This window comes from Tetrao urogallus, assembly GCF_951394365.1.
Source record: "Tetrao urogallus genome assembly, chromosome: 4".
NCBI classification, from domain to species: domain Eukaryota; kingdom Metazoa; phylum Chordata; class Aves; order Galliformes; family Phasianidae; genus Tetrao; species Tetrao urogallus.
Window position 1 is genome coordinate 200718 of NC_136817.1, and position 66624 is coordinate 267341.

The following is a 66624-nucleotide window of genomic DNA, read 5'->3' on the forward strand; positions in this document are numbered from 1 at the left end:
ACCCCGATATACCTTAACCCAGAGGTGGCAATTAAGTATTTGTTGTCCTACAAAAGGAGGTTGAGTATGAACTGAGAAATCGGTCAATTTCTAATGGCATTTCTGTACGCCTTGTGGTGAAAGTGGTGAAGACAGATGAAAGGCAAGTAGGTTGGTATACTAAATGATCATTCTTCACCCTGAATAGCAATTTCATGCACTTTGAATCCAAGAATTAGAGCCTCTTGTTTTGTAACTTGATCACAGCACAGTAACTCCTAAGCTAATTTCTTCAAGGCTCATCTGTAGTCTTAGCTGATTAGCCTCCCACAGTGAAATGTTTGGGATGGAAGACAGCAGCAAGTAGAGATCGCTGATTTATTTGATTGCAGCCATTATGGCTACCCTAGCAGGACTTGGGAGCAAATCCTGTTTTCCATGTACTCAAGCTAGAGTGAACCTTTGCTCCAACTGTACCAAATGTAACTATGTGAAATGCTTGTTAGTGTCTCAGTAGTAAGGGTGAGCGCTCTATTCAGAGTCACTGCAGTCAAAGACTTGCAGGTAGTTTTCAGAGTTCAAGACAAGTGGCTCTGTGGGCATGCTGCCCAGCCACGGTCCCTCATGCATCCCTACTGGTGGACTGCCAGAGTGCCCTGTGCTTCCCTTTCAGCCTCTGCACCTTTGTTTCCTTCTCAGGGAATCGGGGTAAGAGATGAAAGGCAGAGATAACACGCAGAGTGCTTTGCCCACCTGTATTTTCTGGAGAAGTGCCTTCAGATGTCTTGGCACAAGTTTTCCCTAATGACTTCGGGCTTACAAAATAGGGCTTCATAGTCCTGGATATTGCAAGCATTAGATCCATATGGGTTGAACTCCCTAAGAAAGTCACATAAGCAGAAGCACACACGAAAATAGAACTTATTTTAGTTCAAACTCTGGTACATAAATACAGGAAGGTTTTATGGTTGTTAGGATCTTATGCTTTCATGACACTACAAAACGTCATAGGAAATCAGCAAAATCGTAGCAGTTTTCATTAACAGATTCTTACTAAAAAAAAAAAAAAAAAAAAAAGGGAGGGGGGTGGGGACTTTAAAGTAGGATAGAACAGAACACTACAAAAGGAAACTTGTGAAGGTACATCAGCTTTGTGAGAACCTGTAATAAACAATGTGGATTGCTCATATCTGAGTCCATACAAGGACCCAGTCGGACCGAAAGTGCTGGAAGGAAGCTCGTGCTGCACAGAAGCTGCAAGGAAGTTCAGGCTGCAAAAAGTGCTGCGCTGAAAGAAGCAACCCCGTGCGGAGTCCTGCTTTTCTCTGGATAAGGAACAGCTCCAAGGTGGATGGAATGTACTCAGGGGTCTCCTGAGGGGTTTTTGCAGGGTAGATACAGAATTTGTTAAAATTAGGACTAGTTTGGCTCATTGCCTTTTTGTGGGTTTCGATTTGTGTTTCACACTTGTTGCAGTGTATAGAAAAATGATACAGGATGCTATGAACCGTGCCTTCTTTGTTAATAAGGAAGGGGGAGATGTGGGGAAGATGTAACTGTGAGCAAGTCAGCCAAGAGTCTATCAGACTCCTTGATAGAGCCTATCACCGTGAAACCTTGGGAGTCTGGAGTGTAAGACTGAGAGCAAATGGGCTCTGTTTGTGTCTAAGGGCAAACAGGAGGTTGTGTCTGTATGCACTGTTAACCTTATCACACTTAAGAAACCTTTCATCCTTTATCACTATTGTTTGGGAGAAGCTGGGCCAATTAACTGAGGAGGGGGACAGCACTTTCCTGCTTATAAGTGAATGGTACATGAGATGTGTGTTGAACACCATAAAGCAGAACTATTCGGAGAACGATTCTGATGCGACAAGAAACCGTGCGAGCTCTCTAACTCGGCTGAGCGCCGACAATTGGCGCCCGAACAGGGACCCCAAGCCGGGCCCGACTTGAAGACTGACCGCTCCGGAGCACGCTGAGAAAAGCGTGGCAGGTGCCGAGAAAAACACGGAGCACGCTGAGAGAAGCGTGGCACACGCTGAGAGAAGCGTGGCACACGCTGAGAGAGGGCGCAGAACACGCTGAAAAGCACGGCAGACGCGGAGAGAAGTGCCACAACCTGAGGATTCATCGCCCCGACAGCTCGGAGTGCCTTTCTCCGGACCGTTGCCGTGGGGATTCATGTGAGCTCCGAACAAAAGAACGTCCGAGTTACTTTGCAGATTGTTCTGAAAAAATGGGAAAAGACGGTGCCCGCTGCCGTTTTACAGCAGGTGCTGCTCTGGGCTGCCAAGAGTGACCCCTCGATCGCAAATCAGACCATTTACGACCCCGAAGGAGGGGACCGGGTCGGGGTGAAGCTATGGGACGCTGCTGCTGCGGGTGGTAAGACAGCGTTCGGGGAGCTGCAGACTCGGAGAAAGCTCTTTGAAGCGCTAAAGAGTCACTGAAGATCGCAGTCCGACAGCGCCAGTCTGCCTGAGGGCGAGGGAGAGGCTGGTTGCTCTGCAGATCAGCCCACGATACCATCGGCTGCCCGGCCGCCGCCGTCGGGTGGGATTTTCACTGCCGGAATCAGGTGAACGGGAATGCTCATTTCCCACTGATGACATGGGGGAGAGGAAGAATCTTGGGGATATCCTGTCCTGGTTATTGTCACTGTCTTTGTGATTGGTAAATGCTTATGGCAATGAAAGTGTAAATGTAAATGGCAGATGGAAATGTAATGGTTAATGGTATACGGAGGTGGAATTGTTAACAGTGCACAGAAGTGTGAATGTTAGTGCTGTATGGAAGTGCAAACATCAGTGCTGCATGGAAGTGGAATTAGGAACGGTACATGGAAGCGTAACTGAGGGTACAAATAGTGGAACTGTGAAAAACAAAACAACGAAGACAAAAATCAGCACAAAGTTTAAAGAAGAGCAGCGGGTTAAAATATTCAAGTCTGTGATCTGCTCCAGCCAAAGCAGATCAGTGCCGGCAAGAGAACGCATCCCCACACTGCTCCTCCCCCCGCTGGTAACCAGAACGCAAACGAGGCGTTAATGGCGAGTGGGGACGAAAACAAAAGACTGGAAGCGAGAAGAGCCTTGATCTGCAGAGATGTAGGAAACTCGGTATCCCAGTGTCAGCACGGGAAGCCTGAGGAGGGAGGAGCTGAGAGAAGGGCTCTAGGACCCAGAGATCTCCGCAGGAAGAGCTGGGAGGGGGGGCTGGCAGGGCCCAGGAGGGTTCTGCCCTCACTGAACAGAAGAGCAGCTTGTGCCAAAAGCGGCGCTGCGTCTGGTAACAGATGCGATAGCAGTGAAGGGTGGAGAAAATGAAGCTGAGGAAGGAATGACAGCAAGGTGTGGAATTCGTAGCAAACGCTGAAGCAAAATGTGGTGTTCTTACTGCAGTAAGTGATGAGTTTGTAACCAGACGGGAAACCACTGGCAAAAGTGAGGAGGTTTGCTTTGTTAAACGTTTGCAATCTAGTATAGGAAAACAGGTAGGCATACACAGATTGTTGTACGTGCCAAATTAATCCAAACCTTGACTAGGCATGATTTACTAAAACAACAGTGCCACAGCCCATATACAAAGGTCTGGGCTCTCAGCTGCAGAGGGCAGCAGTAACCTTCCCACTGAAATGTGGCAGGTCTCCCAGTAAAGAAATACTCATGGCTGGACTGTGCATGCGTATTATAAGTGCAGTGCAATGGAGAGCACAGGATACTATGTAAGTATTCAGAACAAGTGAGCTTTCTGTGGACACGCTCAGGGTAGCAGTGGTTCCTGTTCTTCAGGCGGCCGCTCTTGACTCAGTGAATACCAATGCCCTCGTACGTTCACTTTTCTGTGCAGGGAGTAGAAAACAGCAGGAGCTGCTGGCCTGAAGGCTTTGCCATAACTGAGCAACCTGATGTGGCCATAGGTGACCCTGTTCACTGCAGGGGAGTTGGGTCAGATGGCTTTAAAGGTCCCTTCTGACTCAAGCAGGTCTATGATTCTCCCTGCCCCTTTCTGGTAACTGCGTGGCACAAGCCTCACCAATGATGCTGGTACAAAACGTATTACCCAAAGCAGGAGTTTCTGCTCATAAAGTGGGGCAAAACCTGAATTGTCCAGTCTGAAATTTCCTTGCAGTAGCTCAGATCACTCTTGTTCCCCCTTTTAAAGAAGGCAAAGGGGGGGGGGGAAGGGGGGGAAAGGGACGCAAATAAGAAAAAATCAAAAGCCATGCTTAACAAAAGCACGTTTGTGTTTTCCCACGTTTAGATAAACGCTGTCCATCAGTATGTGCAACAATGGAGAAACAGGCTGCAGGAGCTGAAGGCTTTAAATGCCTGGAGAACAGCATCGATGGTAAGTGTTAGGGAAAGATCAAGTACTTCTGTTCCTGACATTGCTTTTCTCTTAAATATCGAGTGAAGGTTTTCTTAGGATTCCCATTTAGGCAGAGCTCAGGGTTCAGACTTCAGCACAGATGATTGTTCTGCACTCAGAGAGTAGACTGAGCCAAAGCAGATACAGATAGAGTCATGAAGCAAACTAGGACAAGGGAGAGGAGAATGAGAGCTCCAGGGGTTTTGGTGATTGCAATTACTTTTTGCCTGTCAGTCAACAGATTCCTGTTTCTAGGGTGTTTGCAGACAGTAGCCTGAGAGCGTTTTGTTTAAAGTAGCCATTGCTCGTGGCCAGCGTTTGGATCAGTTTCTCAGTTACATTCAGTTGGTCGGCACACGTGGGTTTTTGCTTTAAGCGTGGATTGAAAGACACTTGCCTGTGTTGGAATGTAGTTTTCACGGATGTATTTGGAAGTTTTCAGCTCCTTTGGAGAGGGAAACTTAGTGGAGCCACACCACATTTTCAGTATAGGCTGGGATTCCTTTATAAAGAATTTAAGCCTTTCCATAAACAAAACTTTTCCTGCTTAATAGTCTTTAGCCCACAAATGGCCTTGCCTGTAAAGCACAGAGAAAAACAGGCTCCAGCAAGGTGCTGGAGACTACAGCTGTGCATCCAAACAGCACCTGTGCAATAACAAGGGTTGTAAGAAGCTAGAGTCTGCGGCCAAGTTCAGAAGACCTGCATCTGATCAGAGCTGGGTTTCACTGCAAGAGGAGCGAGCTCTGAATATTTCTCCCATCAAAGCACTTCCCCACCAACCTCCTCCCACCTGCTCGCCTCTGTCTAACAAGCTGGAACTAAGAATTTTCAAGTAAGATGTCGCTTTCTTCAAGTGATTTCTGCACCTGTTCACATTACACTAATAACTTCTGCAGAAGCAATAGCTACTTCATAGTAGCTCATGTCTCACCTGGGGAACTGGATTATGTAGCAAGGTGTTCTGGAGAACCTCTTGCCTTCATGTAAGGATGGTGGTTTCTCATTCTCTAATGAACTTTGTTCTTTGGGAATACCTTGAATCAGTACGAGACACTCGAACAAGAGTGATCTGAGCTACTGCAAGGAAATTTCAGACTGGACAATTCAGGTTTTGCCCCACTTTATGAGCAGAAACTCCTGCTTTGGGTAATACGTTTTGTACCTGCATCATTGGTGAGGCCTGTGCCACGCAGTTACCAGAAAGATATATTATAATAATCCTATATAATATATAATATATATATATAATATATAATATAATAATATATAATATATATTATTATATATATTATATATTATATTTTATATATATTATATTATATATAATATAATAATAATATATATAATACTACCTTTTGTAGTGTTCTGTTCTATCCTACTTTAAAGTCCCCACCCCCCTCCCTTTTTTTTTTTTTTTTTTTTTTTCAGTAAGAATCTGTTAATGAAAACTGCTACGATTTTGCTGATTTCCTATGACGTTTTGTAGTGTCATGAAAGCATAAGATCCTAACAACCATAAAACCTTCCTGTATTTATGTACCAGAGTTTGAACTAAAATAAGTTCTATTTTCGTGTGTGCTTCTGCTTATGTGACTTTCTTAGGGAGTTCAACCCATATGGATCTAATGCTTGCAATATCCAGGACTATGAAGCCCTATTTTGTAAGCCCGAAATCATTAGGGAAAACTTGTGCCAAGACATCTGAAGGCACTTCTCCAGAAAATACAGGTGGGCAAAGCACTCTGCGTGTTATCTCTGCCTTTCATCTCTTACCCCGATTCCCTGAGAAGGAAACAAAGGTGCAGAGGCTGAAAGGGAAGCACAGGGCACTCTGGCAGTCCACCAGTAGGGATGCATGAGGGACCGTGGCTGGGCAGCATGCCCACAGAGCCACTTGTCTTGAACTCTGAAAACTACCTGCAAGTCTTTGACTGCAGTGACTCTGAATAGAGCGCTCACCCTTACTACTGAGACACTAACAAGCATTTCACATAGTTACATTTGGTACAGTTGGAGCAAAGGTTCACTCTAGCTTGAGTACATGGAAAACAGGATTTGCTCCCAAGTCCTCCTAGGGTAGCCATAATGGCTGCAATCAAATAAATCAGCGATCTCTACTTGCTGCTGTCTTCCATCCCAAACATTTCACTGTGGGAGGCTAATCAGCTAAGACTACAGATGAGCCTTGAAGAAATTAGCTTAGGAGTTACTGTGCTGTGATCAAGTTACAAAACAAGAGGCTCTAATTCTTGGATTCAAAGTGCATGAAATTGCTATTCAGGGTGAAGAATGATCATTTAGTATACCAACCTACTTGCCTTTCATCTGTCTTCACCACTTTCACCACAAGGCGTACAGAAATGCCATTAGAAATTGACCGATTTCTCAGTTCATACTCAACCTCCTTTTGTAGGACAACAAATACTTAATTGCCACCTCTGGGTTAAGGTATATCGGGGTAGGAAGGGAAATGCTTGGGTATTTCTAATGAAACTTCAAATAGATGGGATTTCATTCACTTTGATAATTTGAAAACTTTCAGCAGAGTGAATAATTTCATCATGCTTTTTTCCTGACCAGGTTTTACTGGTAACATTTTCTCGAAACCAAGGTTTAAATAAAATGACTAAAAATTCATGTGTTTAAGGTTGAAGAAAATAAACAGAGAAAACTTCCGAGTTTACCACCGAGTCTTCTGTCAAGACTCACTGCGCTACGTGAGGTTATGAGCACTACACTCTGGGTTATGGGCAAGCCCTTCCATGAGGCAAATACCGGGAGGAGGACTGTACCTCTCACACAAAGGAGTTACACCAAATTCCAGTATCTTCATTTTTCAAGGCAAGGGGGACTAAGAACTGACATTTCCAGACCAAGTCAGGGAACCGACTGATTAAACACTAATGCAAACTGTCCCTTCTCTGCTATCATCAAGGAGGGACAGCTATATTAAAAGGAGAGCATAATTCTGTTGATTGATTTGTTGAGTCCTCATCTGTTTCTCAAGGTTCTGACCTTACAGTTAGCAGTGAAATACTGAACTCAACTTGCAGTTGGTCCTGAGGTGAGAACAGAAAATACTAGATACAACAATTCAGTCATACTTAGCTTTGTACATGTGGAATTTTAATAAGCTTTCAGCTTTGCTCCTCTTGATGTTTCCTCACTATGAGCGTGAGACAACTCTGCGCTGTGCAGTTCATCAGCAGGATCTGCCTGGGGTGGAAGACCCTTTCCCAGTTCTGGGCCTATTTGAAGCTGACTTTTATTTCTTCTCTCCAAAGTCTCAAGACAAGGCTGAATCCTGTGTTCCTGTATTGTCCTATACTGGTCAAGTGCTCTCATCACCTTATCCAACAGCACGGCCTTAAAAGGGCACAGAACTGTGCAGCAGTTCAGGACATACAGGACTGCTGAATGGGACAGGCAGCTCCAGAGACACCCGGACTTGTCGGTACCAGCAGCAGGAAGCAAGGAGCACCCTGCAGCACCTCAACTTTCATCAGGTGCCTTTATGTGGGGACCTGAGTCAAGTTCCTAGCTCCCATGTGGACACCGACGTAAGGACACCTATGTTCAGGAAAGTAGGTGGCTGGAAATTGAATCTCACTCTTCCTCTTCAATATTGCAGTCTTCTGTACAACGTTTTAATGAGAACAGAAAAAAAATCTGTAAAGATATGATTGAATTGAAATTTGTCACCTTCGCCTGATCTTGAAGAGCACTTTCCAATTTGATACGTGAAGAAGGAAAGACAGTTCAATCACTACAATCTCCACTAGGTCTTTTTTATCTCAATCCATCAAATATTTCAAATCCCCTTTTACATCCTTGGTATTCACCCAACAGCTGATATTAAAATCCACCCCATCTTCATTCTCATTTTCATCTTTACAGATCAAAAGTATCTAAGATAATCGGTGTTCCTGAGCAGATCCCAAGCAGCAGCCCAAATACAAAGTGACGTAGAATAGAAAAAAGTATAGGCAATAACTGTTTCTCCTGCTCTCAGAGAATCACCGAGGTTGGAAAAGACCTGCAAGATCATCACCAACAGTTCTCCCTAAACCACGTCCCTCAACACCAAATCCTTGAAACATTCCTTGAATGCCTCCAGGGTCGGTGACTCCAGCACCTCCTGGGAAGCCCATTCCAGTGCCTGACCACTCTTTCCGAGCAGCAGTATTTCCTAACGTCCAACGTGAACCTCCCCTGGTGCAGCTTGAGGCCATTTCCTCTGGTCGTCTCATTGCTTACATGGGAGAAGAGGCCGAGTCCAGCTCACTGCAACTTCCCTTCAGGTAGTTAGAGAGAGCTGTAAGGTCTCCCCTGAGCCTCCTCTTCAGCAGATCGAACAATCCCGGCTCCCTCAGCCAAGCTGATAACAGCCTACACCACTCTGTCAAAGGGAGGAGCTGCACAATATCATAGCAGGGTAAAATTACTCAAGTTCCCCGATAGGCAGGAAGGCAAATATTAAAACTAAAGTCCAGCTGGATCAAAATAACCAAACATATGATTTTCAATAATACAAATTTTAGTTTCATGATTAGGGAGTCACAAACTTCATGGAAATCAGAAACTAGGAGGATTCACCTCTTCAATAGATTTTACTAACGGTGTTTTATCGTAAAGTTCTGCACTGATATCTCAGGTCTCCTATAAAGCTGCAAGTAAATCTGCCCCTCCAGCAAGTCTGCTACCTTGAACACATCCCATATCACAGTGCGTTTGGGAAGAGTGACAACTGCTAACTCTTCTTGTACACCTGTTTGTGCATTTACCCTGGAGGTCTCCCTTTAAGCAGTAAGCAAACGCTGTCATTGCTTCAGTTGTGTGATGAGATCAATGTCTGAAGCGGCCTGTCTGACAGTGAATCTCTGCTCTGAGGAAGAAGGTCAGATATTACACGGACTTCTTCATCATTCACATCTGTCACTTTTATCTCAATCTGTGTGTAACTGCCTTATTTTGTAGGCTTTTTTTCCCAGCTGCAAAGTTCAAGTCTTTCGCTTCTGCCTTGCCACACATTCCACTGGAGCCACAGATAGGTACAAGATGGGCACCTTATCAGATGTTCCCCCAGACAACAGAGGAGAAGCAGCCAGCACAGCTGCTTCTTCCACGTGGCATTTCTTATCCCCCTTACAGTTCAATAACACAGGAACAACTTCAGCTGGAGGTGAACTGCTTCCTGAAAAGGCATGCTGCTTTGGAAAGAGTACAGCCATACTGCCACATTACGGAGTACAGCATGAACCAAAGATAGCATACACTACAATTCACACTGAGATGTACACACATACTAAATAGGGAATTTTTTAGATGGCTTTCTTAGAGTGACTTCCAGCTTGAGGCAAGGCAAAAATAAGAGATACATGAAATGAATACATAACAAGCATTTCAAGTTAAAACAGAAAAAAGAGCATGGCTCAGATAAGGTCATCTGCAATAGCTTAACAGCTTTTGGAATAATATTCCATGGTGATGATGAAAGACAGATGGAATCCGTGACTCTGATAAATCTTCAGTACTTAGAGATGAGCAAGGAGTACATGAAAATCTTTCAAAATGGAAAGGCTCACTGGTATGCCCTAACCTTTGTCAGCTGCTCCCTTTTAACTATATGCTGATGATCATAAAGACAATTGCCACAGTCTGTTTCAGGCGATGAGTAAATCCATGGAGAATACTCAGTTCTGCAGTGCTGCCTGTCTTGTTACTTTTTTGGCAAAAAAGGCCCGTGGCTGAATGGTGCCTTCAGCACTATACCTGACATTTCCCACGCGAGCCTTGAAAGGAACACATTCTATCATCTTCTTCTCCCTACATGGAACATTCCTTCTTAGCCCAGGTTTTTGATTCAACAGAAGGGGAATGCAAGCTCATCAAATATATGCCTGTAGTATGTGCGGGTACAGCTCTCCTGAGTTCTGAAAAACCACATCTTTCTTCTGCTAAAGGTGGATTTGGCACGCAAATTTGCCCAGAGAATACCAGCTTCTGTCTTTTCCTTCATCATTCTATTCCATTTAGTCAGAGTTGCAGCCAAACAGAGAACGCCACGACCATTGCTACAAACACCTCAAATGAACTGTAACAAGGCAGAAAGAAGATCTGAACTTTAGACTAAGGATGACAGCCCTACCGTTCCTGCCTGAGTTGGTAGCCCCATTATCTGGAAGCAGTTGTGAAGTGAGAACACACATGCACACACAGCTCCAGAAATCAGATTTCCTGCACCATGAACGGACCCCTTTCAACGGTCATTGTTTTCTCAGAACTTGCAACTTTCCACGCTGCAACAAAACATCATCCTTCAACCCAGCAGAGATCTGGGTTGCTTCCTTTATTTTTTGAAAGTGACAGTTGTTATGAGATAAGCAGAGGCCAAGGGGAGAAATTGGACATAGTGCTCATTTTCTGCTGAGCCATACCTGTAACACACTCTGGGATCCTGTTACCTTCTGCAGCAGGTCATTTTTAATTGCCTTATCATAAAATACTTTTTGAAGCACTGAACATTAAGGGATTTAAACCTCTTTAATGCTCCTGGATGGCAATCTCTCAAGGCTCATACTGAGGCCAGCTCCATCTAATCAATAGAATGTGGGCAAAAAAGCAATACCATCAATTAATGACAAGTATTGTAGAGAATATTTGAAACACTTGAAAGAAGACCTCTAGGAGATCTGCATTTCAATAATAAGCCAAAGCAGTAAGTGAGGGAGGAAGGAAGGAAGGAGGGAAGAAAGGAAGGAAGGAAGGAATATTTCTGTTCTTTCCGGGGTAAAGTCATTTATTACTCTCCAAGCAAAAGGTTTTGTACAATGTAATACAGGTAGATACAGGTGTGTGAAATCAAACCTGTACAGGGAAAGGCCCACAACAGCAATCAGATGTGCATAGACTGGGGTAAAGCAATATGAAAACCACGGTATCACTGCACTCAAAAGAAGGTTCATCTTGATTATAGCAAAGTGCTGTCAGCAGCGGTACACACCATGTTGCAAAAACACTGAGGTCTACAATGCAATAGGAGCCAGTCTGGGGAGTGTAATAGCTGTCCTATCCTGAATAACTGCAATTCACAGAAATCTGTCGTTATCTAAGAAACGTGGATAGCAACACCTACGCTCACAGGGGTGAACGGGATCCTTTTAGCTGACTCCAAGATTTTCCTATCAAATTATCTCTAAAGAATGAAGAGCAATCAAGTTCATGTAATTGAGTTTGTTCGGTATGCAGGTATTTGAAAGCAATGCGAGTTAGTTAGACCCTTGGTATCATTAAGGAGTGGTTTCAGATAAGGAAAAGCTGTCCCAAAGCACCACTAAGGAGCTCAGCAACACTTCTGAAATGAGCTGCAGCTTGGACATCAGTGCAGCGGGTCACCCGGGAGGAAATCCCTTCTCATAGCACATTTTGACTGTTCTCACAAATCAGTCAGATAGCCTCCCATCTGTCTTTTCCAAAGGTATTTTCTGCATCCAAGACAAAGACTTGTTATAAAAGCCTGTTAGAATCCTAACAGTTGATCACTGTGGAGTTAATCTATTTTATTCAGGTTTATTTAATAGCTTTTTGCTAGGTTTCAGGGCCTGAACTAAGTGATCTTCATTAGTTTGCAGATACTATGCCTTGTACCTAAGTGCATGTATCTGGAAGTACCCCAGTAGATATCTAAGGTACACGAGCACCAAGAATTTTCCACTATGAATGACAGTGCTTGGAATACCAAATTCATTCTTGCTTACATAAAGCATTTTTTCTAATTCTATTTCATCTGTGTCATCTCTGAAGCTTTGGGAACTTCAGATTCAGAAAAAAAAAATTCATTTGATTTCACATTACTTACATACCAACTGTAATTGCTAAGTTGTTCGGAGTGGCCCACAGCCAAAGAAAATCTTACGTATTTTTCCGTTTCATACATCTGCCTCAGTTTTGAATGGCCTTTTCCATAGAATAACAAAGACTTCTGTGTTTCAGCAAGTCCATCTGTTACAAATTAGACAATTCAGCCGATCTATCTTCTCAGGCTAAGTTTATACTCAGCAGCTTTCCAGGAGTAGTGCCTAAGTGCTCGTGACGGCCAAGCTCAGGGCTGGGCAAGCTGTAGTCAATCACGGTCTCTATCTACTGCAGTTTAACAGTCACATTAAGGTTGAATCAGTCTTCACACAACGAAGCAATGTATTAAAGCTAGACTCAAACTGCAGTAAATCTCAAACGTACAGATGCAGACTTGTGCTCTGACCTGTACAGCATCTGAATGAACGACACAGGGTGAGAGGGTTAGACGCAAGTCCTACAACACTCAGAAAATACAAGACAAAAGTCACAAACCACAGCCAATGAAGGGGATTTTACAGGCTTAGCCTTCTTGCCGTTTGCTGTAGTATGTTTACTTAGCAATCTGAGCATGTACGCAGTTTACAGATGAAAATACTCTTTTTATTCATAATGAAGAGGCATAAAAGAATTCTGAGAACCTTGATCTTGCAGAAGTAACCTCACGAGACTGAAACACTTCAAAAGCGTAGTTGGGGAAGTTTTAAAAATTACATAAGCAACAAGGAAGTTCTTGACTACGTGATCAGATTGAATCAGGGTGGCAATAGATCTCATCAGCTCAGTGTGAAGACGAGGTAGTAGTACTGTCTGGACACCAGAGGAAGGAAAGGACTGCGTGGAAAAGTTTGCACTTTCATAAATGCATGGGAAAAGAAACCAAAAAAAGGAGGAGGAAATGACCAAATCTGAGAATAAGGCAGAGAGAGGAGTGAATACAGCTGAGATTCATCCCAGCAAGAAATAAAATCAGCAAACACTCCAGGCGCAGCAATTATAGCCTGATTATTCTATGGAAACATGGCAATATGCATGAAACATATATATACATGAAACCGTTCTATTAAGCATGTTAAAATAACTGAAAGTAGATTTGTCCCAAGAAAACATATGTAACTAAGCTTCTGCTTGGCTTTCAGACGCACACACATTATTTCTTTGACTTGGAAAGACAAGCATGTGTGATACACTACTGAGTACTGAGTTATTTCAGCTTTCTGGGAGCTGTATACTAATGCTGTGTTGTCAGAAGTCTTGTGAAATGAGGGTTTGATACTCCGACATCAGTAAACAGCATAGTGCTACTGATCTGTAACCTCTCAGCAGCAAAATGGAGAAATCCATGTGATCGATTCAGCGTCTGTGAGGAGAAGCAACACCTTTTAATACGCCACCTCAGAGAGCTGGCAGCAAAAATAGACAAATTTTATTTTACCTGCTTCATCAAAGTAGATACAATGGAATTTGTTTGAGAGAAGAATGAACTCCTTTATATTGCAGATGGAAGGACAGACCCTGCCAGTACAAATCTACATGAATACATGGCAGAATACCTTACCCATGAGCAGATAACTCTTTTCTTAAAAGCGCAACTTTTGTCACTCTTGACAGCAATACCTGAAATGCAGTTTGTGAGTCTTGGAAAAGGAAGGCAGACGGAAAAAAGACACCGTTTAGTCTGGATTTGATTAACATTACTCTGTTGCTCTCAGTTGGTTGCAGAACTTAACTTCTACAATGACAGGGGGCGTCACTGACACTTGGCATCATATCTCTTTGAAATTCTAGGCCCCTTTCAGTCAAATTTGGCAGAGAGGAAAAGAGTTTTCAAAATGTTGTTTTTTTTTTTTTTTTTTTTTTTTTAATTTATTGAAGAGGATAATGATCCAGTTGTAGCAATGACATATTTCTATTTGAAAAGTGAGTCATAGTGGTATTCCCCACGATCTATTTTTCAGCGTTTTTCAGACTTCACATATAGGAACTTCCTACCAGGTCAGTGACAGGCGAACACAGCTCCAACACATAGCTGATCTCTGTGAAGGATAAAATGCACACAAGGCATGCGATTCTGAAATTCAAAGGAGATTTCAAATGGTTGTATTTCAGTATGCTTAAATAATGTTCTACCTATTCTGCACTTCCTTAGAAAAATCTGAAATCTATTTTTCAGTAATTATCTCTTTTTCATTTAAGAAGACCTTCCAATAATTCATAAGCTTTACCTTCATTATCCCGTGCTCATTTTTATAGTTCCTCATTGCAGAAAACTGATGTGGCCCAATTGGATTACCAAGGTAAAATCAAGCATCTGTAAACAAGGGTAGGAATATCAGATGAAAAGCCAGAAATGTAGTTGAAAGGCAGGCAGTGCCCAGGGATTTGAGATACAGGACACAGACTTCACCCAACTGCACACGCTACTGCAACTGAAGGGCATGGGAAGCCTCTTCAGCCCTCTGATTACTATTAAACCTTGCGAGAGGAGATCCTCATGGAAAAGAAATTAGCCTCAAGCCAATTACAAATGAAAATCCTTTCATTCAGCTGCCTTTGCCATGCTGTCCAGATATTCTCTCCCAGATAACAATAATTTTTCTGAAAGTATGATTTTAAGCCTTATTTTCTTTTCCACTAAAAGCTTCTACTGGGAGAAGGGAAATTCTGATCTTTCTGTTGGCATTACGTTTGTCTGCAGGGCCCATAATATGACTTAATTGCATATCAGGGCACAGATTCCCATTGCTCTGGCCCCATACCATCCCTTTGAGCAGTGCGTTAAATGCAGCACATTTCAGATCAAAAGCCAGGTGCCTTCACCATGCAACCCCTACTGTGAGTGCCTCACAGAACATGAATTCCTGTATGACTGCAATGCACCCTGAGCCTTCTGAGTCCATAGGATGGCACTGTGTAGGCCTCTCATGCTGCTGCTGAGACCTTCAGCTCCAATTCTATCTGATCCAGACTGAATCTTCCTCGTTCATTTGTCAGTCCATCACCAAGAAAAAGCCCAGTCCCTCTGCAAGCAGATGCAACAAGGGAACCCCAGGTTATGAAGGCAATATTTACATCCAGATGAAGTTTCTCACTTTTACTTAGGGCCAGCCTGACTTCCTTGCTGGCATCCCAGTCGTCCCACTGCCAAGGCCCGTCACCTCTTCTGGAAAACGCAAGTGCAGCAGTGCTTCTTCCTTGGCAGGGGACAGGTAACAGGAGGAGGCCCCTGGCCTCACCCCATCATCAGTCACATAAGACCCCTTCACAGGAGTTGGGGTAGCTGTCCTCTTGGCTCTGTGGTGGTCAGAAACAGACCTAAACAGCGCTGTCTACAGTTAGAAATGCCTCCAGCTCCCAGGATGATGTCCTTCAAATTGCTCTCCCAAAAAGCACTTCCAGACAGTAAGCCCCAGTAACAGCAGAGGTCTGTCTCTTCAATGGTTTGTATCATATCTGATCATAAATTGATAATCATAAATTAAATAAAATATCTCCATGGCTTTACCTTCTCCAATCAAAACGGAAAGGACTCATAGCCCCTTACAGTGAGGGTTATCTAGTTAGGTTTTATATACCAAGTGCTCGGGAAAACTGTAGCAATTACTAACAGTACAAAAAGAAATTTGAGATAATCATAGCTGGCTAATACATTGTAGCTATGTAAAGAATGGAGGAGAGGCAGAATTCAGAAAGTTTTCAGAAATAGTTCAAAGACGTTAAAAAAGGTTTCTTGCTAGGCTTCAACCCTTGACAGAGCTACAGACAATTTCTATGTATGTTTTGTGATTCCTGCCAGTGGTTTCCCGTCTGGTTACAAACTCATCACTTACTGCAGTAAGAACACCACATTTTGCTTCAGCGTTTGCTACGAATTCCACACCTTGCTGTCATTCCTTCCTCAGCTTCATTTTCTCCACCCTTCACTGCTATCGCATCTGTTACCAGACGCAGCGCCGCTTTTGGCACAAGCTGCTCTTCTGTTCAGTGAGGGCAGAACCCTCCTGGGCCCTGCCAGCCCCCCCTCCCAGCTCTTCCTGCGGAGATCTCTGGGTCCTAGAGCCCTTCTCTCAGCTCCTCCCTCCTCAGGCTTCCCGTGCTGACACTGGGATACCGAGTTTCCTACATCTCTGCAGATCAAGGCTCTTCTCGCTTCCAGTCTTTTGTTTTCGTCCCCACTCGCCATTAACGCCTCGTTTGCGTTCTGGTTACCAGCGGGGGGAGGAGCAGTGTGGGGATGCGTTCTCTTGCCGGCACTGATCTGCTTTGGCTGGAGCAGATCACAGACTTGAATATTTTAACCCGCTGCTCTTCTTTAAACGTTGTGCTGATTTTTGTCTTCGTTGTTTTGTTTTTCACAGTTCCACTATTTGTACCCTCAGTTACGCTTCCATGTACCGTTCCTAATTCCACTTCCATGCAGCACTGATGTTTGCACTTCCATACAGCACTAACATTCACACTTCTGTGCACTGTTAACAATTCCACCTCCGTATACCATTAACCATTACATTTCCATCTGCCATTTACATTTACACTTTCATTGCCATAAGCATTTACCAATCACAAAGACAGTGACAATAACCAGGACAGGATATCCCCAAGATTCTTCCTCTCCCCCATGTCATCAGTGGGAAATGAGCATTCCCGTTCACCTGATTCCGGCAGTGAAAATCCCACCCGACGGCGGCGGCCGGGCAGCCGATGGTATCGTGGGCTGATCTGCAGAGCAACCAGCCTCTCCCTCGCCCTCAGGCAGACTGGCGCTGTCGGACTGCGATCTTCAGTGACTCTTTAGCGCTTCAAAGAGCTTTCTCCGAGTCTGCAGCTCCCCGAACGCTGTCTTACCACCCGCAGCAGCAGCGTCCCATAGCTTCACCCCGACCCGGTCCCCTCCTTCGGGGTCGTAAATGGTCTGATTTGCGATCGAGGGGTCACTCTTGGCAGCCCAGAGCAGCACCTGCTGTAAAACGGCAGCGGGCACCGTCTTTTCCCATTTTTTCAGAACAATCTGCAAAGTAACTCGGACGTTCTTTTGTTCGGAGCTCACATGAATCCCCACGGCAACGGTCCGGAGAAAGGCACTCCGAGCTGTCGGGGCGATGAATCCTCAGGTTGTGGCACTTCTCTCCGCGTCTGCCGTGCTTCTCAGCGTGTTCTGCGCCCTTTCTCAGCGTGTGCCACGCTTCTCTCAGCGTGTGCCACGCTTCTCTCAGCGTGTGCCACGCTTCTCTCAGCGTGCTCCGTGTTTTTCTCGGCACCTGCCACGCTTTTCTCAGCGTGCTCCGGAGCGGTCAGTCTTCAAGTCGGGCCCGGCTTGGGGTCCCTGTTCGGGCGCCAATTGTCGGCGCTCAGCCGAGTTCTGCTTTATGAATAGTTCTGCTTTATGGCGTTCAACACACATCTCATGTACCATTCACTTATAAGCAGGAAAATGCTGTCCCCCTCCTCAGTTAATTGGCCCAGCTTCTCCCAAACAATAGTGATAAAGGATGAAAGGTTTCTTAAGTGTGATAAGGTTAACAGTGCATACAGACACAACCTCCTGTTTGCCCTTAGACACAAACAGAGCCCATTTGCTCTCAGTCTTACACTCCAGACTCCCAAGGTTTCACGGTGATAGGCTCTATCAAGGAGTCTGATAGACTCTTGGCTGACTTGCTCACAGTTACATCTTCCCCCACATCTCCCCCTTCCTTATTAACAAAGAAGGCACGGTTCATAGCATCCTGTATCATTTTTCTATACACTGCAACAAGTGTGAAACACAAATCGAAACCCACAAAAAGGCAATGAGCCAAACTAGTCCTAATTTTAACAAATTCTGTATCTACCCTGCAAAAACCCCTCAGGAGACCCCTGAGTACATTCCATCCACCTTGGAGCTGTTCCTTATCCAGAGAAAAGCAGGACTCCGCACGGGGTTGCTTCTTTCAGCGCAGCACTTTTTGCAGCCTGAACTTCCTTGCAGCTTCTGTGCAGCACGAGCTTCCTTCCAGCACTCTCGGTCCGACTGGGTCCTTGTATGGACTCAGATATGAGCAATCCACATTGTTTATTATAGGTTCTCACAAAGCTGATGTACCTTCACAAGTTTCCTTTTGTAGTGTTCTGTTCTATCCTACTTTAAAGTCCCCACCCCCCTCCCTTTTTTTTTTTTTTTTTTTTTTTAGTAAGAATCTGTTAATGAAAACTGCTACGATTTTGCTGATTTCCTATGACGTTTTGTAGTGTCATGAAAGCATAAGATCCTAACAACCATAAAACCTTCCTGTATTTATGTACCAGAGTTTGAACTAAAATAAGTTCTATTTTCGTGTGTGCTTCTGCTTATGTGACTTTCTTAGGGAGTTCAACCCATATGGATCTAATGCTTGCAATATCCAGGACTATGAAGCCCTATTTTGTAAGCCCGAAGTCATTAGGGAAAACTTGTGCCAAGACATCTGAAGGCACTTCTCCAGAAAATACAGGTGGGCAAAGCACTCTGCGTGTTATCTCTGCCTTTCATCTCTTACCCCGATTCCCTGAGAAGGAAACAAAGGTGCAGAGGCTGAAAGGGAAGCACAGGGCATTCTGGCAGTCCACCAGTAGGGATGCATGAGGGACCGTGGCTGGGCAGCATGCCCACAGAGCCACTTGTCTTGAACTCTGAAAACTACCTGCAAGTCTTTGACTGCAGTGACTCTGAATAGAGCGCTCACCCTTACTACTGAGACACTAACAAGCATTTCACATAGTTACATTTGGTACAGTTGGAGCAAAGGTTCACTCTAGCTTGAGTACATGGAAAACAGGATTTGCTCCCAAGTCCTCCTAGGGTAGCCATAATGGCTGCAATCAAATAAATCAGCGATCTCTACTTGCTGCTGTCTTCCATCCCAAACATTTCACTGTGGGAGGCTAATCAGCTAAGACTACAGATGAGCCTTGAAGAAATTAGCTTAGGAGTTACTGTGCTGTGATCAAGTTACAAAACAAGAGGCTCTAATTCTTGGATTCAAAGTGCATGAAATTGCTATTCAGGGTGAAGAATGATCATTTCATATACCAACCTACTTGCCTTTCATCTGTCTTCACCACTTTCACCACAAGGCGTACAGAAATGCCATTAGAAATTGACCGATTTCTCAGTTCATACTCAACCTCCTTTTGTAGGACAACAAATACTTAATTGCCACCTCTGGGTTAAGGTATATCGGGGTAGGAAGGGAAATGCTTGGGTATTTCTAATGAAACTTCAAATAGATGGGATTTCATTCACCTTCATAATTTGAAAACTTTCAGCAGAGTGAATAATTTCATCATGCTTTTTTCCTGACCAGGTTTTACTGGTAACATTTTCTCGAAACCAAGGTTTAAATAAAATGACTAAAAATTCATGTGTTTAAGGTTGAAGAAAATAAACAGAGAAAACTTCCGAGTTTACCACCGAGTCTTCTGTCAAGACTCACTGCGCTACGTGAGGTTATGAGCACTACACTCTGGGTTATGAGCAAGCCCTTCCATGAGGCAAATACTGGGAGGAGGACTGTACCTCTCACACAAAGGAGTTACACCAAATTCCAGTATCTTCATTTTTCAAGGCAAGGGGGACTAAGAACTGACATTTCCAGACCAAGTCAGGGAACCGACTGATTAAACACTAATGCAAACTGTCCCTTCTCTGCTATCATCAAGGAGGGACAGCTATATTAAAAGGAGAGCATAATTCTGTTGATTGATTTGTTGAGTCCTCATCTGTTTCTCAAGGTTCTGACCTTACAGTTAGCAGTGAAATACTGAACTCTACTTGCAGTTGGTCCTGAGGTGAGAACAGAAAATACTAGATACAACAATTCAGTCATACTTAGCTTTGTACATGTGGAATTTTAATATATTCTTCGTATCCTTAAAAGATTTCTGTGTTCATGTGTATCTCCCACACACACATCTACTCAAAGAAACCTTGAAGAGCATCTGTTTAATCACTGATATTCTGGGTAAACTAGCCAGCTTCATATACATTCTTTTCTTATAGGCAGCATACAACCCACCGCTGACAGAAGAGTAGCTTCCCGCTGATGAACTGAATCACCTGGTTGCCTCATTGGTCCTAGTACAGATCTGTAATTATTATCGTTGGCAATCTAGTAACATTAGTCTAGAGACTGATTACGCTAAAGTTAAACTTGGAGAATTGGATGTCATGGGGCTCTCTGACTTCACATCCACGATATACACCTTTTAAACATTTCTGAAGTGCTTTCTTTTATGAGCATTTGTCTGTTTCATCTTACAGGTGAGAAGTCCAGATTTACCGTCAAATAGGTTCTCCTGCAGTGCACAGCTGTTCCTTGCACTGCCTTTTGGCCAGGATCTTGCATTCTCGGGGGACTCGGAGCAAAGTAATTTGTGTAAAACTAAGCAGATTAACATTTAACTCTCTTTCAGGCAAAGCCCCTGACCATGAGGCTTTCAGCTTTGCTCCTCTTGATGTTTCCTCACTATGAGCGTGAGACAACTCTGCGCTGTGCAGTTCATCAGCAGGATCTGCCTGGGGTGGAAGACCCTTTCCCAGTTCTGGGCCTATTTGAAGCTGACTTTTATTTCTTCTCTCCAAAGTCTCAAGACAAGGCTGAATCCTGTGTTCCTGTATTGTCCTATACTGGTCAAGTGCTCTCATCACCTTATCCAACAGCACGGCCTTAAAAGGGCACAGAACTGTGCAGCAGTTCAGGACATACAGGACTGCTGAATGGGACAGGCAGCTCCAGAGACACCCGGACTTGTCGGTACCAGCAGCAGGAAGCAAGGAGCACCCTGCAGCACCTCAACTTTCATCAGGTGCCTTTATGTGGGGACCTGAGTCAAGTTCCTAGCTCCCATGTGGACACCAACGTAAGGACACCTATGTTCAGGAAAGTAGGTGGCTGGAAATTGAATCTCACTCTTCCTCTTCAATATTGCAGTCTTCTGTACAACGTTTTTATGAGAACAGAAAAAAATCTGTAAAGATATGATTGAATTGAAATTTGTCACCTTCGCCTGATCTTGAAGAGCACTTTCCAATTTGATACGTGAAGAAGGAAAGACAGTTCAATCCCTACAATCTCCACTAGGTCTTTTTTATCTCAATCCATCAAATATTTCAAATCCCTTTTTACATCCTTGGTATTCACCCAATAGCTGATATTAAAATCCACCCCATCTTCATTCTCATTTTCATCTTTACAGATCAAAAGTATCTAAGATAATCGGTGTTCCTGAGCAGATCCCAAGCAGCAGCCCAAATACAAAGTGACGTAGAATAGAAAAAAGTATAGGCAATAACTGTTTCTCCTGCTCTCAGAGAATCACCGAGGTTGGAAAAGACCTGCAAGATCATCACCAACAGTTCTCCCTAAACCACGTCCCTCAACACCAAATCCTTGAAACATTCCTTGAATGCCTCCAGGGTCGGTGACTCCAGCACCTCCTGGGAAGCCCATTCCAGTGCCTGACCACTCTTTCCGAGCAGCAGTATTTCCTAACGTCCAACGTGAATCTCCCCTGGTGCAGCTTGAGGCCATTTCCTCTGGTCGTCTCACTGCTTACATGGGAGAAGAGGCCGAGTCCAGCTCACTGCAACTTCCCTTCAGGTAGTTAGAGAGAGCTGTAAGGTCTCCCCTGAGCCTCCTCTTCAGCAGATCGAACAATCCCGGCTCCCTCAGCCAAGCTGATAACAGCCTACACCACTCTGTCAAAGGGAGGAGCTGCACAATATCATAGCAGGGTAAAATTACTCAAGTTCCCCGATAGGCAGGAAGGTAAATATTAAAACTAAAGTCCAGCTGGATCAAAATAACCAAACATATGATTTTCAATAATACAAATTTTAGTTTCATGATTAGGGAGTCACAAACTTCATGGAAATCAGAAACTAGGAGGATTCACCTCTTCAATAGATTTTACTAACGGTGTTTTATCGTGAAGTTCTGCACTGATATCTCAGGTCTCCTATAAAGCTGCAAGTAAATCTGCCCCTCCAGCAAGTCTGCTACCTTGAACACATCCCATATCACAGTGCGTTTGGGAAGAGTGACAACTGCTAACTCTTCTTGTACACCTGTTTGTGCATTTACCCTGGAGGTCTCCCTTTAAGCAGTAAGCAAACGCTGTCATTGCTTCAGCTGTGTGATGAGATCAATGTCTGAAGCGGCCTGTCTGACAGTGAATCTCTGCTCTGAGGAAGAAGGTCAGATATTACACGGACTTCTTCATCATTCACATCTGTCGCTTTTATCTCAATCTGTGTGTAACTGCCTTATTTTGTAGGCTTTTTTTCCCAGCTGCAAAGTTCAAGTCTTTCGCTTCTGCCTTGCCTCACATTCCACTGGAGCCACAGATAGGTACAAGATGGGCACCTTATCAGATGTTCCCCCAGACAACAGAGGAGAAGCAGCCAGCACAGCTGCTTCTTCCACGTGGCATTTCTTATCCCCCTTACAGTTCAATAACACAGGAACAACTTCAGCTGGAGGTGAACTGCTTCCTGAAAAGGCATGCTGCTTTGGAAAGAGTACAGCCATACTGCCACATTACGGAGTACAGCATGAACCAAAGATAGCATACACTACAATTCACACTGAGATGTACACACATACTAAATAGGGAATTTTTTAGATGGCTTTCTTAGAGTGACTTCCAGCTTGAGGCAAGGCAAAAATAAGAGATACATGAAATGAATACATAACAAGCATTTCAAGTTAGAACAGAAAAAAGAGCATGGCTCAGATAAGGTCATTTGCAATAGCTTAACAGCTTTTGGAATAATATTCCATGGTGATGATGAAAGACAGATGGAATCCGTGACTCTGATAAATCTTCAGTACTTAGAGATGAGCAAGGAGTACATGAAAATCTTTCAAAATGGAAAGGCTCACTGGTATGCCCTTACCTTTGTCAGCTGCTCCCTTTTAACTATATGCTGATGATCACAAAGACAATTGCCACAGTCTGTTTCAGGCGATGAGTAAATCCATGGAGAATACTCAGTTCTGCAGTGCTGCCTGTCTTGTTACTTTTTTGGCAAAAAAGGCCCGTGGCTGAATGGTGCCTTCAGCACTATACCTGACATTTCCCACGCGAGCCTTGAAAGGAACACGTTCTATCATCTTCTTCTCCCTACATGGAACATTCCTTCTTAGCCCAGGTTTTTGATTCAATAGAAGGGGAATGCAAGCTCATCAAATATATGCCTGTAGTATGTGCGGGTACAGCTCTCCTGAGTTCTGAAAAACCACATCTTTCTTCTGCTAAAGGTGGATTTGGCACGCAAATTTGCCCAGAGAATACCAGCTTCTGTCTTTTCCTTCATCATTCTATTCCATTTAGTCAGAGTTGCAGCCAAACAGAGAACGCCACGACCATTGCTACAAACACCTCAAATGAACTGTAACAAGGCAGAAAGAAGATCTGGACTTTAGTCTAAGGATGACAGCCCTACCGTTCCTGCCTGAGTTGGTAGCCCCATTATCTGGAAGCAGTTGTGAAGTGAGAACACACATGCACACACAGCTCCAGAAATCAGATTTCCTGCACCATGAACGGACCCCTTTCAACAGTCATTGTTTTCTCAGAACTTGCAACTTTCCACGCTGCAACAAAACATCATCCTTCAACCCAGCAGAGATCTGGGTTGCTTCCTTTATTTTTTGAAAGTGACAGTTGTTATGAGATAAGCAGAGGCCAAGGGGAGAAATTGGATATAGTGCTCATTTTCTGCTGAGCCATACCTGTAACACACTCTGGGATCCTGTTACCTTCTGCAGCAGGTCATTTTTAATTGCCTTATCATAAAATACTTTTTGAAGCACTGAACATTAAGGGATTTAAACCTCTTTAATGCTCCTGGATGGTGATCTCTCAAGGCTCATACTGAGGCCAGCTCCATCTAATAAATAGAATGTGGGCAAAAAAGCAATACCATCAATTAATGACAAGTATTGTAGAGAATATTTGAAACACTTGAAAGAAGACCTCTAGGAGATCTGCATTTCAATAATAAGCCAAACCAGTAAGTGAGGGAGGAAGGAAGGAAGGAGGGAAGAAAGGAAGGAAGGAAGGAATATTTCTGTTCTTTCCGGGGTAAAGTCATTTATTACTCTCCAAGCAAAAGGTTTTGTACAATGTAATACAGGTAGATACAGGTGTGTGAAATCAAACCTGTACAGGGAAAGGCCCACAACAGCAATCAGATGTGCATAGACTGGGGTAAAGCAATATGAAAACCATGGTATCACTGCACTCAAAAGAAGGTTCATCTTGAATATAGCAAAGTGCTGTCAGCAGCGGTACACACAATGTTGCAAAAACACTGAGGTCTACAATGCAATAGGAGCCAGTCTGGGGAGTGTAATAGCTGTCCTATCCTGAATAACTGCAATTCACAGAAATCTGTCGTTATCTAAGAAACGTGGATAGCAACACCTACGCTCACAGGGGTGAATGGGATCCTTTTAGCTGACTCCAAGATTTTCCGATCAAATTATCTCTAAAGAATGAAGAGCAATCATGTTCATGTAATTGAGTTTGTTCGGTATGCAGGTATTTGAAAGCAATGCGAGTTAGTTAGACCCTTGGTATCATTAAGGAGTGGTTTCAGATAAGGAAAAGCTGTCCCAAAGCACCACTAAGGAGCTCAGCAACACTTCTGAAATGAGCTGCAGCTTGGACATCAGTGCAGCGGGTCACACGGGAGGAAATCCCTTCTCATAGCACATTTTGACTGTTCTCACAAATCAGTCAGATAGCCTCCCATCTGTCTTTTCCAAAGGTATTTTCTGCATCCAAGACAAAGACTTGTTATAAAAGCCTGTTAGAATCCTAACAGTTGATCACTGTGGAGTTAATCTATTTTATTCAGGTTTATTTAATAGCTTTTTGCTAGGTTTCAGTGCCTGAACTAAGTGATTTTCATTAGTTTGCAGATACTATGCCTTGTACCTAAGTGCATGTATCTGGAAGTACCCCAGTAGATATCTAAGGTACACGAGCACCAAGAATTTTCCACTATGAATGACAGTGCTTGGAATACCAAATTCATTCTTGCTTACATAAAGCATTTTTTCTAATTCTATTTCATCTGTGTCATCTCTGAAGCTTTGGAAACTTCAGATTCAGAAAAAAAAAAATTCATCTGATTTCACATTACTTACATACCAACTGTAATTGCTAAGTTGTTCTGAGTGGCCCACAGCCAAAGAAAATCTTACGTATTTTTCCGTTTCATACATCTGCCTCAGTTTTGAATGGCCTTTTCCATAGAATAACAAAGACTTCTGTGTTTCAGCAAGTCCATCTGTTACAAATTAGACAATTCAGCCGATCTATCTTCTCAGGCTAAGTTTATACTCAGCAGCTTTCCAGGAGTAGTGCCTAAGTGCTCGTGACGGCCAAGCTCAGGGCTGGGCAAGCTGTAGTCAATCACGGTCTCTATCTACTGCAGTTTAACAGTCACATTAAGGTTGAATCAGTCTTCACACAATGAAGCAATGTATTAAAGCTAGACTCAAACTGCAGTAAATCTCAAACGTACAGATGCAGACTTGTGCTCTGACCTGTACAGCATCTGAATGAACGACACAGGGTGAGAGGGTTAGACGCAAGTCCTACAAAACTCAGAAAATACAAGACCAAAGTCACAAACCACAGCCAATGAAGGGGATTTTACAGGCTTAGCCTTCTTGCTGTTTGCTGTAGTATGTTTACTTAGCAATCTGAGCATGTATGCAGTTTACAGATGAAAATACTCTTTTTATTCATAATGAAGAGGCATAAAAGAATTCTGAGAACCTTGATCTTGCAGAAGTAACCTCACGAGACTGAAACACTTCAAAAGCATAGTTGGGGAAGTTTTAAAAATTACATAAGCAACAAGGAAGTTCTTGACTACGTGATCAGATTGAATCAGGGTGGCAATAGATCTCATCAGCTCAGTGTGAAGACGAGGTAGTAGTACTGTCTGGACACCAGAGGAAGGAAAGGACTGCGTGGAAAAGTTTGCACTTTCATAAATGCATGGGAAAAGAAACCAAAAAAAGGAGGAGGAAATGACCAAATCTGAGAATAAGGCAGAGAGAGGAGTGAATACAGCTGAGATTCATCCCAGCAAGAAATAAAATCAGCAAACACTCCAGGCGCAGCAATTATAGCCTGATTATTCTATGGAAACATGGCAATATGCATGAAACATATATATACATGAAACCGTTCTATTAAGCATGTTAAAATAACTGAAAGTAGATTTGTCCCAAGAAAACATATGTAACTAAGCTTCTGCTTGGCTTTCAGACGCACACACATTATTTCTTTGACTTGGAAAGACAAGCATGTGTGATACACTACTGAGTACTGAGTTATTTCAGCTTTCTGGGAGCTGTATACTAATGCTGTGTTGTCAGAAGTCTTCTGAAATGAGGGTTTGATACTCCGACATCAGTAAACAGCATAGTGCTACTGATCTGTAACCTCTCAGCAGCAAAATGGAGAAATCCATGTGATCGATTCAGCGTCTGTGAGGAGAAGCAACACCTTTTAATACGCCACCTCAGAGAGCTGGCAGCAAAAATAGACAAATTTTATTTTACCTGCTTCATCAAAGTACATACAATGGAATTTGTTTGAGAGAAGAATGAACTCCTTTATATTGCAGATGGAAGGACAGACCCTGCCAGTACAAATCTACATGAATACATGGCAGAATACCTTACCCATGAGCAGATAACTCTTTTCTTAAAAGCGCAACTTTTGTCACTCTTGACAGCAATACCTGAAATGCAGTTTGTGAGTCTTGGAAAAGGAAGGCAGACGGAAAAAAGACACCGTTTAGTCTGGATTTGATTAACATTACTCTGTTGCTCTCAGTTGGTTGCAGAACTTAACTTCTACAATGACAGGGGGCGTCACTGACACTTGGCATCATATCTCTTTGAAATTCTAGGCCCCTTTCAGTCAAATTTGGCAGAGAGGAAAAGAGTTTTCAAAATGTTGGTTTTTTTTTTTTTTTTTTTTTTTTAATTTATTGAAGAGGATAATGATCCAGTTGTAGCAATGACATATTTCTATTTGAAAAGTGAGTCATAGTGGTATTCCCCACGATCTATTTTTCAGCGTTTTTCAGACTTCACATATAGGAACTTCCTACCAGGTCAGTGACAGGCGAACACAGCTCCAACACATAGCTGATCTCTGTGAAGGATAAAATGCACACAAGGCATGCGATTCTGAAATTCAAAGGAGATTTCAAATGGTTGTATTTCAGTATGCTTAAATAATGTTCTACCTATTCTGCACTTCCTTAGAAAAATCTGAAATCTATTTTTCAGTAATTATCTCTTTTTCATTTAAGAAGACCTTCCAATAATTCATAAGCTTTACCTTCATTATCCCGTGCTCATTTTTATAGTTCCTCATTGCAGAAAACTGATGTGGCCCAATTGGATTACCAAGGTAAAATCAAGCATCTGTAAACAAGGGTAGGAATATCAGATGAAAAGCCAGAAATGTAGTTGAAAGGCAGGCAGTGCCCAGGGATTTGAGATACAGGACACAGACTTCACCCAACTGCACACGCTACTGCAACTGAAGGGCATGGGAAGCCTCTTCAGCCCTCTGATTACTATTAAACCTTGCGAGAGGAGATCCTCATGGAAAAGAAATTAGCCTCAAGCCAATTACAAATGAAAATCCTTTCATTCAGCTGCCTTTGCCATGCTGTCCAGATATTCTCTCCCAGATAACAATAATTTTTCTGAAAGTATGATTTTAAGCCTTATTTTCTTTTCCACTAAAAGCTTCTACTGGGAGAAGGGAAATTCTGATCTTTCTGTTGGCATTACGTTTGTCTGCAGGGCCCATAATATGACTTAATTGCATATCAGGGCACAGATTCCCATTGCTCTGGCCCCATACCATCCCTTTGAGCAGTGCGTTAAATGCAGCACATTTCAGATCAAAAGCCAGATGCCTTCCCCATGCAACCCCTACTGTGAGTGCCTCACAGAACATGAATTCCTGTATGACTGCAATGCACCCTGAGCCTTCTGAGTCCATAGGATGGCACTGTGTAGGCCTCTCATGCTGCTGCTGAGACCTTCAGCTCCAATTCTATCTGATCCAGACTGAATCTTCCTCGTTCATTTGTCAGTCCATCACCAAGAAAAAGCCCAGTCCCTCTCCTCTGCAAGCAGATGCAACAAGGGAACCCCAGGTTATGAAGGCAATATTTACATCCAGATGAAGTTTCTCACTTTTACTTAGGGCCAGCCTGACTTCCTTGCTGGCATCCCAGTCGTCCCACTGCCAAGGCCCGTCACCTCTTCTGGAAAACGCAAGTGCAGCAGTGCTTCTTCCTTGGCAGGGGACAGGTAACAGGAGGAGGCCCCTGGCCTCACCCCATCATCAGTCACATAAGACCCCTTCACAGGAGTTGGGGTAGCTGTCCTCTTGGCTCTGTGGTGGTCAGAAACAGACCTAAACAGCGCTGTCTACAGTTAGAAATGCCTCCAGCTCCCAGGATGATGTCCTTCAAATTGCTCTCCCAAAAAGCACTTCCAGACAGTAAGCCCCAGTAACAGCAGAGGTCTGTCTCTTCAATGGTTTGTATCATATCTGATCATAAATTGATAATCATAAATTAAATAAAATATCTCCATGGCTTTACCTTCTCCAATCAAAACGGAAAGGACTCATAGCCCCTTACAGTGAGGATTATCTAGTTAGGTTTTATACACCAAGTGCTCGGGAAAACTGTAGCAATTACTAACAGTACAAAAAGAAATTTGAGATAATCATAGCTGGCTAATACATTGTAGCTATGCAAAGAATGGAGGAGAGGCAGAATTCAGAAAGTTTTCAGAAATAGTTCAAAGACGTTAAAAAAGGTGAATTCCTGAATGACTGCAATGCACCCTGAGCCTTCTGAGTCCATAGGATGGCACTGTGTAGGCCTCTCATGCTGCTGCTGAGACCTTCAGCTCCAATTCTATCTGATCCAGACTGAATCTTCCTCGTTCATTTGTCAGTCCATCACCAAGAAAAAGCCCAGTCCCTCTCCTCTGCAAGCAGATGCAACAAGGGAACCCCAGGTTATGAAGGCAATATTTACATCCAGATGAAGTTTCTCACTTTTACTTAGGGCCAGCCTGACTTCCTTGCTGGCATCCCAGTCGTCCCACTGCCAAGGCCCGTCACCTCTTCTGGAAAACGCAAGTGCAGCAGTGCTTCTTCCTTGGCAGGGGACAGGTAACAGGAGGAGGCCCCTGGCCTCACCCCATCATCAGTCACATAAGACCCCTTCACAGGAGTTGGGGTAGCTGTCCTCTTGGCTCTGTGGTGGTCAGAAACAGACCTAAACAGCGCTGTCTACAGTTAGAAATGCCTCCAGCTCCCAGGATGATGTCCTTCAAATTGCTCTCCCAAAAAGCACTTCCAGACAGTAAGCCCCAGTAACAGCAGAGGTCTGTCTCTTCAATGGTTTGTATCATATCTGATCATAAATTGATAATCATAAATTAAATAAAATATCTCCATGGCTTTACCTTCTCCAATCAAAACGGAAAGGACTCATAGCCCCTTACAGTGAGGATTATCTAGTTAGGTTTTATACACCAAGTGCTCGGGAAAACTGTAGCAATTACTAACAGTACAAAAAGAAATTTGAGATAATCATAGCTGGCTAATACATTGTAGCTATGCAAAGAATGGAGGAGAGGCAGAATTCAGAAAGTTTTCAGAAATAGTTCAAAGACGTTAAAAAAGGTGAATTCCTGAATGACTGCAATGCACCCTGAGCCTTCTGAGTCCATAGGATGGCACTGTGTAGGCCTCTCATGCTGCTGCTGAGACCTTCAGCTCCAATTCTATCTGATCCAGACTGAATCTTCCTCGTTCATTTGTCAGTCCATCACCAAGAAAAAGCCCAGTCCCTCTCCTCTGCAAGCAGATGCAACAAGGGAACCCCAGGTTATGAAGGCAATATTTACATCCAGATGAAGTTTCTCACTTTTACTTAGGGCCAGCCTGACTTCCTTGCTGGCATCCCAGTCGTCCCACTGCCAAGGCCCGTCACCTCTTCTGGAAAACGCAAGTGCAGCAGTGCTTCTTCCTTGGCAGGGGACAGGTAACAGGAGGAGGCCCCTGGCCTCACCCCATCATCAGTCACATAAGACCCCTTCACAGGAGTTGGGGTAGCTGTCCTCTTGGCTCTGTGGTGGTCAGAAACAGACCTAAACAGCGCTGTCTACAGTTAGAAATGCCTCCAGCTCCCAGGATGATGTCCTTCAAATTGCTCTCCCAAAAAGCACTTCCAGACAGTAAGCCCCAGTAACAGCAGAGGTCTGTCTCTTCAATGGTTTGTATCATATCTGATCATAAATTGATAATCATAAATTAAATAAAATATCTCCATGGCTTTACCTTCTCCAATCAAAACGGAAAGGACTCATAGCCCCTTACAGTGAGGATTATCTAGTTAGGTTTTATACACCAAGTGCTCGGGAAAACTGTCGCAATTACTAACAGTACAAAAAGAAATTTGAGATAATCATAGCTGGCTAATACATTGTAGCTATGTAAAGAATGGAGGAGAGGCAGAATTCAGAAAGTTTTCAGAAATAGTTCAAAGACGTTAAAAAAGGTTTCTTGCTAGGCTTCAACCCTTGACAGAGCTACAGATAATTTCTATGTATGTTTTGTGATTCCTGGCAGGTCGTTTTCTCACTTACACTCATCGAATCACTCAGGTTGGAAAAGACCTTAAAAATCATCGAAGCCAACCATAACCTAACCACACTACTTTTGCTCTAACAACCCTCTGCTAAATCATGTTCCTGAGCACCGCATCCAAACGGATTTTAAAACATCCAGGGATGGTGACTCAACCACCTCCCTGGGGAGCCCAGTCCAGTGCTTTTCTAACTTCAGCTCTGAGAAAAGGACAAAAATTCATTTGGGATTCTTACTACCTTGTACTGTAAATCTCTGAATTCTGTACGGATGGGGCCTTATAAATATTTCTATAATTAGTCAAAGCACAGTAAAGCATATAGTTTTTTTTTCCTTCAGCTTAAATACTGCTGATTAGCTGCTTACTTTTTAGAAAGTTCTCTGTCCTTAGTATTTACACAAGTCTTTTTCTGACCTGCTGTAAGCCCGTTAGTCCAAACCAGATAAGGAGTCTCATTTTAGAGCTGGAGATAGTGTAACACTGTTACTAGTTGATACTTGCTATTTCCTTGCATTCCAGGATTACGTAATAGGCAAAAGAACTGCCTCCTAGAAGAGAATGACATATGACTTATAATGCAGTAGTGATCTTGTTTTTGGTGTTATTATTGCATAGGTATATCTGCCTTTGCACTGTTAGTTCTAGAAGATACTGTCTACAGGTATTGCTGACAATTCTCTTCCCCATCACTCTGTATCTCTCATTGTCTTTTTCGTAGTTTCCACTGTGTGTTTTTTTTTCTTGTTCTTCGTTTCTTTTTTCTTTATTATTTTGTTTTTGTTTTTATTTTTGTTTGTCTGTCTATCTGTATGGCTGTTGCTTTCGTTTTTCTTTATTTGTTTGTTTGTTTGTTTGTGTGTGTGTGTGGGGGGGGAGCCAGGGGGTTTTGGGAGGGCTGAGTTGGTTGTTTTAGCTTGGTTGTTGTGTTTGTCTGTCTGCTTCCAAGTGACTCCAGTATATGTCCATCTCAGAAATCTGTTTGTATTATGATCTTTAATGCAAATATGAAAAGCATTGACTACAGACACCCTTTCACCGATATTCTGATACTTCACTCAACTAAGGAAACCTCATTATTCTTCAACAGGTCATCTACAAACTGATTAGTAGAGAAGAAGCCACTAGGAGTAACAAACAATTAAGAGGCCACGGCCACCTGAGGGAAACCTCATGGTGTTTTGTTTTGGCCAAGGAAAACCAGTTGATCATTTTCAGAACTTGCATAAATTAAAAACATCAATTAATAAAAATGATACAAATAAATAGTAATAATAATTACATAAAAGTAAGAAAAGACCATTCAAGCTGCATGAAAATAAAATCATGGATTCTCACTACCACTGTTGCTGTATTTGTTTATAAAGCCAAGATCATGGCCTCAATCTACTGTGTAAAACTGCATAACTTGACATGCTGTCTTCCTCTAAAGAGGGATTAAAAACACAAATGAAATCTTAGAATCCATTTGAAAATCAATTTTACTTTATTCCCCTGAACTTCAATAATATAGTGACACCCAACCTTCACTTAAAAGGATGAGTGACGTGAGCAAACGTGGATTAATAACTGGTATAACTAAGTGTTATTATTCTATAGACCTCAAAGGTGTCTGCCTTCTGAATATCACCAGATTTTACAAAAGATCATTCAGATCCACGCTTTAAACGTATGCTATCAAAATAAGCTCAACTAGCTTACAGAAATGACTAGGCAGTTTCACTTTCAATAGATATGATTTAAAATGATACCTTTGAAGTAGTGACCAAGCTCGGTGTGGCTCCCATCATTTCTAGCCTCGCTATATTAAGTACATCTCAAGAATAAGGATTGCGCTCTTATGGAAAAAATAGGTAGTGAATGTCAGTCTTACTGAGAAGACTAACGGTCATCACTTGATCTAAAAATAATAAAACACGGATCACACAAATGTACGTTTTCTTGTCTGGAAAAAAGCAAGAATTTTCAGAAGGAGCATGAAATCACAAGCAGCATGGATGTTCGGATTTTGTATATTCGAGGGCAAAAAAAGAATTCTCAAAGAAAATATCCATAGAAAATATGTAATCCTTTATCACCTTTGGAGAAATAATGCTGATGTGTGGTATGAAACTGAAAAAAAAAAAAAAAGAAAAAAAAAAGAAAAAAGCAGGTAACTGTCAAAATGTTAGCTAAATACACTAAACACTAATACGCCTGTATATACGTATGTATATATACAGGTATGTAATATACGTGTAGTGGAATACTGTTGAGAAGGTTCATCCTCTATTGTCACACCACCAGCATCGGCCTCTGATCATGTGGACGAATATAATCACATAGGAGACGTTACTGTTGAAGCAGACCTCATACATACACATGGAATCTGCTGTACGATTTTCACTTCAAAGGCATAATTTGCTTAGGCAATCGACACCATCAATAAGAACATCTATTGTATAATGCATCAAGATCTACCTGACTTCCTAATAATCAAGGTGCTGAGACTGTAACTTGTCAATCTATGTATATTGATTTTATATTGCTTTTGCCACAGTGTATTTGGTGTGTTGATTTTATGGCCACCAGACACTCACTCAGCCTCTCTCTCACTCCCCCTGCACAGAAAGGCAGAGAGAGAGGGGAAAGCCCATGGGAATATTACCTCAGAAGTCAAACAAATTTAACTTCGGGAAAATAAATTTCATTTATTCATCCCATGCCCTGCTCAGCAGGTCTTCCTCACCCCTCCGTTTCTGACTCCTTCATCTGTCTCAGAGTAGCTCCTCTCCGCTCTCCCTTCCTCCTCACACCTCTCCCTGATCCAGCATACGCTCTTCAGGAGCTGCAGGGTGAGCGTTGCTGGGGGCACATAGCACCTTCTCCATGACCTTCTTCCAAGGTGTTCCCACTCTTTTCTGGGATCTTTCTTCTGAGCTCCACTCCCTCTGAGCTGCCTGCCCTTTGGCTAATGGGTCCTGTGGGGCAGTAGGAGGGAGTAGCAGTGGGCTGGAACTAGTTGTGTCTAGCACCCCAGTTTCACACCACACATCAGCATCATGGCAGGCCTTTCCACAACTGGACACCTGCACTCAGTGCAATACTCTTGTGATCAGAAAAGTCCAAAGAATGTTTCAGAAAGGTGAGTTGGGATTGTGTAAACATACAACACGTGTATTGATTAAAATTACATTTATGTTTATTAGGAATACAATGTTAGTTCAATTGTTCAGGAAGTGTAGACTCTGTAATAATTGATTCTTACAAAATCAGAATCATTGTAAACAGCCTGAATTTTCAAAGCACTCAATGAACTGTACATAAGCTTTATTTGAGAAGCCCCTTATGCAAACAGCCTCCTTTTCTAGTGGATGAGCACACACACTTTCTCTCAAAACTGTTTAATCATGGGGTGAGGCCAGGGGCCTCCTCCTGTTACCTGTCCCCTGCCAAGGAAGAAGCACTGCTGCACTTGCGTTTTCCAGAAGAGGTGACGGGCCTTGGCAGTGGGACGACTGGGATGCCAGCAAGGAAGTCAGGCTGGCCCTAAGTAAAAGTGAGAAACTTCATCTGGATGTAAATATTGCCTTCATAACCTGGGGTTCCCCTGTTGCTTCTGCTTGCAGAGGGACTGGGCTTTTTCTTGGTGATGGACTGACAAATGAACGAGGAAGATTCAGTCTGGATCAGATAGAATTGGAGCTGAAGGTCTCAGCAGCAGCATGAGAGGCCTACACAGTGCCATCCTATGGACTCAGAAGGCTCAGGGTGCATTGCAGTCATACAGGAATTCACCTTTTTTAACGTCTTTGAACTATTTCTGAAAACTTTCTGAATTCTGCCTCTCCTCCATTCTTTACATAGCTACAATGTATTAGCCAGCTATAATTATCTCAAATTTCTTTTTGTACTGTTAGTAATTGCTACAGTTTTCCCGAGCACTTGGTGTATAAAACCTAACTAGATAATCCTCACTGTAAGGGGCTATGAGTCCTTTCCGTTTTGATTGGAGAAGGTAAAGCCATGGAGATATTTTATTTAATTTATGATTATCAATTTATGATCAGATATGATACAAGCTATGGAACTCTTACAAAGCTTTGCTTTCTGTGCTTTGATTGCTTCTGCATTTGCCAAAACTCTCTGTCCTTATTATAACTCTAGTTGTTCAACTGTAAAATATCAAAAGGATATGATACCATAGGAGTAGAAATTATCCCACAAACTAAAACAAGTGCACCTACTTGAAGTGCAATTTCTTGCTCAAACCAGAAAGGCCAATAGATTGGTAAAGAGCTTGACACTGTCACCATGTCAACACTTATAGAGAATGCAAGTAACAAAAGTTTGGGCCCAAAATAGAACAGAACAGAACCTTGCGCTCTATGTAATGCATGCCTCTGGGGCCAGGACCACATCCATCAGCCCAGGAAACAGAGCTGCTCTCCTCACCAGTAATAGCAGCCGGAGGAGTCACAGAATCACAGAATCACAGAATGGCCAGGGTTGGAAGGGACCTCAAGCTTCATGAATCTCCAAACCCCCTGCCACATGCAGGGCCACTAACCACCACATTTAATACCAGCGCAGGCTGCGCAGGGCCCCATCCAACCTGGCCTTGAACACCTCCAGGGACGGGGCGTGCACAGCCTCTCTGGAAGAAAGTGGCTTATTATTCCACATTTATGCACACTTAGTAGATAAGATGAAATACTTCAGAAGTACCAAAATTGTAACTTTTGTATTATAGGCTATTCTGTTTTGCCAAGAGGCCCTCAGCAAAAGAACAACTTAAGGGGCCTCTGACAGGAGGTCAAACTGCCCCTCCTTTATATTAGGAGGAATGCAAGTGATGCTCCCCTACATTTTTCCTCCCAACTTACCTCTATCCCAGGACAGCAGGTCTCCAGGAATTGTGGCCTAGTGCAGAATGAGCAAATGTGAGAATTAGCAATATACGCTTAGCTAGCAACCGTTCATCTTTAGCCAGTACCTGTATGTTTAGTGGAATGTTGGGAAATTGGTGAGCCTGCAGTACTCAGCCAGTGGGGAACCAGGGCAGGGAGAGAGAAGCGTTGGCTGATAGGGCATAAAAGACACGAAGGCTGTTCTGATAGTTCTGATGGCTGTAACCCCTTTCCCACAATGTAATCTGCCAGGTAGTGGTGGTTTTTAGAGGTAGTAGCTCAGATACGATCAGTAAGGAACTTCATTTTCACATTGGCAGACTTTTTAGGAGCTCCTATCTCCTTAGTTCACTTGACAACTGGTGTCTTTAAAGAACTGGAAACGGCACTTAGGTACTATCCTGTTGCAGGGACTTCAGAAGCTTGCTTCCTGTGACAAACCTAACTGCAGCTTTTCCACATTTGCTTATGCATTGGGCATCTTTGCCAAGCCTTGTAGGGGTATGAAAGAACAACAAAGGAATTCCATGAATTGTTATGGGCTGTGGATATATCCACTTCTGCTTACTAATTAAATAAATAAATTAAAAAAAAAAAAAATGCGATGCTTTGTGGAAAGCAGCATCTTCTCTTGCAATCTTATCTGTCTTAGGAAAAAACACCCTTGTTTCTCAGCTTTGGTGCTGTCTCGTTCTTGATATGCTTTGTGAATTCACATGACAGTTTTCTAACGACAGCTCTCTCCCACGATCACTGCAGCGACCATCTCCTGCATGCAACACAGGAATCTTCCTGAATTTCATTTCTGTCTGTGCAGATTTCCAGAAGAGTGCAATGGAACCAGCAACAGGTTTTGCAAGAATGGGACTCATTTATTTCGTTGATCCATAGTCCAATAGTATTATTGTGTAAATAAATACGAAGCTTGCATTTTGCCAAGGTTTGAACTTTGAATGGACTTTGGCCTGTTTCAAGAAAGAATGTTCCTGAGCCTTCTCAGCATCACCAAACATCCGGCTTGCCTGGGTGCGGAGAGGAGCCCGCAACTCGGAGAAAAGCTGCCGGGGACAGTCGCCCTTTCTCGGCGACGGAGGAACACGACACCGCGGCTGGAGGCTGAAAGCGGCATTCGGCGATAAGCGCGACTTCTCGGGCAGCAACGGCAATCGCTCCGGAGCGCTTCACCGCGAGTGCCACTTCCGAGCCGTGAGAGCGAAGTCGTGCCGGTCTGCAGCCGAGAACGTCCGAATTCAGCCTGCTGCCGTTCCTCCGGAGGGGCTTATTTTCGCCGCAGTCTCTGGGCTGGAAGAGCCCAGAGAAGGCTCCGCCCCATTGGAATGAAAGTAATCTTACATTACTGAGAAAGAGGGAGCAATTTCTGGTTGCATAGACGAAGGATGGGAATTTGGGAAGTCTACCCTAGCAGTTCCTTTGGTTAAATTACAGCTAGGGGAGCAGGATAAAGAAGTTTACCTTTCGTGGATACGGGTGCCTCTTCCTGCCCGTAGATGATTTTGTAACAACAGAAGCAGCTAATGCCAATAAAAAAAAACAAACTAACAAATACACAAGCAAGCAAACAAATAAATGAATAGCTTACTTTTTGGGATTAATTGAATATGGCCTGAGAAAACAAGAAGGAATAAATATATTCTAGAACATGCCAGGTTACTCTGGCAAGAAATTAAATACAACTGAAATGAAGGATCAAAGAATATTAACTGAATGAGAATTGTAAATCTGCCTTTAACACAAACAGGGAAAACCAAGGTTACAACCCCAGAGACAAAAGAGCAATATTCCATCAAAAACCTCTGGCAAACACCTGGAGAACTCCTTCAAAATTGCAACTGCTTCTCTGGAATCAGACACTGATGCATTGTTTCTCAAAAGCAAGGTCCACACTCCCACTTGTGTTACGCTTTCTCATTTTATGTTTTAGTCATACGTTACAAAGAAGCTTTGTTACTCATATATACTGAGGACACGTTATCTTCAGCCCAAGACAATGACTCTTCAGCTAATGCCACCCAGGCAAGCCAGATGATTGGTGATGCTGAGAAGGCTCAGCAACATTCTTTCTTGAAACAGGCCAAAGTCCATTCCAAGTTCAAACCTTGGCAAAATGCAAGCTTCGTATTTATTTACACAATAATACTATTGGACTATGGATCAACGAAATAAATAAGTCCCATTCTTGCAAAACCTGTTGCTGGTTCCATTGCACTCTTCTGGAAATCTGCACAGACAGAAATGAAATTCAGGAAGATTCCTGTGTTGCATGCAGGAGATGGTCGCTGCAGTGCTCGTGGGAGAGAGAGCTGTCGTTAGAAAACTGTCATGTGAATTCACAAAGCATATCAAGAACGAGACAGCACCAAAGCTGAGAAACAAGGGTGTTTTTTCCTAAGACAGATAAGATTGCAAGAGAAGATGCTGCTTTCCACAAAGCATCGCATTTTTTTATTTTTTTATTTTTAATATTTCAATTAGTAAGCAGAAGTGGATATATCCACAGCCCATAACAATTCATGGAATTCCTTTGTTGTTCTTTCATGCCCCTACAAGGCTTGGCAAAGATGCCCAATGCATAATCAAATGTGGAAAAGCTGCAGTTAGGTTTGTCACAGGAAGCAAGCTTCTGAAGTCCCTGCAACAGGATAGTACGTAAGTGCCGTTTCCAGTTACAAAGAGAATCCCAGCAAGAATTGTTAGGACCAATAAATGACAATAGATGGCAGCAGAGACCATGAAATACTCATCTTGCTGCTTCTCACTGCAGAAACGGCATTTCATTCGCACGGTAAGTCCGATACTTTTAGAGAACTACTTAAAGAGACGGTCGGCCTGTTGGATTCAGAATATGAGAATATAACCCCCCGAGCCTAGCCCTATCTGCACTCCCATAGATATGGGCACTCTTCATGCATATTTATGATGAGCCAGAACTCACCTTCTCTTCTCTCCTGCACTGCTGAGCTAATTGTAATCTTAATTGAGTGATGTATGTTGCTTTGAGATGATCCATGTGTCTGATTCCAGGTTTCTAGTTTAATCACAGTGCGGTTTTATGCCGTGTTGATTTCTTTGCTCTGCAGTTTATGATGATGCTTTTCACAGAATTCCTAGAGGGGCCTGAATAATTCCCATGCAAGTATATAAAGACACAAAGATAGTAGACATTAGAGAGTCCCAAGATCATTCAAGAGGGACTAAGGAGGTGATTGTCTGCCTGGTGAGGCCACAGCATGAGCTGTATGTTCAGTTTTGGGCCACTCACTCCAAGAAAGACCTTGAGGCCATGGAATGTGTCCGGAGAGGGGCAACGAAAGTGGAGAATGGTCTGGAATGCAAGTCTTTTGGGGAGCGGCTGAGGGAGCTAGGATTGTTGAGTCTGGAGAAGATAAGGCTCCAAGGGAGACCTTATCACTCTCTGCAACTCCCTGAAACACGTTTGAGGTGTGGTGAAGGTCAGCTTCTTCTCCCAGGGACCAGTGATAGGAAAGGAGGTGATGGCTCTTAGGTGTTTCTAGGTGAAATATCTTCAGGCTGACTCTGATTTCATTGGTTTTCTTTTTCTTTTGTACATCATCTGCCCACGTGGCCTGCATTTTATTTCATCTTGCCACCTATCCGTGTGATGTAGAGTGTGGTCTCTCTTTTTCTACCACCGATAGGTACACCTCTCTGCCATTTATCTTGGATGAGAAGCAAACTCATACCTACCCGTTTCGATAATGTTCCCTAGTCCTTGGCTGTCTTTTATGCTCACAATGGCTTATTCCTTTGAAAACCTCAAAGCCATTGCCTTCACCAAATCTCTTTCAGAAACTAGCAATCTGATTTTGGTGCCGTGAACCTTGGTTGACGGAACTCCTAGAGCATTTGGCGGTGGAACATACGCCAACATCACGATCGTGCTTCTGTTTCAACGTGGTTTATCTGTAGTTAGGAGTGTTTACGCTTGCACCTGAAGTGCCTAGGAAAAAAAAGCACGTGTTGGGAAAGGTAAAGGTAAGCAAGAGTAGGGAACTTGTTTTCCTTTCTATCCTCCGGATCACACGCATTTCTCAGCTCTATTGTCTCTATAATCTGGAGATCGCTACTCTTCATGGCTTTGGGGAGTTTTTAAAAAACAGTTTTGAATCATCACTTCGTAATGCAAATGGAGATCTAAAAAAAACTCCTTTAATAGTCTTAGTGAAACTTCAGCCAGAAGGGGTATCCTCAAGGCTAAATTGAAGATTCTGAAGTGGAAGATGAGTACCTGATGAGTATGTTTCACTTCACCGTATCACGCCATGCTCCGCCATGCCAAGCAGCAGCAGATGAAATAGGAAGCCTTTTGTCTGGCTTTGTCCTCTGAAACCAGAGTTACTGTCCACTCAGTAGACTCAGTAGACTCTGAACTACTGTTGTTAGGAAGAAAGGAGTATGTTGAAAGAGTTGTTCTGAAAAGTTTTCAAATGAAGCCTAAGAATTGTCTTCAAATTTCTGGATGTTGCCAAGGAGAGGAAAATGTTTTCTTTCCTAGCTCTCTCCCCTTTTCCATTTTGCTTTTTAAACCTGAAAGACTTTGGTTTACCTTCCATTCCAATTTCACTAAAATTCCGTCTACTAAAAACAACTTCTGCAATATCCTGAGCGTGAAAAGAAATCAAGCGATGTAAAATACATGCCTTCAGAACCCTCTTTTCTCTGACAGAGAATGAATCTTTCTTTCCCAAGTGAATTTGAAAGCTACTGTATATCAGGTACACGAAACTGCTCACTGCTTGGATTTCTTGAATAGAAAAAGGAATCTTTAAAAGACACCCATTCATCCGTGGTAAGGACAGTAGAGGTTGGAAAAGAATGAAAAGCAAGTTAGAGCAAAATAAATCTAAAACAATGAAACAAATGGAAAAGATAATAGCCATGCAAGTGAACAGGGCACGCGAAGAAATAATCAATCCAAATAATTCTCCCTGAGCAAAGCTGACGGTGGGATATGACCTTCTAGAATGAAAAGATGTGCTCAGTTGTTTTAATGATAGGTAAAGAAGAATATGCAGCAAAAATAATCATAGTAATTAGACATGTCAGAAACATAGCCTACAAGCAAAGTCTGGAAGTTACAGGCATGGGAATGCGAAAGGGTTGTATGTGAGCAGTCATCACATAAGCAGTAGGATGTAAAAAGCAAGAAAAAACATCTCGCCATGAGTTAAACTTAGAATATCCGGAGTGCCTGACAATGCTAAAAGGTTAAAAAAAGCTGCAATAGAGCACTCAGTGTTTCTTAGTGGTTGCTGGGTTTATCTTTTTACATATCTATTCATTTCACATAATAAGCAGCACAACTAGAGTGGTTTCAAAGCAGGAAATTGAAGCAAAACTGTCTGATCTCAGGTTTTAGCATACTGTGTATTCTATTTAGAAAAGTCTGATGAGCAGATTAACATCTGTTTAATGCATGTAAAATGCAGTTTTACTCAACACATAGTAAAAGAAAAGCTCAACATTCCTACCTCTGATGAAGATAGGGTATCTTGGAATCGCTAGGTATGAACAGTATGCGTATGGTGAAATTTCTCTAGTATAGACTTAGGTTTTACTTCTGCGTCCCATTACTCTGCTTACCATAAAGAAACACTGTTCAGATAAGTAGCAGCCCTAATATTCTGACCACTTTAGAATAGTCAGAATTTTTTAATCACCGGACAGTAACTCACTTCATCTTTGACAAGATACACCGGCAGTAGGCTCACAGAAGCATGAGACTCGGTGAGCGTATTGATTGGAAGACATTTGTTTATTCTGAAAACCACATTGGCTTTTGCTGAGAAAGTGCAAACTAAGGATCAAATGCTTTCTACAAGAAATGAGGATCAGGAAAGTTTATAAGAGGACTTAGGAAATCGTACCCTTTCTTTTACCATCAGTATCGAAGTAGGAACGGCATTAACAGTCAATGGCAGTGTTGTTTTTTCCCTCTCATTCATTAGTGTTCTTGGTGACTTTCTCCTCTACGTAATTTGCAGCCTTAATTAAAAGAAAACAAAACAGAAAGAAAACCCTCTAGTTTGCAGAATAAAAGAAGATCTGTTCACTTACTTAGCACACCAAAATCAAGAATTTCAAGACTTCCATTATTGCAGGCGGAAGCTTATTAGAATGTGTTTTTGTTTCTTGGAGTTCCTTCACTGAAATAGAATTCAAAACCCATGCTGCGGCACTGCACTATTGTTCACTGCAAGAAAGTAGTTTGCTCTGCCTCAGAGGCGGTGCGTTTCTCTGTTGCATTTGCTCTGGGTATATACAACGCTTGTTTAAGTCCTTGAAATGTCTCCGAAAGAGATGGATTTCCATGCATCTCCAGTAAATCTGGCTAGAACGATGTAATTCTCTCCCTTATGCAGCAAGCCAACGTTTCCATTAGAACTTTCGTAGGCTCATTTGACTAGCAGGTAATGATGGACATAGTATCTAATCACAAGCATGGAGATAGACGCAGATATTTGTTTCAGATCCTCAGATTAGCATCATTTTGCTTCAAGTTTTATTTCGAGCTTGAGATCACTCTTTTCGCCTGAAGCGCTTTTACCAGATGTACCTCTGCCAGAAATACAGGGCAGGTGATGCCTCACGTTCCGGGTTAAAGAATGGCACGACTTGGCTCTCACGGCTGGAAACCGGCATTCGCGCTGAATCGCTCCGGAGCGTTTGCACTCGCTTGCCCGAGAAATCGCGCTTGTGCCCGGTTGCCGCTTCCAGCGCTCAGCCGCGGTCTCGTTTGGTTCGCTCGCCGCGAAAGAGCGACTGCCGGCGGTTGCTTTTCGCCGAGTCGCCGGCTCTTCTCCGCGCATCGGAAAGGAGCGCTTTGGACTTCGCCCGGCGTACGTCTATGCACGATGCACTGCGCCTGGCTCGGAATGCGGTGTCCGTGCCTCTCCTTCGAGCGACACTTCGTGGCAGTGTGCTTCTCCGTGGCTCCGCTTCTGCGCTCCGTGACGAAGAGTGGAAGGGAGCACTTTCCCTAAAGAGGCAGCTGGGCGTTCGTGGAGCGACAGATGTAGTGCTCCCAGGGAGCACATTCGAAAAAGGCGAGAGGGATCCTTCCAGCACTGCGCAGAGAAAAGCCCCCTCGGAGGGACCGCGCCACGCTGAATTCGCCCTTCTCGGCATCGGAACGGCGTACAGAGTAAAATGTCCTAATTAATATTGAAAATGACACATTCTGTATTGTAATGTATTTGATGGAGAAAACGTGAATTATTTCTAAGGAAAGTGATATTTCTGAGCAGACCGCGGCTGAGCGCTGGAAGCGGCATCCGGGGAGAAGCGCGATTTCTCGGGCAGCGAGTGCAAACGCTCCGGAGCGATTCCGAGCGAATGCCGGTTCGAGACGTGAGAGCCAAGTCGTGTCGTTCCGATGCCGAGAAGGGGCCAATTCAGCGTGGCGCGGTCCCTCCGAGGGGGCTTTTCTCTGCGCAGTGCTGGAAGGATCCCTCTCGCCTTTTTCGAATGTGCTCCCTGGGAGCACTACATCTGTCGCTCCACGAACGCCCAGCTGCCTCTTTAGGGAAAGTGCTCCCTTCCACTCTTCGTCACGGAGCGCAGAAGCGGAGCCACGGAGAAGCACACTGCCACGAAGTGTCGCTCGAAGGAGAGGCACGGACACCGCATTCCGAGCCAGGCGCAGTGCATCGTGCATAGACGTACGCCGGGCGAAGTCCAAAGCGCTCCTTTCCGATGCGCGGAGAAGAGCCGGCGACTCGGCGAAAAGCAACCGCCGGCAGTCGCTCTTTCGCGGCGAGCGAACCAAACGAGACCGCGGCTGAGCGCTGGAAGCGGCAACCGGGCACAAGCGCGATTTCTCGGGCAAGCGAGTGCAAACGCTCCGGAGCGATTCAGCGCGAATGCCGGTTTCCAGCCGTGAGAGCCAAGTCGTGCCATTCTTTAACCCGGAGCGTGAGGCATCACCTGCCCTGTATTTCTGGCAGAGGTACATCTGGTAAAAGCGCTTCAGGCGAAAAGAGTGATCTCAAGCTCGAAATAAAACTTGAAGCAAAATGATGCTAATCTGAGGATCTGAAACAAATATCTGCGTCTATCTCCATGCTTGTGATTAGATACTATGTCCATCATTACCTGCTAGTCAAATGAGCCTACGAAAGTTCTAATGGAAACGTTGGCTTGCTGCATAAGGGAGAGAATTACATCGTTCTAGCCAGATTTACTGGAGATGCATGGAAATCCATCTCTTTCGGAGACATTTCAAGGACTTAAACAAGCGTTGTATATACCCAGAGCAAATGCAACAGAGAAACGCACCGCCTCTGAGGCAGAGCAAACTGCTTTCTTGCAGTGAACAATAGTGCAGTGCCGCAGCATGGGTTTTGAATTCTATTTCAGTGAAGGAACTCCAAGAAACAAAAACACATTCTAATAAGCTTCCGCCTGCAATAATGGAAGTCTTGAAATTCTTGATTTTGGTGTGCTAAGTAAGTGAACAGATCTTCTTTTATTCTGCAAACTAGAGGGTTTTCTTTCTGTTTTGTTTTCTTTTAATTAAGGCTGCAAATTACGTAGAGGAGAAAGTCACCAAGAACACTAATGAATGAGAGGGAAAAAACAACACTGCCATTGACTGTTAATGCCGTTCCTACTTCGATACTGATGGTAAAAGAAAGGGTACGATTTCCTAAGTCCTCTTATAAACTTTCCTGATCCTCATTTCTTGTAGAAAGCATTTGATCCTTAGTTTGCACTTTCTCAGCAAAAGCCAATGTGGTTTTCAGAATAAACAAATGTCTTCCAATCAATACGCTCACCGAGTCTCATGCTTCTGTGAGCCTACTGCCGGTGTATCTTGTCAAAGATGAAGTGAGTTACTGTCCGGTGATTAAAAAATTCTGACTATTCTAAAGTGGTCAGAATATTAGGGCTGCTACTTATCTGAACAGTGTTTCTTTATGGTAAGCAGAGTAATGGGACGCAGAAGTAAAACCTAAGTCTATACTAGAGAAATTTCACCATACGCATACTGTTCATACCTAGCGATTCCAAGATACCCTATCTTCATCAGAGGTAGGAATGTTTGAGCTTTTCTTTTACTATGTGTTGAGTAAAACTGCATTTTACATGCATTAAACAGATGTTAATCTGCTCATCAGACTTTTCTAAATAGAATACACAGTATGCTAAAACCTGAGATCAGACAGTTTTGCTTCAATTTCCTGCTTTGAAACCACTCTAGTTGTGCTGCTTATTATGTGAAATGAATAGATATGTAAAAAGATAAACCCAGCAACCACTAAGAAACACTGAGTGCTCTATTGCAGCTTTTTTTAACCTTTTAGCATTGTCAGGCACTCCGGATATTCTAAGTTTAACTCATGGCGAGATGTTTTTTCTTGCTTTTTACATCCTACTGCTTATGTGATGACTGCTCACATACAACCCTTTCGCATTCCATGCCTGTAACTTCCAGACTTTGCTTGTAGGCTATGTTTCTGACATGTCTAATTACTATGATTATTTTTGCTGCATATTCTTCTTTACCTATCATTAAAACAACTGAGCACATCTTTTCATTCTAGAAGGTCATATCCCACCGTCAGCTTTGCTCAGGGAGAATTATTTGGATTGATTATTTCTTCGCGTGCCCTGTTCACTTGCATGGCTATTATCTTTTCCATTTGTTTCATTGTTTTAGATTTATTTTGCTCTAACTTGCTTTTCATTCTTTTCCAACCTCTACTGTCCTTACCACGGATGAATGGGTGTCTTTTAAAGATTCCTTTTTCTATTCAAGAAATCCAAGCAGTGAGCAGTTTCGTGTACCTGATATACAGTAGCTTTCAAATTCACTTGGGAAAGAAAGATTCATTCTCTGTCAGAGAAAAGAGGGTTCTGAAGGCATGTATTTTACATCGCTTGATTTCTTTTCACGCTCAGGATATTGCAGAAGTTGTTTTTAGTAGACGGAATTTTAGTGAAATTGGAATGGAAGGTAAACCAAAGTCTTTCAGGTTTGAAAAGCAAAATGGAAAAGGGGAGAGAGCTAGGAAAGAAAACATTTTCCTCTCCTTGGCAACATCCAGAAATTTGAAGACAATTCTTAGGCTTCATTTGAAAACTTTTCAGAACAACTCTTTCAACATACTCCTTTCTTCCTAACAACAGTAGTTCAGAGTCTACTGAGTGGACAGTAACTCTGGTTTCAGAGGACAAAGCCAGACAAAAGGCTTCCTATTTCATCTGCTGCTGCTTGGCATGGCGGAGCATGGCGTGATACGGTGAAGTGAAACATACTCATCAGGTACTCATCTTCCACTTCAGAATCTTCAATTTAGCCTTGAGGATACCCCTTCTGGCTGAAGTTTCACTAAGACTATTAAAGGAGTTTTTTTTAGATCTCCATTTGCATTACGAAGTGATGATTCAAAACTGTTTTTTAAAAACTCCCCAAAGCCATGAAGAGTAGCGATCTCCAGAATATAGAGACAATAGAGCTGAGAAATGCGTGTGATCCGGAGGATAGAAAGGAAAACAAGTTCCCTACTCTTGCTTACCTTTACCTTTCCCAACACGTGCTTTTTTTTCCTAGGCACTTCAGGTGCAAGCGTAAACACTCCTAACTACAGATAAACCACGTTGAAACAGAAGCACGATCGTGATGTTGGCGTATGTTCCACCGCCAAATGCTCTAGGAGTTCCGTCAACCAAGGTTCACGGCACCAAAATCAGATTGCTAGTTTCTGAAAGAGATTTGGTGAAGGCAATGGCTTTGAGGTTTTCAAAGGAATAAGCCATTGTGAGCATAAAAGACAGCCAAGGACTAGGGAACATTATCGAAACGGGTAGGTATGAGTTTGCTTCTCATCCAAGATAAATGGCAGAGAGGTGTACCTATCGGTGGTAGAAAAAGAGAGACCACACTCTACATCACACGGATAGGTGGCAAGATGAAATAAAATGCAGGCCACGTGGGCAGATGATGTACAAAAGAAAAAGAAAACCAATGAAATCAGAGTCAGCCTGAAGATATTTCACCTAGAAACACCTAAGAGCCATCACCTCCTTTCCTATCACTGGTCCCTGGGAGAAGAAGCTGACCTTCACCACACCTCAAACGTGTTTCAGGGAGTTGCAGAGAGTGATAAGGTCTCCCTTGGAGCCTTATCTTCTCCAGACTCAACAATCCTAGCTCCCTCAGCCGCTCCCCAAAAGACTTGCATTCCAGACCATTCTCCACTTTCGTTGCCCCTCTCCGGACACATTCCATGGCCTCAAGGTCTTTCTTGGAGTGAGTGGCCCAAAACTGAACATACAGCTCATGCTGTGGCCTCACCAGGCAGACAATCACCTCCTTAGTCCCTCTTGAATGATCTTGGGACTCTCTAATGTCTACTATCTTTGTGTCTTTATATACTTGCCTGGGAATTATTCAGGCCCCTCTAGGAATTCTGTGAAAAGCATCATCATAAACTGCAGAGCAAAGAAATCAACACGGCATAAAACCGCACTGTGATTAAACTAGAAACCTGGAATCAGACACATGGATCATCTCAAAGCAACATACATCACTCAATTAAGATTACAATTAGCTCAGCAGTGCAGGAGAGAAGAGAAGGTGAGTTCTGGCTCATCATAAATATGCATGAAGAGTGCCCATATCTATGGGAGTGCAGATAGGGCTAGGCTCGGGGGGTAATATTCTCATATTCTGAATCCAACAGGCCGACCGTCTCTTTAAGTAGTTCTCTAAAAGTATCGGACTTACCGTGCGAATGAAATGCCGTTTCTGCAGTGAGAAGCAGCAAGATGAGTATTTCATGGTCTCTGCTGCCATCTATTGTCATTTATTGGTCCTAACAATTCTTGCTGGGATTCTCTTTGTAACTGGAAACGGCACTTACGTACTATCCTGTTGCAGGGACTTCAGAAGCTTGCTTCCTGTGACAAACCTAACTGCAGCTTTTCCACATTTGATTATGCATTGGGCATCTTTGCCAAGCCTTGTAGGGGCATGAAAGAACAACAAAGGAATTCCATGAATTGTTATGGGCTGTGGATATATCCACTTCTGCTTACTAATTGAAATATTAAAAATAAAAAAATAAAAAAATGCGATGCTTTGTGGAAAGCAGCATCTTCTCTTGCAATCTTATCTGTCTTAGGAAAAAACACCCTTGTTTCTCAGCTTTGGTGCTGTCTCGTTCTTGATATGCTTTGTGAATTCACATGACAGTTTTCTAACGACAGCTCTCTCCCACGAGCACTGCAGCGACCATCTCCTGCATGCAACACAGGAATCTTCCTGAATTTCATTTCTGTCTGTGCAGATTTCCAGAAGAGTGCAATGGAACCAGCAACAGGTTTTGCAAGAATGGGACTTATTTATTTCGTTGATCCATAGTCCAATAGTATTATTGTGTAAATAAATACGAAGCTTGCATTTTGCCAAGGTTTGAACTTTGAATGGACTTTGGCCTGTTTCAAGAAAGAATGTTCCTGAGCCTTCTCAGCATCACCAATCATCCGGCTTGCCTGGGTGGCATTAGCTGAAGAGTCATTGTCTTGGGCTGAAGATAACGTGTCCTCAGTATATATGAGTAACAAAGCTTCTTTGTAACGTGTGACTAAAACATAAAATGAGAAAGCATAACACTATCGGGAATGTGGATCTTGTTTTGAGAAACAATGCATCAGTGTCTGATTCCAGAGAAGCAGTTGTAATTTTGAAGGAGTTCTCCAGGTGTTTGCCAGAGGTTTTTGATGGAATATTGCTCTTTTGTCTCTGGGGTTGTAACCTTGGTTTTCCCTGTTTGTGTTAAAGGGAGATTTACAATTCTCATTCAGTTAATATTCTTTGATCCTTCATTTCAGTTGTATTTAATTTCTTGCCAGAGTAACCTGGCATGTTCTAGAATATATTTATTCCTTCTTGTTTTCTCAGGCCATATTCAATTAATCCCAAAAAGTGAGCTATTCATTTATTTGTTTGCTTGCTTGTGTATTTGTTAGTTTGTTTGTTTTTTTTTATTGGCATTAGCTGCTTCTGTTGTTACAAAATCATCTACGGGCAGGAAGAGGCACCCGTATCCACGAAAGGTAAACTTCTTTATCCTGCTCCCCTAGCTGTAATTTAACCAAAGGAACTGCTAGGGTAGACTTCCCAAATTCCCATCCTTCGTCTATGCAACCAGAAATTGCTCCCTCTTTCTCAGTAATGTAAGATTACTTTCATTCCAATGGGGCGGAGCCCTCTCTGGGCTCTTCCAGCCCAGAGACTGCGGCGAAAATAAGCCCCTCCGGAGGAACGGCAGCAGGCTGAATTCGGACGTTCTCGGCTTCAGACCGGCACGACTTCGCTCTCACGGCTCGGAAGTGGCACTCGCGGTGAAGCGCTCCGGAGCGATTGCCGTTGCTGCCCGAGAAGTCGCGCTTATCGCCGAATGCCGCTTTCAGCCTCCAGCCGCTGTGTCGTGTTCCTCCGTCGCCGAGAAAGGGCGACTGTCCCCGGCAGCTTTTCTCCGAGTTGCGGGCTCTTCTCCGCACATCGGGAAGTCTCCCAAGGACTTGACGTTTTCTCTCAGATGTATAGCAGTTTCTCCCAATGATGTGATATATTCCCCCGGAATTACCTGCTTAGTTATAAAAATACAGCCTTTCTTCCCAAATACCAGCTTATTCACTTCTATTTTCAGCCTATTTAGTTTTGAAGCCTAGTCTCAAATTTCTTTATCAGAAATGAAAGCAAGGGTGTGTATTTTGCACTGCTCACTGGACTCTGTTTAGCCAGCATATCAAAACACATGAAAGCATTTTCCATAAGTTCAACTTGCCATTATTCAAGTTTCATTCCTTTTTTTTTCGTTTTGTTTTGGTTTGAAACAGCACAGATCAGGTGATTTCTCATCTTGAAGATGCATGTTCAGCTCATTTAAATGAGCAGTCAAATCCCACAAAAAAACTAGCTATGAAAGCCATTTCTCATCTTCACCTTTAAAACCAATGCTTCTTTTGGATTCCATAAATGACTTGATTTCATTTCGCAAATCATCACATCCTCTTAGCATTTTATCCCAACTCAGCCACCTTCCTTCGGAAAAGTAAATGATGCCCCCATAATCAGCATCTATACTTCTCATGAATTCCTGTAATTAGCAACTATTCAGTCCATTGGACATAATGATGTTCAGTGCGGCTCCTCCGAGAGGGGGTTATTTTCTCGGCAGTCCAGAAAGGATCTCTCCCGACTTCTTCGAATGTGCTCCCTGGGAGCACAGCATCTGTCGCTCCTCGAATCTCCAGCTGCCTCTTTCAGAGAGGCTTTTCTCTTCTACCCTTGTGGTCACAGAACACAGAAGTGGAGCCACAGAGACCACACTTTGTGGCTCGAAATGAAGGCACGGACACAACATTCAGAGCCAGGCGTAGTGCCTTCTGCATATATGTACACTCGGCGACGTCCAAACCGCTCCTTTCCGATGTGCGGAGAAGAGCCCGCAACTCGGAGAAAAGCTGCCGGGGACAGTTGCCCTTTCTCGGCGACGGAGGAACACGACACCGCGGCTGGAGGCTGAAAGCGGCATTCGGCGATAAGCGCGACTTCTCGGGCAGCAACGGCAATCGCTCCGGAGCGCTTCACCGCGAGTGCCACTTCCGAGCCGTGAGAGCGAAGTCGTGCCGGTCTGCAGCCGAGAACGTCCGAATTCAGCCTGCTGCCGTTCCTCCGGAGGGGCTTATTTTCGCCGCAGTCTCTGGGCTGGAAGAGCCCAGAGAGGGCTCCGCCCCATTGGAATGAAAGTAATCTTACATTACTGAGAAAGAGGGAGCAATTTCTGGTTGCATAGACGAAGGATGGGAATTTGGGAAGTCTACCCTAGCAGTTCCTTTGGTTAAATTACAGCTAGGGGAGCAGGATAAAGAAGTTTACCTTTCGTGGATACGGGTGCCTCTTCCTGCCCGTAGATGATTTTGTAACAACAGAAGCAGCTAATGCCAATGAAAAAAACAAACAAACTAACAAATACACAAGCAAGCAAACAAATAAATGAATAGCTCACTTTTTGGGATTAATTGAATATGGCCTGAGAAAACAAGAAGGAATAAATATATTCTAGAACATGCCAGGTTACTCTGGCAAGAAATTAAATACAACTGAAATGAAGGATCAAAGAATATTAACTGAATGAGAATTGTAAATCTCCCTTTAACACAAACAGGGAAAACCAAGGTTACAACCCCAGAGACAAAAGAGCAATATTCCATCAAAAACCTCTGGCAAACACCTGGAGAACTCCTTCAAAATTACAACTGCTTCTCTGGAATCAGACACTGATGCATTGTTTCTCAAAACAAGATCCACATTCCCGATAGTGTTATGCTTTCTCATTTTATGTTTTAGTCACACGTTACAAAGAAGCTTTGTTACTCATATATACTGAGGACACGTTATCTTCAGCCCAAGACAATGACTCTTCAGCTAATGCCACCCAGGCAAGCCGGATGATTGGTGATGCTGAGAAGGCTCAGGAACATTCTTTCTTGAAACAGGCCAAAGTCCATTCAAAGTTCAAACCTTGGCAAAATGCAAGCTTCGTATTTATTTACACAATAATACTATTGGACTATGGATCAACGAAATAAATGAGTCCCATTCTTGCAAAACCTGTTGCTGGTTCCATTGCACTCTTCTGGAAATCTGCACAGACAGAAATGAAATTCAGGAAGATTCCTGTGTTGCATGCAGGAGATGGTCGCTGCAGTGATCGTGGGAGAGAGCTGTCGTTAGAAAACTGTCATGTGAATTCACAAAGCATATCAAGAACGAGACAGCACCAAAGCTGAGAAACAAGGGTGTTTTTTCCTAAGACAGATAAGATTGCAAGAGAAGATGCTGCTTTCCACAAAGCATCGCATTTTTTTATTTTTTTATTTTTAATATTTCAATTAGTAAGCAGAAGTGGATATATCCACAGCCCATAACAATTCATGGAATTCCTTTGTTGTTCTTTCATACCCCTACAAGGCTTGGCAAAGATGCCCAGTACATTATCAAATGTGGAAAAGCTGCAGTTAGGTTTGTCACAGGAAGCAAGCTTCTGAAGTCCCTGCAACAGGATAGTACCTAAGTGCCGTTTCCAGTTCTTTAAAGACACCAGTTGTCAAGTGAACTAAGGAGATAGGAGCTCCTAAAAAGTCTGCCAATGTGAAAATGAAGTTCCTTACTGATCGTATCTGAGCTACTACCTCTAAAAACCACCACTACCTGGCAGATTACATTGTGGGAAAGGGGTTACAGCCATCAGAACTATCAGAACAGCCTTCGTGTCTTTTATGCCCTATCAGCCAACGCCTCTCTCTCCCTGCCCTGGTTCCCCATTGGCTGAGTACTGCAGGCTCACCAATTTCCCAACATTCCACTAAACATACAGGTACTGGCTAAAGATGAACGGTTGCTAGCTAAGCGTATATTGCTAATTCTCACATTTGCTCATTCTGCACTAGGCCACAATTCCTGGACACCTGCTGTCCTGGGATAGAGGTAAGTTGGGAGGAAAAATGTAGGGGAGCATCACTTGCATTCCTCCTAATATAAAGGAGGGGCAGTTTGACCTCCTGTCAGAGGCCCCTTAAGTTGTTCTTTTGCTGAGGGCCTCTTGGCAAAACAGAATAGCCTATAATACAAAAGTTACAATTTTGGTACTGCTGAAGTATTTCATCTTATCTACTAAGTGTGCATAAATGTGGAATAATAAGCCACTTTCTTCCAGAGAGGCTGTGCATGCCCCGTCCCTGGAGGTGTTCAAGGCCAGGTTGGATGGGGCCCTGCGCAGCCTGCGCTGGTATTAAATGTGGTGGTTAGTGGCCCTGCATGTGGCAGGGGGTTTGGAGATTCATGAAGCTTGAGGTCCCTTCCAACCCTGGCCATTCTGTGATTCTGTGATTCTGTGACTCCTCCGGCTGCTATTACTGCTGAGGAGAGCAGCTCTGTTTCCTGGGCTGATGGATGTGGTCCTGGCCCCAGAGGCATGCATTATATAGAGCGCAAGGTTCTGTTCTGTTCTATTTTGGGCCCAAACTTTTGTTACTTGCATTCTCTATAAGTGTTGACATGGTGACAGTGTCAAGCTCTTTACCAATCTATTGGCCTTTCTGGTTTGAGCAAGAAATTGCATTTCTAACTTCAGCTCTGAGAAAAGGGCAAAAATTCATTTGGGATTCTTACTGCCTTGTACTGTGAATCTCTGAATTCTGTATGGATGGGGCCTTATAAATATTTCTATAATTAGTCAAAGCACAGTATAGCATATAGTTTTTTTTCCTACAGGTTAAATACTGCTGATTAGCTGCTTACTTTTTAGAAAGTTCTCTGTCCTTAGTATTTACACAAGTCTTTTTCTGACCTGCTGTAAGCCCGTTAGTCCAAACCAGGTAAGGAGTCTCATTTTAGAGCTGGAGATAGTGTAACACTGTTACTAGTTGATACTTGCTATTTCCTTGCATTCCAGGATTACGTAATAGACAAAAGAACTGCCTCCTAGAAAGAATGACATATGACTTATAATGCAGTAGTGATCTTGTTTTTGGTGTTATTATTGCATAGGTATATCTGCCTTTGCACTGTTAGTTCTAGAAGATACTGTCTACAGGTATTGCTGACAATTCTCTTCCCCATCACTCTGTATCTCTCGTTGTCTTTTTCGTAGTTTCCATTGTGTGTTTTTTTTTCTTGTTCTTCGTTTCTTTTTTCTTTCTTTTTTTGTTTTTGTTTTTATTTTTGTTTGTCTGTCTATCTGTATGGCTGTTGCTTTCGTTTTTTCTTTATTTGTTTGTTTGTTTGTTTGTTTGTGTGTGTGTGTGTGGGGGGAGCCAGGGGGTTTTGGGAGGGCTGAGTTGGTTGTTTTAGCTTGGTTGTTCTGTTTGTCTGTCTGCTTCCAAGTGACTCCAGTATATGTCCATCTCAGAAATCTGTTTGTATTATGATCTTTAATGCAAATATGAAAAACATTGACTACAGACACCCTTTCACTGATATTCTGATACTTCACTCAACTAAGGAAACCTCATTATTCTTCAACAGGTCATCTACAAACTGATTAGTAGAGAAGAAGCCACTAGGAGTAACAAACAATTAAGAGGCCACGGCCACCTGAGGGAAACCTCATGGTGTTTTGTTTTGGCCAAGGAAAACCAGTTGATCATTTTCAGAACTTGCATAAATTAAAAACATCAATTAATAAAAATGATACAAATAAATAGTAATAATAATTACATAAAAGTAAGAAAAGACCATTCAAGCTGCATGAAAATAAAATCATGGATTCTCACTACCACTGTTGCTGTATTTGTTTATAAAGCCAAGATCATGGCCTCAATCTACTGTGTCAAACTGCATAACTTGACATGCTGTCTTCCTCTAAAGAGGGATTAAAAACACAAATGAAATCTTAGAATCCATTTGAAAATCAATTTTACTTTATTTCCCTGAACTTCAATAATATAGTGACACCCAACCTTCACTTAAAAGGATGAGTAACGTGAGCAAACGTGGATTAATAACTGGTATAACTAAGTGTTATTATTCTATAGACCTCAAAGGTGTCTGCCTTCTGAATATCACCAGATTTTACAAAAGATCATTCAGATCCACGCTTTAAACGTATGCTATCAAAATAAGCTCAACTAGCTTACAGAAATGACTAGGCAGTTTCACTTTCAATAGATACGATTTAAAATGATACCTTTGAAGTAGTGACCAAGCTCGGTGTGGCTCCCATCATTTCTAGCCTCGCTATATTAAGTACATCTCAAGAATAAGGATTGCGCTCTTATGGAAAAAATAGGTAGTGAATGTCAGTCTTACTGAGAAGACTAACGGTCATCACTTGATCTAAAAATAATAAAACACGGATCACACAAATATACGTTTTCTTGTCTGGAAAAAAGCAAGAATTTTCAGAAGGAGCATGAAATCACAAGCAGCATGGATGTTCGGATTTTGTATATTCGAAGGCAAAAAAAGAATTCTCAAAGAAAATATCCATAGAAAATATGTAATCCTTTATCACCTTTGGAGAAATAATGCTGATGTGTGGTATGAAACTGAAAAAAAAAAAAAAAAGAAAAAAAAAAAAAAAAAGCAGGTAACTGTCAAAATGTTAGCTAAATACACTAAACACTAATACGCCTGTATATACGTATGTATATATACAGGTATGTAATATACGTGTAGTGGAATACTGTTGAGAAGGTTCATCCTCTATTGTCACACCACCAGCATCGGCCTCTGATCATGTGGACGAATATAATCACATAGGAGACGTTACTGTTGAAGCAGACCTCATACATACACATGGAATCTGCTGTACGATTTTCACTTCAAAGGCATAATTTGCTTAGGCAATCGACACCATCAATAAGAACATCTATTGTATAATGCATCAAGATCTACCTGACTTCCTAATAATCAAGGTGCTGAGACTGTAACTTGTCAATCTATGTATATTGATTTTATATTGCTTTTGCCACAGTGTATTTGGTGTGTTGATTTTATGGCCACCAGACACTCACTCAGCCTCTCTCTCACTCCCCCTGCACAGAAAGCCAGAGAGAGAGGGGAAAGCCCATGGGAATATTACCTCAGAAGTCAAACAAATTTAACTTCGGGAAAATAAATTTCATTTATTCATCCCATGCCCTGCTCAGCAGGTCTTCCTCACCCCTCCGTTTCTGACTCCTTCATCTGTCGCAGAGTAGCTCCTCTCCGCTCTCCCTTCCTCCTCACACCTCTCCCTGATCCAGCATACGCTCTTCAGGAGCTCTTCATGTTGCTGGGGGCACATAGCACCTTCTCCATGACCTTCTTCCAAGGTGTTCCCACTCTTTTCTGGGATCTTTCTTCTGAGCTCCACTCCCTCTGAGCTGCCTGCCCTTTGGCTAATGGGTCCTGTGGGGCAGTAGGAGGGAGTAGCAGTGGGCTGGAACTAGTTGTGTCTAGCACCCCAGTTTCACACCACACATCAGCATTATGGCAGGCCTTTCCACAACTGGACACCTGCACTCAGTGCAATACTCTTGTGATCAGAAAAGTCCAAAGAATGTTTCAGAAAGGTGAGTTGGGATTGTGTAAACATACAACACGTGTATTGATTAAAATTACATTTATGTTTATTAGGAATACAATGTTAGTTCAATTGTTCAGGAAGTGTAGACTCTGTAATAATTGATTCTTACAAAATCAGAATCATTGTAAACAGCCTGAATTTTCAAAGCACTCAATGAACTGTACATAAGCTTTATTTGAGAAGCCCCTTATGCAAACAGCCTCCTTTTCTAGTGGATGAGCACACACACTTTCTCTCAAAACTGTTTAATCATGGGGTGAGGCCAGGGGCCTCCTCCTGTTACCTGTCCCCTGCCAAGGAAGAAGCACTGCTGCACTTGCGTTTTCCAGAAGAGGTGACGGGCCTTGGCAGTGGGACGACTGGGATGCCAGCAAGGAAGTCAGGCTGGCCCTAAGTAAAAGTGAGAAACTTCATCTGGATGTAAATATTGCCTTCATAACCTGGGGTTCCCTTGTTGCATCTGCTTGCAGAGGAGAGGGACTGGGCTTTTTCTTGGTGATGGACTGACAAATGAACGAGGAAGATTCAGTCTGGATCAGATAGAATTGGAGCTGAAGGTCTCAGCAGCAGCATGAGAGGCCTACACAGTGCCATCCTATGGACTCAGAAGGCTCAGGGTGCATTGCAGTCATACAGGAATTCACCTTTTTTAACGTCTTTGAACTATTTCTGAAAACTTTCTGAATTCTGCCTCTCCTCCATTCTTTACATAGCTACAATGTATTAGCCAGCTATGATTATCTCAAATTTCTTTTTGTACTGTTAGTAATTGCTACAGTTTTCCCGAGCACTTGGTGTATAAAACCTAACTAGATAATCCTCACTGTAAGGGGCTATGAGTCCTTTCCGTTTTGATTGGAGAAGGTAAAGCCATGGAGATATTTTATTTAATTTATGATTATCAATTTATGATCAGATATGATACAAGCTATGGAACTCTTACAAAGCTTTGCTTCCTGTGCTTTGATTGCTTCTGCATTTGCCAAAACTCTCTGTCCTTATTACTCTAGTTGTTCAACTGTAAAATATCAAAAGGATATGATACCATAGGAGTAGAAATTATCCCACAAACTAAAACAAGTGCACCAACTTGAAGTGCAATTTCTTGCTCAAACCAGAAAGGCCAATAGATTGGTAAAGAGCTTGACACTGTCACCATGTCAACACTTATAGAGAACGCAAGTAACAAAAGTTTGGGCCCAAAATAGAACAGAACAGAAGCTTGCGCTCTATATAATGCATGCCTCTGGGGCCAGGACCACATCCATCAGCCCAGGAAACAGAGCTGCTCTCCTCACCAGTAATAGCAGCCGGAGGAGTCACAGAATCACAGAATCACAGAATGGCCAGGGTTGGAAGGGACCTCAAGCTTCATGAATCTCCAAACCCCCTGCCACATGCAGGGCCACTAACCACCACATTTAATACCAGCGCAGGCTGCGCAGGGCCCCATCCAACCTGGCCTTGAACACCTCCAGGGACGGGGCGTGCACAGCCTCTCTGGAAGAAAGTGGCTTATTATTCCACATTTATGCACACTTAGTAGATAAGATGAAATACTTCAGAAGTACCAAAATTGTAACTTTTGTATTATAGGCTATTCTGTTTTGCCAAGAGGCCCTCAGCAAAAGAACAACTTAAGGGGCTTCTGACAGGAGGTCAAACTGCCCCTCCTTTATATTAGGAGGAATGCAAGTGATGCTCCCCTACATTTTTCCTCCCAACTTACCTCTATCCCAGGACAGCAGGTGTCCAGGAATTGTGGCCTAGTGCAGAATGAGCAAATGTGAGAATTAGCAATATACGCTTAGCTAGCAACCGTTCATCTTTAGCCAGTACCTGTATGTTTAGTGGAATGTTGGGAAATTGGTGAGCCTGCAGTACTCAGCCAGTGGGGAACCAGGGCAGGGAGAGAGAAGCGTTGGCTGATAGGGCATAAAAGACACGAAGGCTGTTCTGATAGTTCTGATGGCTGTAACCCCTTTCCCACAATGTAATCTGCCAGGTAGTGGTGGTTTTTAGAGGTAGTAGCTCAGATACGATCAGTAAGGAACTTCATTTTCACATTGGCAGACTTTTTAGGAGCTCCTATCTCCTTAGTTCACTTGACAACTGGTGTCTTTAAAGAACTGGAAACGGCACTTAGGTACTATCCTGTTGCAGGGACTTCAGAAGCTTGCTTCCTGTGACAAACCTAACTGCAGCTTTTCCACATTTGATAATGTACTGGGCATCTTTGCCAAGCCTTGTAGGGGTATGAAAGAACAACAAAGGAATTCCATGAATTGTTATGGGCTGTGGATGTATCCACTTCTGCTTACTAATTGAAATATTAAAAATAAAAAAATAAAAAAATGCGATGCTTTGTGGAAAGCAGCATCTTCTCTTGCAATCTTATCTGTCTTAGGAAAAAACACCCTTGTTTCTCAGCTTTGGTGCTGTCTCGTTCTTGATATGCTTTGTGAATTCACATGACAGTTTTCTAACGACAGCTCTCTCCCACGATCACTGCAGCGACCATCTCCTGCATGCAACACAGGAATCTTCCTGAATTTCATTTCTGTCTGTGCAGATTTCCAGAAGAGTGCAATGGAACCAGCAACAGGTTTTGCAAGAATGGGACTTATTTATTTCGTTGATCCATAGTCCAATAGTATTATTGTGTAAATAAATACGAAGCTTGCATTTTGCCAAGGTTTGAACTTTGAATGGACTTTGGCCTGTTTCAAGAAAGAATGTTCCTGAGCCTTCTCAGCATCACCAATCATCCGGCTTGCCTGGGTGGCATTAGCTGAAGAGTCATTGTCTTGGGCTGAAGATAACGTGTCCTCAGTATATATGAGTAACAAAGCTTCTTTGTAACGTATGACTAAAACATAAAATGAGAAAGCGTAACACTAGTGGGAATGTGGACCTTGCTTTTGAGAAACAATGCATCAGTGTCTGATTCCAGAGAAGCAGTTGCAATTTTGAAGGAGTTCTCCAGGTGTCTGTGAGAGGTGTACATGTGGTAGGAGCACCTATAGGTGCCGGTGTCAGCTGGAGTCAGCCCAAAGAGGGTGAAGGTGGCCGTGCCCCCACCATCAGGGTCCTGCTGCTGGACAGGGGCCGAGTGCCCATCCTTGTGCAGGAAGGTGGCCCCTTGGTACATGTTCCTGCATCGGATGGTGATGTTGGTCCCCATCCCCACACGTCTCTTGTGGCTCATGGAAATGCCAGGTGGGGGGAAGCAGTGATCTGCATGATGGGAGAGAAAATGGATGGGACTTGGGCCTGTGAGGACAGCTCAGGGCCTCCCTCTGACCCCAGTGCACTCACCTGTAACTACCAGCTCCACAGGGTCACTCATCTCTGATGTCTCTGCTGGCTCAGACAGCCGGTACTGGCAACGATACGTCCCTGTGTGCACCCACGTTGTGATAGCAAAGCAGAACACGGCCATGTCCTGAACATTGCACTTCTTCATGCAGGGGGTGAAACCTCCTTCCTGGCAGAGCCGGACCCAGGCAGATGGCCGGGGCAGGTGACACCGCAGGGTGACATTGTCCCCCACTTCTAACCCCTGGCTAGGGTGCAGCAACAGGGAGGGTCAGGGCACTGGGACAGGGGACAGCAGTCAGCCTTGTTCCCTGCACACCCTCCTGTGCCCCTCTGATGGCCCACTGACCACGCTCCCCTCCCTCTGGCCCCATTCTTCCCCCGTCCTCATATTCACTTTGCTTTGCCCTGCTCACTGCCACCAGCCACCAACCTGCAAGGGACATGGTCCTGGTCCCACACAGGGCCACCAACCCCCGTGGCACCACGTCCCCATTGTCACTCACCCAGGAGGAGGGCCAGCGCCATTGGTGCCTTGGGACAGGAGCAGCTTGGGACAGCGAGACTGCAGTGGGGACAGGGAGTGTCTGCAGATCCCTTTTCTAGATCCACAGATACAGGAGCTGGCAATAGAACATAGATGTAGAGCTCGTAAAGAAGAGCGTATTGTTTGCGGGCTTTTTGATGCTGCTCTGATAGCAAGGCAGAAAGATAAAAGGAGGGAGGAACTGTGTCACTAGGGGAGGTGATTAAGAGTTTGCAATCTGAGCTATAATTCAAGGGAAAGCGGTGGTGGCAGGCAGAGAGAGCTCAGCACACTTTGCAGAGCCATCTGCATGATGCTTCTGTGAGAGGGCGTCAGATTCAGACAGCAGCTGCTGACTTGGAGGGGTGGATGTGGTGAAGGAGTGCGGCAGCCCAGGGAGGGAATGAGAGGGAGTTGTGAGGAATCAGCATCAAGAGATGAGGGTAAATCTGCCCCTCGCCTTCTCCATCTCGTTACATCTGAACATCAACACGAGGCTGAAGAACCCTTCCCCTTCCCCATCCTCTTCCCTCTCCCTTTTCCCTTACGCTTCCTCTTTGCTTTTTCCAGCACTGTGGGGATGCTTTGCATCAGTGCATTTCTCAAATGCCCTCGTGCCCTGCTGCACTGCCTCACGACCTCCGGAGATTGCACCTGCATCAAACATAGGAGGGAATAACTGTGAGTGCGATGGGGACATCAATCACAGCTCCCCACCACTGCCACCACCGCCACCACCAGGTTCCTGTCCAACTCCTCCCTGCCACCTGCGGGTTCTGGCTGCTTATGTGTCCCCATTCTCCACCACTACATCCACAGGGATGGGATGTGGAGACACTGACACGAAGGATTGACGGACGGCAGGACAAACAAATGGGTGCTGACACCTACCTGAGTGCAGGTGTGGGCATCACCTCCAGCATCATGCTGACCCCAAGGGGGGAGGACTGTAGGCAGCAACCCCTGATGTGGTAGGAGCACCTATAGGTGCCAGCACCTGCTGGGGTCACCAAACAGGATGCAGGTGGCTGTGCCCCCACCACTGGGTTCTTGGTGCTGCACGGGGGTTGAAGACCCATCCTTGTGCAGGAGGAAGGCGGCCCCATAGTTCTTGTTCCAGCAGTGGATGGCAGCATTGGTCGCCATTTCCACATGTTCCTCAGGGCTGAGGGAAATGCCTGGTGGGGGTACCCGTGATCTGAGTGCAGAGAGGAGACAGCAGTGTGACATGGCCTTGGGGAGAACAGCACAAGGACACTCATTTTCCCAGTGCCCTCACTTGTTACCACCAGCTCCTCGGGTCACTGTCTCCGATGTCGCTGGTGGCTCCAACACCCAGCACTGGCACTGATACTTCTCTGCATCTTCCTTCTCTACACAAACCAAGGGGAAATCAACCGTGTACTGCACCCTGCCTGAGACTTCTTTGGATCTCAAATGCCCGTTCTGGCACACAGATCTCTGGAGGTCCCTTCCAACCCCTACAATTCTGTGATTCTGTGATTCTGTGATTTGAGGTGTTTGTAGCAATGGTCGTGGCGTTCTCTGTTTGGCTGCAACTCTGACTAAATGGAATAGAATGGTGAAGGAAAAGACAGAAGCTGGTATTCTCTGGGCAAATTTGCGTGCCAAATCCACCTTTAGCAGAAGAAAGATGTGGTTTTTCAGAACTCAGGAGAGCTGTACCCGCACATACTACAGGCATATATTTGATGAGCTTGCATTCCCCTTCTGTTGAATCAAAAACCTGGGCTAAGAAGGAATGTTCCATGTAGGGAGAAGATGATAGAACGTGTTCCTTTCAAGGCTCGCATGGGAAATGTCAGGTATAGTGCTGAAGGCACCATTCAGCCACGGGCCTTTTTTGCCAAAAAAGTCACAAGACAGGCAGCGCTGCAGAACTGAGTATTCTCCATGGATTTACTCATCGCCTGAAACAGACTGTGGCAATTGTCTTTATGATCATCAGCATATAGTTAAAAGGGAGCAGCTGACAAAGGTAAGGGCATACCAGTGAGCCTTTCCATTTTGAAAGATTTTCATGTAGTCCTTGCTCATCTCTAAGTACTGAAGATTTATCAGAGTCACGGATTCCATCTGTCTTTCATCATCACCATGGAATATTATTCCAAAAGCTGTTAAGCTATTGCAAATGACCTTATCTGAGCCATGCTCTTTTTTCTGTTTTAACTTGAAATGCTTGTTATGTATTCATTTCATGTATCTCTTATTTTTGCCTTGCCTCAAGCTGGAAGTCACTCTAAGAAAGCCATCTAAAAAATTCCCTATTTAGTATGTGTGTACATCTCAGTGTGAATTGTAGTGTATGCTATCTTTGGTTCATGCTGTACTCCGTAATGTGGCAGTATGGCTGTACTCTTTCCAAAGCAGCATGCCTTTTCAGAAAGCACTTCACTGACAGCTGAAGTTGTTCCTGTGTTATTGAACTGTAAGGGGGATAAGAAATGCCACGTGGAAGAAGCAGCTGTGCTGGCTGCTTCTCCTCTGTTGTCTGGGGGAACATCTGATAAGGTGCCCATCTTGTACCTGTCTGTGGCTCCAGTGTGTGGCAATGTGTGGCAATGTGGCAATGTGTGGCAAGGCAGAAGCGAAAGACTTGAACTTGGCAGCTGGGAAAAAGCCTACAAAATAAGGCAGTTACGCACAGATTGAGATAAAAGTGACAGATGTGAATGATGAAGAAGTCCGTGTAATATCTGACCTTCTTCCTCAAAGCAGAGATTCACTGTCAGACAGGCCGCTTCAGACATTGATCTCATCACACAACTGAAGCAATGACAGCATTTGCTTACTGCTTAAAGGGAGACCTCCAGGGTAAATGCACAAACAGGTGTACAAGAAGAGTTAGCAGTTGTCACTCTTCCCAAATGCACTGTGATATGGGATGTGTTCAAGGTAGCAGACTTGCTGGAGGGGCAGATTTACTTGCAGCTTTATAGGAGACCTGAGATATCAGTGCAGAACTTTACGATAAAACACCATTAGTAAAATCTATTGAAGAGGTGAATCCTCCTAGTTTCTGATTTCCTTGAAGTTTGTGACTCCCTAATCATGAAACTAAAATTTGTATTATTGAAAATCATATGTTTGGTTATTTTGATCCAGCTGGACTTTCGTTTTAATATTTACCTTCCTGCCTATTGGGGAACTTGAGTAATTTTACCCTGCTATGATATTGTGCAGCTCCTCCCTTTGACAGAGTGGTGTAGGCTGTTATCAGCTTGGCTGAGGGAGCTGGGATTGTTCGATCTGCTGAAGAGGAGGCTCAGGGGAGACCTTACAGCTCTCTCTAACTACCTGAAGGGAAGTTGCAGTGAGCTGGACTCGGCCTCTTCTCCCATGTAAGCAGTGAGACGACCAGAGGAAATGGCCTCAAGCTGCACCAGGGGAGATTCACGTTGGACGTTAGGAAATACTGCTGCTCGGAAAGAGTGGTCAGGCACTGGAATGGGCTTCCCAGGAGGTGCTGGAGTCACCGACCCTGGAGGCATTCAAGGAATGTTTCAAGGATTTGGTGTTGAGGGACGTGGTTTAGGGAGAACTGTTGGTGATGATCTTGCAGGTCTTTTCCAACCTCGGTGATTCTCTGAGAGCAGGAGAAACAGTTATTGCCTATACTTTTTTCTATTCTACGTCACTTTGTATTTGGGCTGCTGCTTGGGATCTGCTCAGGAACACCGATTCTCTTAGATACTTTTGATCTGTAAAGATGAAAATGAGAATGAAGATGGGGTGGATTTTAATATCAGCTATTGGGTGAATACCAAGGATGTAAAAAGGGATTTGAAATATTTGATGGATTGAGATAAAAAAGACCTAGTGGAGATTGTAGTGATTGAACTGTCTTTCCTTCTTCATGTATCAAATTGGAAAGTGCTCTTCAATATCAGGCGAAGGTGACAAATTTCAATTCAATCATATCTCTACAGATTTTTTTCTGTTCTCATTAAAACGTTGTACAGAAGACTGCAATATTGAAGAGGAAGAGTGAGATTCAATTTCCAGCCACCTACTTTCCTGAACATAGGTGTCCTTACGTTGGTGTCCACATGGGAGCTAGGAACTTGACTCAGGTCCCCACATAAAGGCACCTGATGAAAGTTGAGGTGCTGCAGGGTGCTCCTTGCTTCCTGCTGCTGGTACCGACAAGTCCGGGTGTCTCTGGAGCTGCCTGTCCCATTCAGCAGTCCTGTATGTCCTGAACTGCTGCACAGTTCTGTGCCCTTTTAAGGCCGTGCTGTTGGATAAGGTGATGAGAGCACTTGACCAGTATAGGACAATACAGGAACACAGGATTCAGCCTTGTCTTGAGACTTTGGAGAGAAGAAATAAAAGTCAGCTTCAAATAGGCCCAGAACTGGGAAAGGGTCTTCCACCCCAGGCAGATCCTGCTGATGAACTGCACAGCGCAGAGTTGTCCCACGCTCATAGTGAGGAAACATCAAGAGGAGCAAAGCTGAAAGCTTATTAAAATTCCACATGTACAAAGCTAAGTATGACTGAATTGTTGTATCTAGTATTTTCTGTTCTCACCTCAGGACCAACTGCAAGTAGAGTTCAGTATTTCACTGCTAACTGTAAGGTCAGAACCTTGAGAAACAGATGAGGACTCAACAAATCAATCAACAGAATTATGCTCTCCTTTTAATATAGCTGTCCCTCCTTGATGATAGCAGAGAAGGGACAGTTTGCATTAGTGTTTAATCAGTCGGTTCCCTGACTTGGTCTGGAAATGTCAGTTCTTAGTCCCCCTTGCCTTGAAAAATGAAGATACTGGAATTTGGTGTAACTCCTTTGTGTGAGAGGTACAGTCCTCCTCCCAGTATTTGCCTCATGGAAGGGCTTGCTCATAACCCAGAGTGTAGTGCTCATAACCTCACGTAGCGCAGTGAGTCTTGACAGAAGACTCGGTGGTAAACTCGGAAGTTTTCTCTGTTTATTTTCTTCAACCTTAAACACATTAATTTTTAGTCATTTTATTTAAACCTTGGTTTCGAGAAAATGTTACCAGTAAAACCTGGTCAGGAAAAAAGCATGATGAAATTATTCACTCTGCTGAAAGTTTTCAAATTATCAAGGTGAATGAAATCCCATCTATTTGAAGTTTCATTAGAAATACCCAAGCATTTCCCTTCCTACCCCGATATACCTTAACCCAGAGGTGGCAATTAAGTATTTGTTGTCCTACAAAAGGAGGCTGAGTATGAACTGAGAAATCGGTCAATTTCTAATGGCATTTCTGTACACCTTGTGGTGAAAGTGGTGAAGACAGATGAAAGGCAAGTAGGTTGGTATATGAAATGATCATTCTTCACCCTGAATAGCAATTTCATGCACTTTGAATCCAAGAATTAGAGCCTCTTGTTTTGTAACTTGATCACAGCACAGTAACTCCTAAGCTAATTTCTTCAAGGCTCATCTGTAGTCTTAGCTGATTAGCCTCCCACAGTGAAATGTTTGGGATGGAAGACAGCAGCAAGTAGAGATCGCTGATTTATTTGATTGCAGCCATTATGGCTACCCTAGGAGGACTTGGGAGCAAATCCTGTTTTCCATGTACTCAAGCTAGAGTGAACCTTTGCTCCAACTGTACCAAATGTAACTATGTGAAATGCTTGTTAGTGTCTCAGTAGTAAGGGTGAGCGCTCTATTCAGAGTCACTGCAGTCAAAGACTTGCAGGTAGTTTTCAGAGTTCAAGACAAGTGGCTCTGTGGGCATGCTGCCCAGCCACGGTCCCTCATGCATCCCTACTGGTGGACTGCCAGAGTGCCCTGTGCTTCCCTTTCAGCCTCTGCACCTTTGTTTCCTTCTCAGGGAATCGGGGTAAGAGATGAAAGGCAGAGATAACACGCAGAGTGCTTTGCCCACCTGTATTTTCTGGAGAAGTGCCTTCAGATGTCTTGGCACAAGTTTTCCCTAATGACTTCGGGCTTACAAAATAGGGCTTCATAGTCCTGGATATTGCAAGCATTAGATCCATATGGGTTGAACTCCCTAAGAAAGTCACATAAGCAGAAGCACACACGAAAATAGAACTTATTTTAGTTCAAACTCTGGTACATAAATACAGGAAGGTTTTATGGTTGTTAGGATCTTATGCTTTCATGACACTACAAAACGTCATAGGAAATCAGCAAAATCGTAGCAGTTTTCATTAACAGATTCTTACTAAAAAAAAAAAAAAAAAAAAAGGGAGGGGGGTGGGGACTTTAAAGTAGGATAGAACAGAACACTACAAAAGGAAACTTGTGAAGGTACATCAGCTTTGTGAGAACCTATAATAAACAATGTGGATTGCTCATATCTGAGTCCATACAAGGACCCAGTCGGACCGAGAGTGCTGGAAGGAAGCTCGTGCTGCACAGAAGCTGCAAGGAAGTTCAGGCTGCAAAAAGTGCTGCGCTGAAAGAAGCAACCCCGTGCGGAGTCCTGCTTTTCTCTGGATAAGGAACAGCTCCAAGGTGGATGGAATGTACTCAGGGGTCTCCTGAGGGGTTTTTGCAGGGTAGATACAGAATTTGTTAAAATTAGGACTAGTTTGGCTCATTGCCTTTTTGTGGGTTTCGATTTGTGTTTCACACTTGTTGCAGTGTATAGAAAAATGATACAGGATGCTATGAACCGTGCCTTCTTTGTTAATAAGGAAGGGGGAGATGTGGGGGAAGATGTAACTGTGAGCAAGTCAGCCAAGAGTCTATCAGACTCCTTGATAGAGCCTATCACCGTGAAACCTTGGGAGTCTGGAGTGTAAGACTGAGAGCAAATGGGCTCTGTTTGTGTCTAAGGGCAAACAG

General features: G+C 43.5%; 1 pseudogene across 1 annotated transcript; it reads right to left on the reverse strand.

Moving 5' to 3' along the window:
• Window positions 1-1872: 1872 nt before the first annotated feature.
• On the reverse strand, window positions 1873-59728 carry LOC306945803 (osteoclast-associated immunoglobulin-like receptor; annotated as a pseudogene). Its single transcript has 4 exons — window positions 59680-59728; window positions 59283-59561; window positions 58970-59201; window positions 1873-2041 (listed from the first exon to the last, which is right to left on the reverse strand). The product of its transcript is annotated as an osteoclast-associated immunoglobulin-like receptor (transcript).
• Window positions 59729-66624: the final 6896 nt, after the last annotated feature.